Raw genomic sequence first — 72,089 nt, forward strand, 5'->3', positions numbered from 1 at the left:
CTTCAACCCCCCCACACACACACACACCCCAATCTTCTCCCCTCTATCTTCTACTTTTTGCAGTAAAATTGCTTCAGTAAAAGTCATTAGGTTATTAGAGGTCATATAATGGCCTTCCATCGATTCTGGTACATGGGATTAAGGACATGAATCGATTTTGTTTATAGCACCTATACAATTACAGTAGTGGCCCTTTTGTAATGTCGAATGCAAATATTTCGATGGTCTATATATTTTCACAGTGAAATCAGCTTAGGCTATTTCGTAGTCTCAAGCCAATGCTTTCAAACTAAATCAATGCTTTCAAATGTAGACTGTTTTGTTCGACTTCTCTGCTCGTGAATATTGCACTGCGAAATTTAAACATTTCTTTTGTATACTTAGATCAGGTAACTCGAAAATCCTGTAATTTTATTCGTCACACCACTTATAAGAAACTGAAACCAAAACCGAAACTACCTGTCACAAATGTTTAGTTTTAAACAAAAGGTAGAAACAAAGAGATATATATCTTGTGATTCAAGTGGTTAGGCAGGACAATAGGAAACCACGTGACCAAAACCAAAACCAAACTAAAACTATATATTTGAAATGAGGCATTGTACATGCATTTTGCTAAATAACTTAAGTTGACATTTTCAATAAAAGGATTTGATATGCAACCGATACAGCTCGATACGCCCAATGTATGAATAAAAGCACCTAACAATAAAGTCGCCCAATTGAACAGTTGTAGGTGTCGATCATACGACTTCATTAATATTGATTGGCAACATTTTCCAATATGTCAGCGCTCAAATCGGACACAATAGAACAATAGACTCTTCAGTGCGTTGGTGCAAAGTGTGTTTTCTATACAAGTATAACAATACGCCGTAGAAGTGACGTAGTTAATCGGATTAACTACCATAGCAATGGATGAATACAATTTTGACTATAACGCACTGCACTACAACGTTCACGCGGTACCGATGCATTGAACCATAGATGTCAAAGAAATGCTGATCACTCGCACCTGTAAGATAAGTATCTTTGAAAAGAGCGGTATTGTATTCAATCTATGTTTGCTGACATACATAGGTGATTAGTGCAATCTGCTTGTAGTGCAGGGTGGTTTATTTAAAATTGTATTCATCCATTGCTATGGTAGTTAATCCGATTATGACGTCACTTCTACGGCGTATAGCAGGATTTAGTGGCTATGCTAATTTAGTCGATTGACTGCGGGACCTTGTTCGATTGCCAGATGAATTTGTTGCGTGTTTTTGCTGCTGATTGGGCTATTCAGTTGAATCCACACTACCCCTGTGGAAGATTTGGGAAATATCTTCCACAGAGGGAATATGTTTTTCAAATGTAATTGGTCAGGGGTAATCATTTTGAAACCCGTACTCCCTCTGTATTATGGCTTTACCGATATCTTCCACAACTGGAGTGAGTATTTCAAATCGAAGTTACCCAATTGTATATTCTATTCGAAACTAATACTCCCTGTGTGGAAGACTTTAGCTAAATCTTCCACAGAAGTGTGGAATTTAAATGGAATAGGCCATTGTATTCCAAATTTTTTTTTTTTTTTTTCATATTACGAGGGTTGGTGAATAATATCCCGCAACCATTATTTATCTCCGCTCATGCATGACTGTTACTTACGATCAATCAAGTTTGTACCTTTGTCTTTCAAAATGCGCAGTTCAATTGGTATCAGAGTACCTTTAATTACGTAATCTCATTTGCATAAAGTCATTGCTATATGTACACTGACAATTGTCAACATTGGTGGGAAAATTTGAAATGGCTTTGAGGAAGGTGTAATAAAAAGAAGCAGAAGTAAGGACCAAAGCAGTTTACAAGCCTTATTTTTTTTTTGAGGTAATCTGAGTATATTCAATTGATAATTGTGAAAGAAGAAATGTATCCGTCAACAGATGAGGAAAGGGACCGTCTTGGAACTTCACCAAAAATAGGCCTATAACAACAAGCAAAAATGGTGTGAAAATCGCGAAAAAGAGCCCACACGGCAGAAGAAAGAATCCAAATTATCTCCAAAATAAAACAAAACCAAATATGGTTATTGGTATGGTATTAGAGATCATAGTCAGGACAATAGAATTTGTTGCAACAAAAATAGAAATATGCGGATGCATTGATGGTATGCATGATTGAAAGTACCAAAAATGTATGAATAATGTAAAAATTCATCAAAAACGCGCTAAAAATATGACTAATACAAGGTTTGCGGAACAGTAGCTGTGTGAGTAAATTGCTATACCAAGTCTTATGCTAAAATTAGACACACCTTTCGAAATTCAAATTTCTTATTCAATCCAGAGCCTCTCTATGGTGTGCTACTTTAATTACAAAAACAAGACCTTTTTAAATTTTATGTTTATTAAGAAAGAAATGTTTGTGATTTTTCTACTGGGATCTGCCTTTTTTATAATCAGTAGATACCCAATTAAACCAGGTACCATTGGTTAAATTTTGTCATCGATTAATCTTTCTATCTCTTATTGTGTAAAGAACAATGGGTGATAAAGCCTACTCAAAATTGGAGATACTCATCACGATTTCTTTTCTTTAATAAAAATGGTATATGTCTAAGAAGAGTCCAGCATCATGCCTATGTTATCGGTCTATAAAGCTGCAAAAACCGTGCCAGATTCTATACTTTTATTCTCGAGATATTTGGAATTATGTAACAATACCTCAATTTGGCGCGAGATTTTCTTGACTACTTTTCACCATAAATCAGGCAGTGCCCATACGCTATTGTGTTTATGCTAATGTCGTTACGTAATCAAGCATTCAGCATCGCTTATACATATTCGTTTTGAAAGACAAAAGTACAAACTTGAATTTAACGTAAGTAACAGCCATCCAAGTCATGCATGAGCGGAGATACACCATAGTTGCGGGAACTTATTGACCAGCCCTCGTATTCATTTATTGGAGTTTGACACTTTATTGTGACCGTTGTCAATTGATTAAATCCTTGCCTTTCCACTCTAGACTTGAATTAAATTGGCGTTTGTTGGATTTTTATTTCATTGCCTAGCTATCCAACTGTTTATTATTGTTGGATACTTTAAATTGTATCGATGAATTCAGCGAGCCTTTTTGGAAAGCAGATTGTCTAGATTTGCGCTTTTAGGATCTGGAAAGGAAGTTAAGGCCTACAACTCTTCCAGATCTTAATATTTTTTTTATTATTACCTGCTTTTACAGTTGTGCTTGTGAACTGAAAACTATTGTGTGTGTTATCCAATTCCACGAGCTATTGAGCTAGGGCATTGGGTTGTGTGTACTAAAATAATTATAAAATATATCGTGCCATATGCTTAGGCCCAGGCCTATTTTTGTTTCAAATTAACGAAAAATAAATTACTTACTTTGAAGTCCAAAAGAGGCTGCCTGATATTTAAATTTTGTTTCAAATTTATGTTTATTGCATTATTTATTGATTGGTTTATGCACAGTTAAAGCGTTGTTGACACTCTCTACAATGCCTTCAACCGATCCCCCCTTTCCCGTTAAGTCATCGAAGTGACAGTCATTAGTAATGACTGTCACCGCTCGGTCCTTCTGTCCGGCCGCTACCATCTCCATCGCACAGTGTCTTCGACCCTATATCTTCATGGCAGGAATCGCCATGGTAGGTTAAATCCACAGCCACGATTAGCCATTTGGTTCAAACCTTTAAAGCTCTTTTAAACTAATAATTAGTCGAGGGACATAACTAAGGCTACTCACAATAGCCGGGTAATCGATCTTGGTTGTGCGTGATTAAGCTTGTATACCCCATTGAGGTCAATGGTCATCAACTTTTATACTGCCTACAGTGAGTGCAGCTGTACTACACGCTGCACGCTGTAGTCCATAACAGGACCAACGCAATATAAAATGGTCAAATTTTGAGTTCAAAGCGCACGGCCAATTTTCAAAGCGCATTCTAGCGACTATCATATCTGTTCAACACGTATTTCCAAGTTTATGAGACCAAATCTGGTTTCTTGAGAAAAAAATCATGACGGGAGATATTCATCATTTTCTAACCCGGTATCAGAAGATTTTCGTCTGATATCAAAATCGTGCATAGCAATTCACGTGTATCGATCCCGTGTATTCATTTTAGTGTCCCTTCTGCACCAAATAATTATTAGCCAGGCGGTGTCGGTGTGCATCGTTACCATCCTTTCTCCCCTCCCCGTTCTGTGACAATCTTACTTGTCTTATGTGCAAAAACTGTTATGGGACATCGACAGCTTTTGACTGCCAGATGCCATTACCACTTTGGCTTCAAATTGTAGTATATGGAGATACTTTGTGGTCGATGCTTCGCATTCGAATGAAATAAAATGAAATGAATGCATTCATGCACCATCACACTAAGTGTGGAAAAACTTAATTTAGACCCTTTGATGGAAATAATGTGTTTTTTTCAGCGTCTAGCGTCAAGTTCGCGTAAAAGCAGGAAACAAATTATTTTGGTAAGTTCGGAGCAACTCCTTATAAATTAAACCAAAAATATTTTACCTGTTCGCAGTTCCCATATCCCCCTTTTTACCGGGACGAAACAAAGACCCACCACCTCAAAATTTCGGGGAGCATACCCAACAAAAATGTATGATATCCCCCCCCCTCCACGTTAGGGATCAAGACCCCTCAAAAGATTCCCTTTAACACCCCACTCCCCCTTGGGTAAACACTGAACGGTTGCTAAATGTACTAAATTACCCGTGTTTTTCCGAAAAATGGCAATGCCGCTTTTGTCAAGCCTCTTCTTACGTTCTTTATTACGATTCAAAACACTACAACGCATTACGTGTGGTAACGTGACTTTTGCGAAGATAGTAAACTTTTATGGGATATTATGTATTGGGAAGAGGGGGGGGGGTCGAGGTTCAATGCCCTTTAACATTTTCCCAACGTGTCTCGATGCGGCGATGTTCATGCGCTATTTCATGCTTCTTCAGTATTCTATGGGCCACTGAGCTCTGCGCTGCGATCATGTTGATGGGCAAACAGTGGTGATGCAAGGCGTGGAGAAATCAGTAGTAAAATGTAGAAAAAAGTATTAAAAAGCAGAAGAATAAATTGCGGCTGACAAAAATAATAAAAATTTGTTAGTAGCAATTTGTTTTGATCAATAAGTATAATTTTAAAAATGAAGTTTTTTACGCTTTTATGGACAAAAAAGGTCCAAATTTAGTCAAATGTTCACAAAATCACCCCGTTGGAAAAAAGTCCACTTTTAAAAATCAGCACCCCCAAATGAAATCCTGCGTACGGGCCTGGGAACGTGTGCGTGTGTAATTGGGTAAATATTTTGGTATGCCGGTGTAAATTTACGCCGACTAGTATCCACGTCTGAACATGGCTATTCTCTTTCAGTTGATGGGTGGGAATTAGCTGCACAGCTCCAACCGCTGTGAAGGGCCTCTGCCTGGAATCATAGAAGAACTCCTGGAAGCGGCAGCTTTAATTAGCATTGATATGTAAATAGCGTATTGTTATTTGAATTTGTACCCAGACGTATTGAGGGCGACAGTCATGTTATCCAGACGGAGAATGGCTGCATATGCCGGGCATGTCAAATTGCTGAGTGAAGGCTGATAATCACCTTTCTGTATAGGTAATAATAATAACTAATAAGCTAGTATATTTCGTGTACCAATTGGTTATAACAAAAAATTAGTATCATATTAAATATATTAAGTGTATAAACTTTGAAACTTTGAAGAGCAGAGCTTCGAAATCTAGTTAAGTCAGGTGGTGTGAAATTCTGCTGCGTGACCCCCTCTGCGTGGTAGAATTATATTAATAAAACATTGAATTTAACAGATATCATGGGCAGCCAACCACGATTTATCAGCATTTAAAATATATGTTAATTAACAAAGATAAATAATAAAGAGTACAAATGGCAATTAACTAGTAAACAAGCCTGAAATCTTAAAATGTTGCCACGTGATTTCCCGAACACATGATATGTCAACATGTGACCACTATTCAGATTTACCGTAAATATTTGGAGTATTGTTGCACGGCTTGCACATACACTGCATTTCTTTACCTCCGTATAAAATCAATAATTCATGCTGGGAGCCAAGTAACATTCTGTCTGCTTAGTGCAGATTGGTATTTTATTTTACTTGAGAGCATAATAGAAATACATAAAACGAATAAGGCGCCATGATGGAAGGTCAGGTCGGGTATCAAAGGTTATTGGAACTTCAAATACTACTTGTATTTTACACCTTGCCTCTGTCACATATTTCCTTCATATTATTGACAGCAAGTCCTAATTTTGACTTTGCTATTGCAAAATGTCATTTCATATCATATTAGTAGGCTTTCTTTGAAAAATCACATCACTGGTGCCTGATGGGAATACACGTCCGCCATTTCATGAAACTGGATCGTTTTCGCCTGGTTTGTGCCCAAATGTATTGGGGGCGCGCTATACTCTCATTGAACAGGCAAAGTTCGCAAAACTAACAACGTTGTTATTTGCCAATATCAATTACCGTGATCCAAGGGGTCGAACATGAATTATTCATAACGGATCGATAACTGGCCTCACTTTCTAGCTAGTAAACCAGCGGAATTTTTCATATGTTTTGCGTTGCTAATAGAACAACCGTGAATTTATTGTCACCCCTTTGCTGGAATGTTGCGACCGATGGCGCTATCACTGTTTCCAACGGGAGTCTGTCCCAACACAGATTATAGAAGGAACACGAGATGGATGCTTGTGATTGGATGATGATGGTGATGGCTTGATCTGCATGGTAGTCATGGTAGTGGGTAAAGCCCGGGGGCATTCAACTTTACAAGTGACGATAGTATAATTATGTCTACTAGCGTTCCGAAGTAGAGCCTATCATAGACTATCGGTACAAAACGTTGTGAAAAAGCCGGGTAAAAAAGGGGCATCGCAAAATTATGAAAAGGGGGACATTTGATATGGGGGTCAGTGGGTATAAAAAGTCAAAAAATGGGTCTTCGGTATATTGTGAGGAAATGGGGCAAAATTCTATTTCTTGTCCAAATTTACAATACAATTTGCAGAAATAATGGATTTTGAAAGTTTCTGCATTATTTTGTGGCATTTTGATGATACAATTATTAGAAAAAAGGAGGGTCATTGGGTAGCTGGACCTAAAAAAGGGGGTCTTCAGGTATGACTTTTGACAAAAAAGGGGGTCATCGGGTATATTCGACTTCAAAGAGGGCCTATTGACAGGCACATACCGTCACTTCAAAAGATGAGGCCCCGGGATAAAGCTGGAGACATGACTTTAATCTTCCACACAGGGAGTGTGAATTTTAAATGGGGTCACTTCAATGGGCGACCCAGTTGAAATCTACTACCCATGTGTAAAGATTAAGGTCATGTCTTCCATGGGGTGTAAGAATATTAAATGGAATAGACAATAGGATTGAGCTTCTAATTGTATCTCTCACTAGGGGACGCACTGTTAGATATTATCGGGGGGGTGGCTAGAGAGATTGTTGAAGAAAAAAAAACTTCGCCCACTAAAAAAAAAAAAAAAAATTGCCCACTAGTGAGATGAAAAAAATGCCTCAATGATTAGTAAAAAAAATGTCCGCAAAGGCAGCGAAAAAAAGAAAAGAAAATTCACCGCCTCCGCCGGCAAAAAAAAAAATAAAAAATAAAAAAAAAAATAAATAAAATCTGCCTAACCTAACTCCCTAGGTCAATATCTAATGGTGCGTCCCTATGTAGAGATTATATATAGAAACACAAATCATGGATTCGTCTACGGACAGGCTCGGTGCTGTACTCTGATATCTAGTAGGCCTATCAATCATGAACTATTAAAAGTACATTAACATGGGCCTATACTGTACATTAACTATTAAAGTACATTAAGTTATCAAAGTAACTTTGATAACTTCGCTCGCTATTCGAGAGGCATCGCGGTTTGCGAACGGGGCTATAGTTCTGATGGAACTCATGTTTCGGAACTAGTTGAAAACTCGAAATAGACCGTGTGTGCCGCTGGAACTCTGAAACCCTATACCCATGTTTACGGGGTGGGGTGGGGGGCACGCACATAAATGGTCTGTACGCATGCGTGACCAACAAAACAAGTAAAAAGGGGTGTTTTTCTAGGCAAGGCAAGTTACGCCCGTGACGCATTTAGGGTCTAAAACACTGATTTTCAAGAATAAGGGTAGTTTTCAACTTGTTTTATACGAGAGTATCTTTTCAAATTTTTGGTAAATTATGAGTCCAAAAAGCGTATATTTCTTTTTCATTTTTACTAGCCAAAAACTCATTAGGGGGTAAATTCTATAATATTATAGTACCTTATTAAGGTTACACAAAGAAACGTATAAAAGACGTATATGAAGTGCTTAGTTTCAAAACCCCTTCCACTTGCCGAATTTTGAGAAAACATCAAAAAAAATCACTGATATAACATATAAGGGAGTTTTCAACAAAAGCAGTTTTTGGTGGAATGCTTGGGTAGGATGAGCATCCCACCAAAAACTCCTTTTGTTGAAAACCCCCATATATCAGTGATTTTTTGATGATTTTTTGATGTTTTCTCAAAATTCGGCAAGTGGATGTAAGGGGTTTTGAAACTAAGCTCTTCATATAAAGTTGTTCTCTAAAACAGAGTTTTCTCAGTAATCAAATATCGCAGGGAGTGAAATGTTGGTGCATTGGATTGGGCTAAACTTGCTGGTAGGGTAAAACTCGTTTAGGGGGTGTTTAAAAAATATTTTGTCACGCATGTGTACACTATCATACTTGAGTGCCCCCCGGGCATGTTTAGTGATTTTCGTTCCTAAAAAATAGCTAATTTGACAGTTATTGACACTTTTATTTCTCAAATCGGGACCCATGTTGGATTTTTTTACCTAAAAATGGCTGAATTGTTTTTCTCACAAATGTCCCGGGATTTCTTGCAAAACACCCGACGTTTTTAGGGATAAAATTCCAGCTTTATAGATTCGAGGTTAGCTATACCACGAAACAGTTTTCTTTAACCAAGAACCTCGAGGCTAGCGAATTTGATGCTACTCTCGTGGCTAGCGTCGCGTGAACTGTCTGAATGTGCCTGTTGATTAACATTGGGTTGTCAACCAAAGAAGTCATAAAAGTTCATGGAACTTTTAATTAGTTAAAATGCCCTCAAGACGAAGACCTTGGCTAAGACATTGGTCCATCTGTTGAATACTAACGTATTATGGTACCTCTATAATGATACATATTGTATTTAAAAATATTAAAACAAATATCCCCGTATTTAATATATGCTTTTAAGAAAGCCATACCTGCGACGCTACATGTAGAGTCGCAGCATGTGATTATTGTGAATGAATCCAGGAACCAGGGTCCGGGATTGAAGTTTGGTAACCTGCGGAGTATTGGTAGAAAAGTGAGGTGCTAGCTAGTTTGACCAGTGATATGAGACAACCAGAATTTAATTTGTATAATTTTGCTCCCGGGGGATATGTGCCAGTCAATAGTTCCCCTTTTCAACCTCCAAATATATAGGATGACCCCCTGTTTGAAAAAGTCATACCCCATGACCCCCTGTTTTAGACGCGTCTACCCCTTTGTTCCCCAATGCACAAAATAATGCGGAAATTTTCAAATTCTATTATTACAGCAAATTTGTGTTGTTAATGTGGGAATTTTGGAAGTAACAAAATCTTCTAAATGACCCCCTTTTTGCAAAATATTATACCTAATAACCCCATTTCTCATTTTGTTTGTACCCAATGACCCCCCCCTCCGCCCCTTTCGTCGTGACGACGGCAGGCATGCGTCAATCCCGGGGGACAAGGGGGACGTGTCCCCCTCTTTCGGCCCACTTTTCGGTAAAATGTTCCATTTTTAGTTCTTTTCAGCCACTTTTTGACAATTCAGGACGACTGTCCCTCCCACATATCAAGCCGAATTGGCGCTAATGCCGGTAGGTACAAAAAAACCGTTACTTCTAAAGTTGAGTGCCCCCGGGGATTTTGCTCTCACGTTTATGTTAAGGAGAGAAATGAAAGAAGTCATGGACAGAGGATGGAGCTGTGTCGTCCTCTTTGGTGTATTTGTAACGATTTCGTTGAGCTTTGGGTTTTTACAATGTATTGGTGTGTTATATGTGGATTGGCAGGAAGATTTTGACACGAGTGCTCAGGCAGTTAGCTGGAGTAGTGCTCTTTCCATCGGTGGATATGGTATTTCAGGTGAGGTGAATGCGAGCGCGTATGTTCAGTTCAGTTCGGGCAGGATCTGTGGTTCAGGTCAGTTAATTTCATCACAACACACATTGGTACAAGTAGAGATAAATGTTACACTGACACAGAAGAGACATTTTTACCGGGCATTTTTAGAATTACTTAGTATCAATATACAAAATGCAATACATAATAATTAATATACAGATGAGATTAATATTATTATAGTAGTATTAGTATAGTATTATTATTATTTATAGTAAAACTATATTTAATATTGTGGTGTGTGAGGTGTGAATGCCACGGAAACGCAGAGCGTTTAGAATTGTGGCATCCGTTTTATAAAAGTACTTTAATAAAAGAGACATAAATAATGTTTAATGTTGCAGCAAATGCCAAAAATTAAAAACAAATAATAAATTAAACATGCTAATCGTAGCATTGACGTAGTAGTGCTGGCAATGTATGAATAAATTAATATAAAGTATTAAATTGTGTGTAAACAATGCAATGGTAAACATTAGACAGACTAAAGTTTTATTCAGATTTCCTTTGACAGCTTAACCATCCCGTATACGTGCGCGACGTCAGGCGTGTATGGCAAGCCAATGGGGCCAAAAGCGTGGAACAGCTACGCGTAGCTTCTTTCTCGTTACGAGCAGCTGTTTGACCAATCAAAATAGTCAAATTTAATCACGTGGTTGGGTCGTTAGCTGCGCGTAGTATAGTTATAGGTATCCTCTTTCACAATTATTATCTTGTAATTAATTTACGGAATTAGCATAGATAACGAACGGGTAAAGGAGGCCAAATCACAGCACGTGTCAAGAGAACATGCTGCTAATGCCTGGCTAAAATGACACAAAGCATATTTATTTAGTGTTTCCAAGTTTACACCGTGTTTAATAGCAAGTAACTTTATACTCGGGCTGTATTAGCGGTGCAGGGGATATGAAGGTCAAACAACAACTACTACTGATGTAAGTAAAGATATTGCAGGGAAAGCGATATCACATGCCACTGTGTAAATATGGAGAGAGTAAAATGGGTCATCATTTTTTTCGGAAGGGGGGGGGTTCCTAAATTTACAAAAGTCGGCGTCAATAAATTGCGGCCCTCACTATTTCGGCATCAAAATGTTATGACCCCCGACTCCCACCACCGATACACCTTACCCCCTAGACAGGCTAAAATTGTATTGAAATCAGTCTTTTTGAATACAATAAACACACTATCTGTAGTCATCTTGTGACTCCCTACATTTTGTCATTATCAATTTATGACCCCCCTCCCCTTATTTTTCTTTCCAAAAAGTATGACCCCCTATATTTGGGATCCCTTCCGAAGAAAATGATAGCCCCTAAATATAGAACAATCATCATTCTGTTCAGATATTACTTTAATAGCACCTATACCATTTTTTGCTGATATACTACAGATATTTTCATTTACAAAAATTAACAACGTAATATTTGTGAGAGAGGATGTTTACATCAGCTCCACGTGTTTAAAACCGCGAATCTGATTGGTTAATAAGCTGCACGTAACGAGAAAGAAGCTGCGCGTAGCTAGTCCCACGTTCTGAGCCGCTTAGCTTGCCATAGGCGTGTGCATTGGACCTTGTGCAAATAATACGCGCTGGACGGCTAGCAGTACGCTCAATTTGTAAAAGGAAATCTGAATATTACTTTAACAAAACGTCCTAAAATTGAAGCATGAATGAGCTTACAAAGCCAACATACAAAAAACACTGCAAATTCATGGTAATGGCATTAAGCCTATAATATCAAAAAGACGTCATGGTCAGAGAAATGATAAGTATAGATGCCATAAGTTGATTGCAGATAATTTAAGGCATGGTACACATGCCAATACTGCGTCATGTGTAGAAACAGACATACGTATAGGGCCCTACACAACTTTCAACTGTCTATACAAGCACAAATGGAAATTATATAAGAATTCTGGGTGGATCTCAACACTGCTCCTTTTGAAGAATGTACCACACTAACCAATGTAAGTCACTTGGGGGCAGTGTTGTAGTCAGCTCAGAATCCAAATATAATTTCCGTTTGTGCTTAAATATAAACACTTTTCAGTTGAAAGACTTTAAATTATGTCCAGACACAAGCCAAAATATAGAGTTATTAAACTACGAAAGAAAATATATGAAACAAAAGTGAGAAAGAGTGTGTTTTCCCAGAAATAGAACTTAACCATGTTAACACTACTGAATACATGTCATGCAACAACTATTGAAAGAGCATTCGGTGGACTGTGAGTGCCTTTAAGGGGGCTTACTATCATTTTCTTCGGAAGAGGCGTCCTAAATATACAGGGGGGGGTTGGTCATAATTTTTTAAAGAAAAATGGGGGTGAGGAGGGTCATACAATTTTTGATGACCAAAATGTAGGAGTCACAAGATGACCACAGATAGTGTGTCAATACAATGTTCCCCCAGTTTAGGGGATAAAGTAAAGCAGGGGTGTGTGTGTGTGTGGGGGGGGGGTCATAAAATATTTGTTGCCGAAATAGGGAGGGTCTGACAATTTTATTGATGCCGACTTTTTATAAATTTGGTTGGTTTGATTGATCACTTAATAGTTAACATTCAAGGAAAAAAACCGATAATTTATTTGATGATGATTCAACTCATTAACACCACTTTGCCATGTTACGGTATAATTGTAACTTGTTTAAAAATTAAACAATCTTGGATTAGTTGGGTTTATTTCACTCACTTGGTAATAGACCATGTATATTCCAGGCCTTGTATCCAGTGTATCGGTCTGTACGTAAGCTGTCGATGGCAAGCATTTTTCTGTGGATTGCTCTATTTCATTCACTTCCCAGCAAACACAAAAACGTTTTAAAAACGTTTTAAATAAGTTATATTTTGGCTTTTGGTTTAGGTAAAAACGTTTTAATAACATTAAAATGTCGGGTTATATAAAGGTCATGATAACGTTTTAAAACGTTTTGTATGAAAATACACTACAACAATATTTTGAAATGTTTTCAAAAAATGTTATTGTAAACTATTTTTGCAAACATTTTTGCCAAATATTGTGTCAATACTTAAATAACATTATGTTGAAATATTTGAACCCAGCAAACACAGAAATGTTCTTAAAATGTTTTTTCAAAACCTTTTAATAACATTTAAATGTCGGGTTATGAAAACGTTTTTAAAACGTTATTGAAAATATTTTGGGCAAACATTTTTCGCAAAATATTTTTTCAACCCAAAAATAACATTCTGTTTAGAAAGTTTTGTATCAAGTTTTCAAGAATATTTTTGGAATGTTATTAAAACGTTTTTATACCATTTATATAACCAGACATTTACACGTTTTCTGTAAAACATTTTTGTTTGCTGAGCAGTAGATTATCAATAAATGTTTTTTAAGGTTATGTAAACGTTTTATACTCTTAATATACCCTTTATATAACCCGACATTTAAACGTTTTCTGACAACCTTTTATAACCTTTTGCGAATGATGTCGAAAACGTTTTGTGTTTGCTGGGTTGGTTATACGAGACCATGTACATTATTCAATTGTTTAATTTCATGTCTGGTATCAAGTGTAATCAGTCCGTATGTAAGCTGTCGATGGCAAGCATTTTTCTGTGGATTGCTCTATTTCATTCACTTGGTTATACGAGACCATGTATTCAATTGTTTATTACATGTCTGGTATCCAGTGTAATCGGTCTGTACGTAAGCTGTCGATGGCAAGCATTTTTCTGTGGATTGCTTTATTTCATTCACTTGGTTATACGAGACCATGTACATTATTCAATTGTTTAATTACAGGGCTGGTATCCAGTGTAATCAGTCTGTACGTAAGCTGTCGATGGCAAGCATTTTTCTGTGGATTGCTCTATTTCATTCACTTGGTTATACGAGACCATGTTATTGTTTATTACATGTCTGGTATCCAGTGTAATCGGTCTGTACGTAAGCTGTCGATGGCAAGCATTTTTCTGTGGATTGCTTTATTTCATTCACTTGGTTATACGAGACCATGTACATTATTCAATTGTTTAATTACAGGGCTGGTATCAAGTGTAATCAGTCCGTACGTAAGCTGTCGATGGCAAGCATTTTTCTGTGGATTGCTCTATTTCATTCACTTGGTTATACGAGACCATGTACATTATTCAATTGTTTAATTACAGGGCTGGTATCCAGTGTAATCAGTCTGTATGTAAGTTGTCGATGGCAAGCATTTTTCGGAGGATTACTTGCGTCTATTTCTCTGACTTGTTCCCCATGGATCACACGCATTATCCATCTTAATATCATCATGGCCGTTATGGGTAAGTCCGTAGTAAGGTATTCCTCTTATTTTACTTAAATTTGCGTCTTATTTTAAATATTAATTCCTAACCTCATGAATATACGCGATGCGCGTGATCCAATCATATTATTGCGAACGCTAACATAATTCTCTCACAAATAACCGCGTTTGCGTATCGTTTCTGCCTCCGATTTGCCACTGTCACCTCAAAACAGATAGCGCGCAGTTATCAAAGCAACTTAGTAGACATTTGAATTGTCATTTATTACCAGTGGCGTACCGTGGCCGTCCCTTCCCCGGGGTGCTGAAGAAATTCGAATTTTGCCGCCCCTTCCTCAACAGCCCGAAAAGGTTGCCCCAATATTTTTTTACGGTCGTTTGAAAAAGTGAAGAGAGAGAGAGAAAAAAAAAAGGATTTATAGGCCCTTTTTTTACTAATTCTTTTGCCGTCCCTCTTCTTCCGCCGTCCCTCTTCTTGCCGCCCCTTCGTTTTGGCCGCCCCCTGCTTTGACCCCGGGGGGCTGGCGCCCCCAAAGCCCCCCAAAATACGCGCATGATTACGATTACTTTGCTGTATAGTGTATTCATTTTTAACTTCCCTCGTAAAAAAATCGCACCTTGATATCCTTCCCAATTAATTATTGAACATAGGTATATCATCTCCACTGACGTACATATCCAAATGCGAGGGGGGGGGGGGGGGCAATGATCAGCATATATTTTCCCAAACGTGGACTTTGCCCCCTCCCCGTGCTGGTGACAACTCTCTAGTCCGACAGTTCCCTAGTCCGAAGGCTCCTTAGTCCGAAGGTTCGCTAGCCCGAACACGTAATTTAACATTCGCTAGTCCGAATTCTGAAAAAAGGTTCGCTAGTCCGAATATCGGGTTCTCTAGTCCGAAAGTTCGTTAGTATAGAATGAGGCTCGCTAACCCTAATCTCGAATCTCGGCTGGAATCTGCTGCTTTTTATGTTCTATTTTTATGTTGTTCATTTCAGGGTTCGGCACAGGTTTCGTATACACCAGCGGCATTGTAGTCCTAGGTTACTATTTCGACAAGAAGCTTGCTCTAGCCACCGGAATAGGAGTGACAGGCGGCGGTGCAGGAATGTTCTTGGCTCCTTTGATACGGTACTTAAATGATGAATATTCATGGAGAGGCGCCATGTTGATTATCGGAGGCATGCTGGGAAATATCTGTGCAGTTTCTACTCTATATCGAATGAGTCATGCTGAAATGATAAACATGGCGAAAATACGGCCAGATGTTAAAGGCATTCCAGTTAAAACTAAGAACAAAAATTCTGAAAATGACAATAATCCCGATATAAAAATGGGAAAATCACAGCTCATGTTGGTTCGCCATCCAGGAACTCAAAACGGAAAAAATCTGTAGCTCAGAATGTGAGGAAGCATTCAAAAGCATTTGTGAAATCATACACTAACGTACTATCCATACGATTTGCAATGATATGCATCGTGTCGCCCATTTTGATAGGTATAGGGTACTATACATCACTGCTATACTTGGTTTCAAACGCCATTCATCTCGGTATACCAAAAACAGACGCTGCTTTTTTTCTTTCTATCTTTGGTATATGTGGAATAATAGGACGTCTTGGATATGGCCCAATTATTGACAAAAAGATCATGTCACCGTTCTTCTTGCAAAGTTTACTCTTGGGCATAGCAGGCTTGACCTGTTTACTTGGGTCTCTCGCTAAGTCCTATGTAGCATTGGCAATTTTCGCCGTAGTTCTTGGATTTACCCAATCCACACAGTACGCATTGTTCACATTGCTATTAAGAGAGGTGGTTGGAGTCAACTATTTTAAGAAGATATTTGGAATTGCTACGTTACTTTTGGAAGGTACGGCATTAATCGCTCTACCTTTTATGGGTAAGTAAGGGGCTGTACAATAATTAGAGAGATTTGCGATGTTCCATACGCAGCACGTGGACCGTACGTTTTTACGTACGTTAATACGGCGTTAAATATTGCTAGTCTCGGTTCCAAACTGGATTGTGCTCATTCGTCACGAAGGAGAACAAACCGCCTGGAACAAAGACTATAAGCTACTATAATATCTGATCTAGGTCAATAGAGGGCATAGTGATTGAAAAAATAATGGTTAGCGCAGGCTACCGAGTCTTTGCCTAATTCAAACAGCACGCTCTTGATCTTGACTAAAAACCAAGGTTGTATGTTTGTGCTCCCCAAATATTATAGTTGCCCAGAACATATATTTTGGTAGATTAAGGATCACTACATCAATATATCGTGACTTTACTTTAAAAATGCGACTTTTTCGTCCTGAAAATTTCGCGCGTTGCATGAACTTCGACATGAGGTAAAATCAGCATATTTCAACGTAGCACCTGTGTTTTATTACACGTTGGAATCCAAAATGTGAAATCGTAATGTCATTTTATATACGCAAAGTATCACACACAATGGGCAATCTCTGCGTTTGGACATCGCGTATAAATTTCGTCAATTTTTAACACATCGCTGCACCTTTATTATAATGATTTGTTACAAACAAAAAGGATCATAATAATAATTAGATTTTCTTCGTATGTTCATTATCCTTGACTGTCTTTAACATTGTAAAATTGATTAATTTTGTGCATTGTCAAAGATGTATCTACGTTTATTTCGCACGTGGAAAATCTTCAAAACTGGCTAAATACGTGACCTCGCTTCGATACAGGAGAGCAGTTTTGAATAGATCAACGTACGTCCGATACATACGTTTGGAAATCGCAATCTCTCTATTATGTGTAACCGGGGTGGTAAATTCTCAAAAATAATTAATGGTCTACCAAAACTCGCTTGCCCCTCACCAGGCATTGCCGTTTGAGGCGAGCGATCTCAAATCGCTCGTCGATCAGCGATGGAGTATACATTTAGCTGAACCAATTCTAAATGACCCCATCCTAGCAAATCGCCACCGCCGGGAATGCAAGATACACATGTAAGGGTCTATGTATATGGGTTTGACGTCTTAACGTCCCATCCGAAGGACGGAGTACTTTAATGATTCATTTAACTAATTCTAAATGACCCCATCCTAGGAAATCTACACCACAAGACAAGTACCCTGTCCATTACGCCACGTCACCTAACTTTCTTTGCTTTATTCTATGTAAACTGACCTCAAAAAGAAACTTATAATTTTTCACAACTTGTGAATCACAGGGTCATATCTTAAAACCCTGTCCATCAAAATGAACCAAAATTATACACAGGATTAGTTCCATACTCCACTCAAATCACACGCCAGTAACCAAGCAGTTGTCCTACTGACACTACAGCAAAATCCACTGACACGGAACAGCTTCCTGAACCACTTTCACAGCCCAACATTTGGCACCCAGCACCTGTAAGAATGCATACAAGATCCTTGCATAGATGATAAGACGGTGCTGCGTTCTGCTTTTCACGCACTTTCTTTAAGAAACAGGTCTTGTTACTTACTATTCCACTTACTCTGGGAATTATCACCTACCTGTGCAAGGATCTTTTAATCATTCCCACAGATTTCTTGTGCTAGGTGCCAATTATTGGGCTGTGAATGTGGTCCAGGAAGTTATTCCATGTCAGTTCATTTTGCTGTTGCGTCAGTTGGATAACTGATTGGTTACTGACATGTGTTTAGAGTAGATAATTGAAGTTAACCTGTGCGTAATTTTGGCTCATTTTGATGGACAAGATATATGATCTTGTGAGAAATTATAAGTTTCTTTTTGAGCTCAGTTTAGTTATCATCGTTTTTATTCATTGTACTTTAGTTCTTTATCATATTTTATTGTTAAATATTACTTACACCGAATGTTTTCCTCATTTTCCCGTTCTAGGTTATGCTTATGATGTAACTGGAGACTACCGAGTGTCATTTTACGCTGCTGGTAGTGCAATGTTGTTAAACAGTATTATCACTGTGATGGATCGTGTTTGGGTGGAGCTTGATAGACGACGACAAAGATCGGGCTTATCATTCTTGGTTTATTAAAAAACAAACTTAATGCAGTCATAGGCTGAATAAATATGATATTGAACAATAAGTACAGGGTGTCCCAAAAGTAACTTAACATTGTAAACTGGCCATAACTTGCGTTGGGTTAATAGTGTTGTTACAAAAATTGCACAGTATGTAGATAATTCTTTTAGAAATGTTATGATACCAAACATGCCTATGTGGTCATGACCCTTTGGCATGGAATTAACGGATATCTACCGTACCGTAAAACCCACTTTTATAAACGCAAAGTAAGTCTCGTCATTTGAGACGTGATAACACGATATAAGGTGTTATCGTTTAAACATCTGTTTTGTTTAATTTTGCTATGTTTGTTTGATTGTTTGTTTGTTTGTTTGTTTGTTTGTTTTCAATGCGTAATCTTCATTTTGTGTTTTATCTGGATTTTATATGGAAACTGATCTTTTCTGAGGATTCGATGAACAGTTGTACGCGGTACGTTATTCTCCATTGAATGTCGACGTACTGATCGTCTTGGGCTTTTCGCCACCGCTCTTCGTATGACACCGATGTTTGTAGCCGATCTTCTTGTTCTTCCACGTCCTGCCCGAGGTAGATCATAAACAGATCCAGTGGATAGGAATTTCAGCTGGGTGCATAATTTACATTAAAAACTTAAAAACTTTGCTTGAGTGCGTTTGTCCGACTTTGTCTTGGCAAAGAACCATACGATCGGAATCTGTTGATCTATAGGAAATTCATCTTCATTTCAACTGTTTTAAAGTAAAGTTTAATATTGTCAATATATCCTATTTATACTCTAAGGCCTCGTATCCATAGGCTGTTCCCTTGTGGCGTGTGCCCTTGTTCCGTGTTTACTTTTTCCCATGTGACCTGCCACACAGACAACGAACCTTTGTTTTGCTTAGTGGCCGTATCCATAGGTTGTCTGTGTGGCAGGTCACATGGGAAAAAGTAAACACGGTACAAGGGCACACGCCACAAGGGAACATACTGCAGTTACTGTCTTTTTTTTTTAATGCTACGCCGACACAGTGCTCTTTCCCATTGACGCGTGACCTCTACAAATAGCCCTACGTTAAAAGTATGGGGATATGACTAGTTAACGTCGCTGTGTGAAAAATAACCGGCCAATATTAAAAGTACTCTTCTAAAGTTCTAGAAAATATAGTTTTTAACATGTCCTAAATTTTTAGCTAATTTAGATGTTTGGAAATATTCGTACTTTGGTGTTTTAGTTAATGTTATAGGTAATAGTACATTGCCTAGTTAACGTCGCTGTGTGAAAAATAACCGGCCAATATTAAAAGTACTCTTCTAAAATTCTAGACAATATAGTTTTGTAACATGTCCTAAATTTTTAGCTAATTTAGGTGTTTGGAGAGGGTCGTACTTTTGTGTTTTAGGAAGGACATGTAAACGACAGATAACACCAAAAATATGAAGAAATTATTTCCAAACCGTTAAGGGGGTACTACACCCCTGGCCAATTTTGTGCCTATTTTTGCATTTTTCTCAAAAATTATAGCGCATTGGTGACAAGTAAGATATGAATATGATAGGGGCAAGGACTACAACTACTGCACTGAAAATTCAGCAACTCAAGTCAAGTGGTTATTGATTTATTGATCAAATATTGGTTTTCCCTCATTTTTGACTGTAACTCCACAACTGTTGTCTGTGCTGAAATAAAATTTCCAGTGCAGTAGTTGTAGTCCTTGCCCCTATAATATACATATCTTACTTATCACCAATACGCTATAATTTTTGAGAAAAATGCAAAAATAGGCACACAATTTGGCAAGGGTGTAGTACCCCCTTAAGTCAACAATCATTATGTTGCTCATTTTCAAGAATGCTGGTTTACAAAAAGCACGCCATTGTCTGATTTCGTGAACAAAGCCACACATACCATTGTTTCCTTTCGTTTCCTTTATAATCGGTTACCCAACTGAAGCTATGAATATGAATACCAGCTTTATTGCGATATCGCACATAAAACAGACACTTGTGCACAACCAGAGAAGATCCGATTTAATCAGTTGAGCTGTTTCAATGAGTGTTATTTTGGTTTAATAGCTTTTAATGGGGTTAAGTCCTGCAAAGGTCGAGATGAATTTTACTGTAGACATGACTGCATCATGACAGCCTATGGATACGAGGCCTAAAACAGCAGTCACGTTTACGCTAGGCCATGTAATCCATGAATGTTCATACCTAAATGTAGTGTGTGCAGTGAGTGAACCAACTCTATCGTTCAGGGAAGCACCTCATTCACATGTGCTTGAACAAAGAACATAGGCCTATGAGCTTGCTTTTGTGGGTTTGATACACACATATGTACAGTCGCACAGTAAGGTCAAGGGGTCATCAATAATGCTGTTTTTGGTGTCAGAATAATTCTAAAAGATCAATCTATGTGAATATGTTTTCCATTTTGGTATGAAGTAGGAAATATTTGAGATATGGCATATTCTCAATGTTAAGTTACTTTTGGGACACGCTGTATATCTAAATAAATTACAATTTAAGTAAAATAACATGATTTTGCCTTACCATAATTGTTAAAGATACGAGGGGTGGTCAATATATTCAACTATTATTTATCTCCGCTCAAGCATGACTTTGATGACTGTTACTTACGATCAATATAAGTTTGTACCTTTGTGTTTTAAAACAAATGTCTATTAGCAAGGCTGAATACTTGATTACGTAATGACATTAGGATAAACATAATAGCATACGGATACTGCCTTATTTATGGTGAAAAGTAGTGGAGAAAATAGCGAGCTAAATTGAGGTATTGTTACATAATTCCAAATATCTCGAAAATAAAAGTATGGAATCTGGCGCGGTTTTGGAATGTGGTAGACCGATAACACAGGGTGTGTGTCTGTACATATTAATGTATTGGGCAACAGGCAATACAATTTTCCAGGGCTCCTGATTGCTGGTATTGCATTGCATTGGATTGCAGCTTGATGCAAAAATTCCTTCCATTGAGTAACTCCAATTTTGAGTAGGCTTTATCACCCATTGTTCTTTACATAATAAGAGGTAGCAAGTTTAATCAACTACAAAATTTAATTTGATTAGATTAGATAACTGATTATTAACTCTCTTCACGCAGGTGTCGACTGCAGACGACACATTTTGAACAAAATTCAAACATTTCAGAATTGTAAATTTGCATTACCATATTTGGAATAAGCATGAAAAATGCATTAAGATGAGTACAAACAAGCCTGGTATTGGTTCAGTGGTTCTTTAGATAGCTCTTGATATTTTGAGAAAATTATCTGAAAACTTGGACTTTTTATGTTGAAGCGTTAAGGGAGGGGTTCCCAGTGGTGAAATCACAAACATTTCTTCCTTGTTATTGAACCTTTTATTTTTATTTACAAAAGGTCAAGTTTATGTAATCAAAGTAGCACACCATAGAGAGGCTTTGGATTTGAATAAGAAATTAGAATTTCAAAAGTGTTGTTTAATTTTAGCATGAGACTGAATATTACCATTTCGAAGTATCAAGACCAAAATTGTACTTTTTTAGCTGTATAACTTTGTATCAGTGGTTTTAAAGCAACAATTTCAGATGGTCCTCAAACAAATAGTTCCTCGTCATATTTCCATGCATCGCCAAGGCCTATTATAATAGTGATATATTAACCTCTAATGTATCTGTACATCCAATTGAATGGAAAAATAAATATTCTACACACAACGTCATTGTGAAAAACAAATTAATGCTATACACTGAAGATAGCTGTAGGCCCTACATCATCATGATCATGCTAAATAAAAAGCCATCTACTTAAAGGCCCATTCAGTGATTTGCTCATCCGGATGATCGTAAATATCATCAAAATTCAGATTTTGGTACCTTTGACATTGTCATAAATGTGTTAACATAGCCTGCTAGTGGTTCAGCCGAAAGCCGTGTATTTATGACAAAAATAAGGAATATACAGCCTGAAAAATTGTGCAAGTAAAAAGTGCCCTCTATGGCAATTAGAGAATACCGTTGTGACATGACACTTACATCAACGTCAAGGGCGCAGTCTTAGCTCTCAAATGTCGTTTATTCTGCTCAATTTGCTTGTTTTAATCTCGAGATATGTTTAGTTAACAACGAAGGGTAAAATCACAATTGTGCCACTTTTACTAGGGAAGAGGCTGTACATGTAAATCATGATAGCTGATGTTGATGCGTCTAATGCACTCCACACTTTTTTGTTATTTTGTTTTCTCTCCCAACAAGTAATACGCGTTCACTAACCTATAAGTGTGCAATATTTGTTTGTCTTTAAACATGTCTTGAGTGACAAAAAAAACAGTATTTACCATGATAAAATCATTGACATGCACATGTATTTAATTCTACAGCAGAATGTGAAATATATATTTTTCTTTTAATCTGTTTTAAGTGGGAAAAGAGAATCATATAACACCTGTATCATGATAGAACAGTAAAAACAGTAAAAACAATATTTATTGTTGTGTAATTGATGCATTATTTTGATTTCACGAAGGAACTCTTGATAAACTTGATGCTATCATTGATTTATGTGTACAGCCTTCTTGATCTTCCCTAGCAAGAGTGGCACAATTGTGATTTTACCCCTTTATAGTTAACTAAACATATCGCGAGATTAAAACAAGCAAATTGAACAGAACAAACAGCATTTGAGAGCTAAGACTAAGCCATTGATGTTTATGTAAGCATCATGTCACAACGGTATTTTCTGGTTGCCAAAGAGGGCGCTTTTCACTTGCACAACTTTTTTTTTGACAGGCTGTACATGAATCTGTAATTTATAGATGAGTTGACTTCTGACGTCAATGCCTTGCAGTATGCGCGCGCATCATCACATTTTCCATTGTTTTTTGCCTGGCAGTATGCGCGCGCACCATATTTTGTTCAGGGCTCGTGTTTTTAAAACTACCGCCACATCACAATAAGAACAGTGTAGTGGTTGCATGGGGTTCACTCAGGCATTAAAATATACCAGTCCCTTGCCTTTGTTGATAAACATTGAGGTCAAAATTAGCTACATGTATTTGAATGGGGCTTCAACTTCGCCAATACTGCTGTTTTCTTCGTTTTTTGGTAAATGTTTTCATTTCAAAAATACCAAATGACAATTTGAATGACTTATCCTTCACTTTTAAGCAATTTAAAAACAATTTTTAATTTTTCTACACTCACTGAATGGGTTTTTAAGATAGCCTATTCGTCTACATGTTCATGGCATTATGTTATACCTCATGTTAATTTCCGTCACATCAACATATTGATTAACAACATTGATCAATAAAACATGGTTAAGGTAGTACTACATCCCTTGATCAATTTGTGACTTTTTTTGCATTTTTCTCAAAAAATTATAACACACTGGTAACAAAATAAATATCTATTATAGGTGCAAGGAATTCAGTTACTTCACTGTAATTTCAGTGACTCAAGACAAGCTGTTCGTTACTTATGATAAGAAAAGAGGTACCGGTAGAATGTACCTCATTTCTTAACATATATGAACCACTTGTCTGGAATCACTGCAATTTCAGTGAAGTAATTGAACTCCTTGCCACTATAATATACATAACCTTTATTACCAGTGTGCAGTTATTTTTTGAGAAAAATGCAAAATTAGTCATAAAATTTATCAGGGGGTGTACTCCTTATTCTAGAAAATACAGCACTAATTTTTTTTAATTAAAAAAATATTATCCTGTTTTGCCAAATGAAACATAGCTTAATCCTAATCCTTTAGTTAGTCCTAACTGGCAATAAAAGACTTTACAATTTCTGCAATTTGAGGTAAAATGGTCCAAAAACATGCAATTTTGCATGTTTTCTTACAATTGTAGTAACAAAATTGTAAGACTTGACACAAGTCTAAGCATTCAAATGATTGAGTATAGGCTTAAGAGTTAGCTCATAATTTTAATATTATATGTTATTTTTGCTAATTGGTTATGAAAAAGATTGGAAAATGTGTTTTCCAAAAATTAGAATGCATAACTTGAAATTAGTCTTTGTTCAAGTCTTTGGACCTGATTTTCACAGAATACAAAAAAGGTCGAAAACACCCTAAAAATGCATGTTTTTGGCCCGTATTTCTAAAAATTGACCAAATATTAAAATTTGACTTTTATTGCCAGTTAGGACTACCTAGGATTAAGCTATGTTTCATTTGGCAAAACCTGATAATATTTTTTTTAATCCAAAAAAATTAGTTCGGCCGTGTGTCCTGAACTCGCCACCCTTAGCGTTACATGACAAATATTATGAATTTTTACACCAACCGGGTTTCTAATTAAATCATCAACCCTAAACTAGCAAAAGTATACATTTTTGGAAAGCTGACGGCATAAGCAATTCAAATATATACATTTCAACTCATTATACAGGGTGACCTGCAAGTTATACAGGGTGGAATAAAAAAGATTTTGATAAAAAATGGGTCACTCAATGCATTGCTTATTACCAACTTAAAGTAATTAACTGGAAGTAAGCAACATTCATTTGGTTAGAGGATATGGAGACCCAACTGACTTTGGAAGAAACCGAAATCACAGCTGTTTGGTAGTCTCGGAATATAGGGTGTCCCAAAGTATGTTAGATATTTTTACAACTCAACATGTTTTGAACCTAAACATTTTCCCCCTAACCCATACAGAAAAAATATGTCCATATTTAGATTCCTCGTTAAATGTCCCTTCAGAAAATCTATACTTTGACTATGATAGGATAAGTAATTAAAATTTTACAGTAACTTTTAGATTTTGAAGACATCTGCATTACTTACTACTGTGTTTAATATGACAACGGGTAGTTTTGTATGGAAAAGTTTGTATTTTCTAGACTAAACCAATCATAAATGATTAAAAACAATTAGTAGAATTGTTTAGCTGTAAGGCTATGAGTCTTTTAGATGCTAAATAGAGTCCAAATCCAATTTACAGCCTTTACAGAAGCAGATTACGCACTAAAAATACAAAATACCTAAAAATCCCATAGAGTTTGTGTGTACCACATCCCCCACCACCACATCCCCCACCACCGGCCACCCTGCCCATTCTGAATTCTATGAAGCACATTGTTAGTATTAAAAAAGTTCAAGTATTTCTTTTTACAGGGTTGAAAGTGCATTTTATTTAGCAATAAAATGATACCACAAGCATGACAATAATTTCTTGCTTGACAGAGATATCATCATTTGTTTTGAGTCGACTTTGGCAAAATGTAACGTCGCCACCTTTTTTTGGCGGCGAGCGCAAGACACACGACCGTTCTGCATTTTTCTGGAATGGGGAGTAGTTCCACAACCTTGGCTTGTGGTTAACCAGAGATAAATCAATAAAACATGGTTAAGCAATAAACATAATCTGCGTGCCTTCACTTCCTTGGCCATGTTGGCCAGAACAACAAGCTCATGGACGTTCAATTATTCAAAATCCCTTCAAGACGAAGACTTCAGTGGTTAGAACGTCCGCCCAACAAGCGGAAGGTGCGGGTTTTTTTCTCTGTTTTATCTGCCATTGTAATTTAATGTTAAATCGTGCTAGTGTGCGATGCATGGTTTTTCCTTCAACGGTATATTCATGGTACATAATTTGCATTTATTAGAACAAAATAATATCCTCGTGTTATGTTTTAAGAAAGTCATGTTATATTGATACTACATGTAGCGTCGCAGCACTGGATCCAGCAACCAGTGTCTACATGTAGCGTCGCAGCACTGGATCTAGCCGCAGTCTGTGGCCCTCACGGACTTAGCGAGCGCGTAGCGCGAGACGTTCAATCGAGCGCGTCAGCGTTGCTGACGCAACCTCTCTGGATAGTATACTAAATAGCAACAGAGCCCGAAAGTAGTGCTACACTGGATCCAGCAACCAGTGTCCAAAAGGGACGTTAGGCAAAGGTATTAGTAGAAAGTGTGTGTAATTTTGCTCTGACATTCCTGTTTTCATACGGAGAGAAAGGAGAGAAATCATGGAATCTTCTAATATAAGGACAGCGGATGGAGTTGGGTCGTCTTGTTAGGTGTATTTGTAACGAGTACGTTGAGTATGGGGTTCTTGCAATGTACTGGTGTATTCTACGTAGATTGGCAGGAAGATTTTGACACCAGTGCTCAGGCAGTTGGCTGGAGTAGTGCTGTTTCCATCGGTGGATATGGTATTTCAGGTAAGAAAAAATAAAGAAAGGAATAAATAAATAACAAAAAAAGAGTTAGTTTGCTCTAGGCTGCTAGCATTCCCTCTTTGGACAGGTCATGTAATAATAATGAAATAAAATACTCAAATAAATAAGTAAATTGATGATTAATCTAAAATTATGATTAAATAATTAATAACTATAGTTAATAAATCAATTAATTAATTAATTTATTTATTTAATAATATAAATAAAGAGAATGGAAATGAAAGTAGATAGTAAATGAACTTGAAACAAGCAGAAAAACTTGGCCTCTAACGGTTTATTCCAGTTGAAATCCATACACCGTCTTTAGATGACATGACCTTTTTCTCCCACACAAGGGTGTATCACACTCCATGTGTAAAGTCATGTCTTCCATGGGGGGTGGGGGGTGTACAGATTTCAACAGGAATAGCCCAATTCCTTGTAAGGGGTTGTGGATTCTCAAATGGTCTGCCAAAAATCGCTTAGTGCCACCCCTTTCCATCCCTTAACATATGCCAGATTTTGGAGAACCCCAATTCAATTGAAATTGTTTAATCATGTAATGCGGGGGTAGCGAGTAGAACATTACGCTTATTTGAATGTTTTCTAAACATGTTTATACACCTTTTTTAGGGGGTAATAGCACTGAATGGTGCCCAAAATATATGTGCCGAAAATCGCTTGCCCTGTTTGGCTTGCCAAAAAATTTCCCCCCACTTTTTGGCCTACCACCAAATATTTGTCCACTATAATTCACTGCACCCCGGGGTACACATAATTGTTGCATCACCCCTAAACGATTGCTACCAGTTTGTACTTTCTGAAAAGCAAAGTAGATCTAACTAAAATTGGTCAACATTTGTCAAAATGTTAAAAATGTTGGATCAGATGTTTTTACCAAAACATTTTAACCAGTGTTTTAGGGTGTATTAAATGTTAAGTTTGAGCTGTTTGCGACAAATGGTTACTAATAGAAACAAAGAACTATAACATGTTTTTTTCCGACAGAGAGACGGCAACAACTTGTTTTGCCATCGAAGAAACAAACTTGTAATGAAGCTTTTATTTCTTTTATAGCAAATATTGTTGTTAAACTATTTTCTGTTATCCTCACGTTTCTGATTCTCCTGTCAACTTTTGAGTTGCACATTATGCATTGACATTTAGTAGCCAATACCTACGGGGTTTTCACAGATTTGGGATTAAAGGTCAGTATAGCCGTCGATGGCAAGCATTTTACGGTGACTTGATATGTTGCATCTATACCATTCACTAGGTAATAGACCATGTATTCAATTGTTTAATTACAGGTCTGGTATCCAGTGTAATCAGTCCGTACGTAGCTGTCGATGGCAAGCATTTTTAGATGAATTAGTTGCGTCTGTTTCACTCACTTGGTAATAGACCATGAATTTAATTGTTTAACTATAGGCCTGGGTATCCCCCGGGGAGGGGGGGCACTCAACACAAATGACCATACGTGTATGCTCCCCCGGAAAGACCCCCCTTTTTGGATTTCGCACTTCCGAAAGACCCCCTATATTTTGACCAAAATAGAGCTCCGAAAGACCCTTGATTTTGATAATTTCAGCTCTGAAAGGTTTTTTCAGGCGATTTTCAACCAGAAAGCCAAGAAAGACCCTTGATTTGGACTGTTCGCAGCTCCTAAAGTCCCAATTTTACTTGTTCGCAGCTCCAAAAGACCCCCTTTTATCGGTACGCCGTCAGCTCCCAAAGACCCACCACCTCAAAATTCCGGGGGAGCATACCCACCAACATTTTTCGACGTGCCCCTCGGGGGTATCCCAATGAAATCAGTCTGTACGTAAGCTGTAGATAGTGGCAACATTTTTAGGGGGATTTAGCGGCTATTTCACTCACTTGGTAAAAGACCATGTATTCAAAATGTTTAATTACAGGCCTGGTATCCAGTGTAATCAGTCCGTACGTAAGCCGTCGATGACAAGCATTTTTAGGTGAATTAGTTTTTTTTAGTTGCGTCTGTTTTACTCACTTGGTAATAGACCATGAATTTGATTGTTTAATTCCAGGCCTTGTATCCAGTGTAATCAGTCCGTACGTAAGCTGTCGATGGCAAGCATTTTTCGGTGGATTAGTTGCGTCGATTTCTCTCACTTGTTCCATTTGCATCACACATATTATTCATCTTTACATCATCATGGCCGTTATGGGTAGGTATTCAGACTTGTAGTACCCGTACCCGTACTCGTACCCGTACCCGTACTCGAGTCCCAATTTCCGTACCCGTACCCGTACCCATGGCTCCGTACCCATATCCGTACTCATGGACTGGGACCCGTACCCGTACTCATGGCTTCGGACCCGTACCCGTACCCATGGGTACGGGTACCATCCCGGGGGGGGCACTCACATTTCCCAGCTATACGGGTATGTGCCGCGGCGACGACCCCCTTTTTCAGAGCCACTGGCCGTTCCTTAGACCCTCTGAATTCATTGTTTGCCCGCTCTGAAGCCCCAAAATTTTCTAGCCGTTCCATAGACCCTCAGATCATCGATTTCCGCTCTCATCGGCATCTTGAGAGACGTGTTTTCTGTCCTACTATTTCAAGCCCAAAAGCAGACCCAAAAGCTACTTTTGCGAGCCCAAAACTTCAAAGGGAATTTTCCATTAATTTCTTCCCCATTGAAACACATTGTAAGGAATAAGGTGAACTTTGGGTGGGATTTTGGGCTCCTTTAGTAGTGGCAACACTGGTTGACTGATAATAAATAAACATTGCAGCAATGCCGATCGCGAGAGTCCAGCTGGTGAACATTTAGCTAGAAATAAATGATTTTGAGATCTCTTTTTGGAATAAAATTGCCAAATATGAGGAAAAGTACCTAAATAATTATGTACACATCCTTGCAGCTCTCCATAAACAATGAATTAAAAGGTAATTTACGATCTACTGGTCTAGTAAAATCGGGAGTGGAATGGCTGTCAAATTCTGCACACTTCACTCAATCATCTCATGGTATAAGCATGACAGTTCAATGTAGTCTAAATGTTTTTCTATTCGGCACTGAAAAAATAATTCTTGTGGGTTTGTTTTTATGGTGGGCTTTTGTAATGCTGCTATAATTATCAGTAGGCTAATAGCATAGATTGTAGGTCTACAGGGTCTAGTAATTTTGATTTGAATGCTGTTTTGCTTTGTTGAGGTTTCCATCGTATAATGGGCCAAACCAGACCTATTTTGCATTAATGATTTTCCTGATTAATAATTTAAAGCACAATTCAAAGTGAAATCGATTCCTTCAAAAATCTGTGGCAAAAACGCAACAAAATTGAACCCTGGTTTGGCCTGCGGGTTTAGTTTCCGAGATTTTTCAGATTTTGGCGGCCGATCAGTTCCCAAGACCCCCTTTTTGGCCAGTCAATCAGTTCCCAAGACCCCCCTTTTTGACCGGCCAATCAGTTCCCTAGACCCTCCTTTTTGGCTGGCCGATCAGTTCCTTAGACCTCAAGTTCGAAACTGGCGGTGGCACACCTACCAAAAAAAATTCAGTGCCCCCAGGGTACCATACAGATACATGGCTAAATGCATGCAGGAACTTCAGAGTAGATCTACTCTCACTTCCCACTCATGAATCCCACTGCAATGTGAGTCCTATAATCAAAGCAAATCTAGGTTACATGGGATGGGATGGGTGGGGAGTAACACATTGAGCCAGATAGCAAGTGCCCTAAATTTTAGCCTGGCCCAGGGCCATGAAAAAGGTAAATATGGCCCTGGATACACAAAATGTGTATGCTACATACAGTGTTACCTACATTAGCTTACATTGTGACAGTCTCCAGCCTGATGTGCACACTTTATGCCATCCATATACATGTATTACAATACCACATGTTGCATTCACCATGTTCACACTCAGAAAATAAGCAGCAAACTGGAAAATCATTTCAAGAAATTATCTTTTGTGGTGAATTTCAAGTTATCATGTTCATACCTTTTATTCATCATTTCAATATTCCCCATCCTAATACACCCACCCTACATGCACAAGTGCACACATGAAGAACTACACCATAATGTGACCGGTGTGAGCAGTGAACACTTTCCGCCATGCACATGTACTTGGGATAGTAGGCCTAGGCCTACATCTGAGTCACATGAATAGAGAGTTCCTTTACCGCACCTGTAAACACTGAGAAATTTAGGATTTATAGGTAAAGTATTAATAAATCTTCGGATATAATTATCCTGATGTACATAATTAATGATAATAATTATATTAAGCTAATGGATAATCTGGTGTGTGCCAGGGATGTGTGAATGTGCATGAAAGGCTCCACTTATTTGGAAAATTGACAAGTAATTAAAAGAGTACAAATTTTGGATCAAATTTGAGATCCACTTGAATGTTATAGCACTACTAAATGTATGTTGAAATTAGTATTGCGCAGTCTGTGTGTCCATGCATACAAAGACATTAAAGCTAGATTTACTAAGACCATATGTCTTTTTGTACTTGATTAATTCCTAAAAACCAGTTCTGCAACTTTCTGTAAATGAGAGTATTTCTTAGCAAATAAAAATGTCACAGCAACTCATGGCACACATACAACTTAAAATGTATGTTGTATGATTATGACGTAATAAATTTCTCCAATTTGTTTTTGGTGCGGAATGTAGTTTTATTCATTTGTTGTGACATAAACATGATAAAAGAGTGTATTTACAGCAAGATATTGCTAATAGATTAATGTTTAAATACCAATAACAATAGCTTTGTTTATACCCATACCCATAATAGGACCCATGTACTCGTACCCATGGCCTGTACCCGCGTACCCATATTGGGACCCGTACCCGTACTCGAGTCCCAATTTACGTACCCGTACCCGTACTCATGGCTCCGTACCCGTACCCGTACTCGCAGCCTACTTTGGATTCGGACCCGTACCCGTACCCGTACTCATGGCTTGGGACCCATACCCGTACCCGTACTCATGACGGGTCCCAATACTACAAGTCTGTAGGTATTATATATTTGTGCCAAAGTAATGCCTAATGCTTTGTCAAAGTCCGATCTTATTACTCCAGTATTTTTCAGTAAGGTGGTATATGTACATGAGGAAAATTCCAGGGAAATTACGGAGTGAAAAATTCAAATATTTAAATCCGTGACAGGCAGCCCGTCCCCCATGATTAAATAACTCAGTTTATTTTATGCTCTTCACTTCAGGGCTCGGCATTGGTCTTGCATTCACCAGCAGTATTGTAGTACTAGGCTACTACTTCGATAAGAAACTCGCTCTAGCAACCGGACTAGGGTTCTCAGGTTCCGGCGCAGGATTGTTGATATTGGCTCCTTTGATACAGTACTTAAATGAAGAATATTCGTGGCGAGGCGTTATGTTGATTTGTGGAGGCATGTTGGGAAATATCTGCGTGTCTACTGCTCTGTATCGAATGAGTCAGGCTGAAAGGGTTAGCATGACAGGAATACGGCCGGATGTTAAAGACACTCCCTTAAAAACAAGAAAAGGAAACAAAGGAAAAGAACAAAATATTGACTTCGAAAGTAGAATCATCAATTTTGATAGTCTACCTTCTCGGAGTTCAAAACAGAGACAATATGTAGCCAAGAATGTGATAAGGCATTCAAAAGCATTTGTTAAATCATACACGGATGTTTTATCCATTCGTTTTGTAATGATATGCATTGTATCGTCCGTATTGTCCGGGTTTGGTTACTTCACAGCATTGATGTACTTTGTTTCAAACGCCATTAATCTCGGTATACCAAAAACGGACGCAGCTTTTCTTCTTTCTATCTTTGGTATAAGTGGAATAACAGGACGTCTTGTTTATGGCCCAATTATTGACAAAAAGATCATATCGCCATTTTATTTGGGAAGTTTACTCCTAGGTACAGCAGGCTCGTCATGTTTTCTAGGGACTCTCGTTAGGTCTTATGAAGCATTGGTAATATTCTCCATAGTTCTCGGATTTTCAGCATCCACATATAACGTATTGTACCCGTTGTTATTTAGAGAAGTGATTGGAGTCAAGTATTTTAAGAAGATCTTTGGAATTGGAGTAATATTGTGGGATGCCACGTCTGTTGTTGCTCTTCCCCTTATGGGTAAGTACAATGTTTCAAGATTATGCATGTTTTGAACTTCTGAGACAGCAATGAACAATCCCATCCTGTTCAGACTGATCGGAACACGCATCTCACACATTTTGTCAGTTCCGTACTCTGTTGGAAGACGAAGTCATGTCCATTAGATGCACTGCTGACTTGCTTGTCCCAGGGTCATTATCAGACTGCGCAGAGACTTTACTAGTGTTTTCGGCGCGTGGAAGAATTTTCAAAGTGCAATTGATCCCCGGTATATGATATCAGAGAACAAAGTTCTTCTTTGTCTTTTCGTTCCCCATATATCTTCTTTCACTCTCTTCGCAAATCACCTTTTCTCTTTAGGTACAACATCTTTTTGGTCCTATCGCGCTATCGGTGACCGAAGAGGTACCGATGGCACTTTTTTTTTTATCGTACCCTGAACATTTGTACAATGCAGTCGTTTTGTAAAATGAAAAACAATAACCCTATGCAACTGCTAATTATTATGCTTCCTACAATTTATTACATCTTCAGGGAGTGATATGAAGAGTCATCGGTACCTAACCGGGCACCGATAGTTCTATAGGACCAAATTGAACGTGGCGCCTTATGGAGACTAGCGAAAGATAGGCAAATCGAGAAATTCTCAAGACTTACGCAATTACGTTCGCTATAAGAAAGGAGGACCGGAGGGCAAAATCTCGTTGGGCAGGCCACTGACATATATGCCACTGACATATGAGGTTGTTTCTGCCTAACGAACATATGCATTTCCTCTGACTGATATCAATGAATATATTTTTTTATAGTTTCTTTGAAAAGAATATCCAATCTTCTCTAATATCACATGTTCAAGTGAGAAAACTGACGAAAATTGTTCTTTCTTCGGTGGTGTAAGGGAAATAATCTTTGCAATATGTCACCTTAAATAATCACACATTCGTATTAAATGTCAGAGTTTGTCTTTCTTAGATTCCCCAAGGTTTATTAGAATAATCATGTTTATTCTAAAAATGTCAACATCAGACTTCGGTTGTATGGGTAAACAAATTATTGGGTATTCCTAGAACATATTTTGATTTAATATTATGTTTGGGTTTGACCCAAGAAAGCCTATGTTATTTCTGTTGGGGTCCACCTGAACACCGGGACGAGCTGGGAACATTTAGTAGGTAACACCCTCCTATTTTCAAAACTGACTGTAATATACATATATTATATGGGTCTATAACTATGTCATTTTGCCTGATGATCGCCGTGTAAAAGTGTGTGTGAAACCGATGGTTGCGAAATAAACCTAAATTTTATGTTGTAATAAGCACCGCAAATAACGCACCGACCATTTTTTGCTGCAACGTCCCCTGCGAAGAACGGAGTACTTTCATGATTCATTTACCCAATTCCAAATGAACCCATCCTAGTAAATCTCCACCGACAGGAGTTGAACTCGGGACCTCATACACCAAAGACAAATTAAGTACCCTGATCATTTCGCCACGCCACGTAGCTTTCTTTGCTTTTTTGGCTGTAGTTATCATCTCATCGTTTTTATTCACTGTGCTTAAGTCCTTTATATTCTATTGTTAAATATCACTTACAGGCACATTCTCCGATAAAGTGTTCAAAATGCCAAATATGTGTCGCCCATAGTTTCAAGTCGTATTCAGACTTGTTTCTTCAGAAAGAAGTAACTTTTATTAATATAACCTATACTTAGGAGTTGCTTTTTAAAATGTGTGAGGCTAGAGGTTGTAACATGCCTAAAAAGTATAAAACAATAAATCTGATTATGCATGTCCATTGTTTTCCTCCATGTCGCCAGCCAAGGTGTGTTCAGTATAACGTGTCCCTGCTCTCTAAACATGCGCGCACATGATGGATTATAGGTACTTTTCATTAGCTGGTATCATGCCCTAATTATAAAGTATAAATCATCACAACACAGATTATTAAATTTTTCCAACAGGTCTTTCAGACTATGTCGCCAATATTGTTCACAGATACGTTACCATATTTCAAATGGATAACAATCTGTGAAAATAATTGGCTAGATGAATGTTCTCATATGTGATGAATCAAGCCGGCTCCATAGTTATATTATATATATGGAACAAAACACAATGGTTTCAAAGTTTAAAAAAATCAGGTCTATTAATGGCAAAAAGTCCTAACGTTACGTTCATGCCTTCACAGATACGTTACCTAAATTCTACTCTCCTCGGAAAAAAACGATGTGATAAATTAAGCCAAATACCATACCAGACTTTAGTACATTGGGTGATGACTGATCAAGTATGGGTATTAACCCAGCAAACACAAAACGTTTTTGACATCATTCGCAAAAGGTTATAAAAGGTTGTCAGAAAACGTTTAAATGTCGGGTTATATAAAGGGTATATTAAGAGTATAAAACGTTTTCATAACCTTAAAAACATTTTTGATAATCTACTGCTCAGCAAATAAAAATGTTTTACAGAAAACGTTTAAATGTCGGGTTATATATAGGGTATAAAAACGTTTTAATAACATTCCAAAAACATTCTTGAAAACTTGATACAAAACATTCTAAACAGAATATTATTTTGGGGTTGAAAAAATATTTTGCGAAAAATGTTTGCCCAAAATATTTTCAATAACGTTTTAAAAACGTTTTCATGACCTTTATATAACCCGACATTTAAATGTTATTAAAAGGTTTTGAAAAAACATTTTAAGAACATTTCTGTGTTTGCTGGGTTCAAATATTTTAACATAATGTTATTTAAGTATTGACTCAATATTTGGCAAAAATGTTTGCAAAAATAGTTTACAATAACATTTTTTGAAAACATTTAAAAATATTGTTGTAATGTGTTTTCATACAAAACGTTTTAAAACGTTATCATGACCTTTATATAACCCGACATTTTAATGTTTTTAAAACGTTTTACCTAAACCAAAAGCCAAAATATAACTTATTTAAAACGTTTTTAAAACGTTTTTGTGTTTGCTGGGTAAGTCGGTCAGTTTTTACACTTGCACGATTAAGACAAAATTGGGAAAGGGTTTCACAGATACGTTACCACTGATACGTTACCCCCAATACGTACAAGTAATATTGCTCAAAAATGAAATATTGTTGAAAAATCATCCATGCATTGTTTTGTGTTCTTAAACTATTAGAGTTTACGATTCTGAATGAATTTTATGAATTCTTTGTGGTTGGCATTTTGTCATTCCTGAGACCAAACTTGGACGCTTTAACGGAGAATGGGCCTACATGTTTATGTTTTGGTCATTTTCCCGTTTTAGGTTATGCTTATGATGTAACTGGGGACTACCGTGTGTCATTTTACGCTGCTGGTAGTGCGATGTTGTTAAACAGTATTATCACTGTGATGGATCATGTTTGGGTGGAGCTTGATCGACGATGGCAAAGGCCGGTCTTATCATTCTTGGTTTATTAAAAAACAAACTTACTGCCGCCATAGACTGAATAAATCTAAATAAACAATTAAGGGGGTACTACACCCATTGCATTTTTTTTGCACTTTTTGCATTTTGTGAAGAAATGGGAAAAAAATTGGACAAAGTAGTATGCAAAATGAAGGGGCAAATCTCCTCGTTCTATTGGTGGCATCGGTATCAATGTAGCTTACATGCTTTTACAGTTAGATGCCAAAAGGTGGTACATCACCGATGTTTTAAATTCACTTCATTTTGGAAAGCTTACTGTCAACGGATTTCGTTAAAATTTTGGATACATGTTGCTAACGCATTAGAGAAATAATGTTGATGTAAAATGGAAATAAGTGGTTCTTGATGACTTCATGAACTTGATTTTCAGTGCTCCACACCTATCAACAAACGAACTGGTTAAAATGCTTCTATTTTCAATGATAAGCTATATTTTGTATTTTTAACTAGCGACATTATTTCACTGAAACCTAATTAAGCCGTAGGTAAAAAGTTTTCACAACCAAACTACAGTTATGTTGAAAAAAAATTGCATTTCTCTTCACCTATACCATCAGATTAGGTAGTTTTTCGTAAGCTTCATTTTTGTGATTTTGGTACCAATTTTACCTTTGGTTTGCCCAATCTATTTCAACTAGACAATATAAATTGTACTCACCATTTACATCCATTCCCAAGAAATTATTTTGTCCATCATAGCATTATATATCCAGTAAAAAGACAAACTAGACCAAATATAAAAATTGATGCCTCATTATAGCTATGTTGATATATCACATGTATTTCAAAATGGTTGCCTAAATTTGACCTCAACCAGGTGATTATAACCTGATCTATGATGACCTATAACCTTATAGAAATCTCTTTTCCAAACAACACATGATATAGGCTAAATTGTATTAAATTTGCTATACCATTCATTGAGGAAGAGATATTTTAGCATGCCTAGTTGATCACAGTCTGAATATGGTATAACAAAGGATATAATTTATTCTATTCAAGTACTACTTGAATAGAATAAATTATGTTTTGTTATGATTGAGGCACATACTGAGTTACTATAATCCCATAGTAACAGGTAAACAAAAAAGTATATAGGGCAAAAATGATATACTAAAATGGTTTAAAAGCACTTTGTAGGTAGAGGTTTTTTTAAAGTTCAGGACATGAGATGATGAACATGTTTATGTACTTCATAAATTTGCAATAAAAAAAAGAAGAGGGGTACTGATGAAAATCAGGGTATTATTCCCCCTTAAAGTAAAACAACTTGATTTTGTGATATAATACACATTGTATGGCAAATGATTAAAAAATGATATTTTTGATATGTAACAGTCCTTGAAGTAAACTAATGATAATGTGCTTAAAGTGTATGTAGCTGGGATGAAAAGCCGACGACGATAAATTGAAAATTTTGCCCTTTGGCATTTTTTGTTTTGTTTTATCAATGCAAATCTTAATAGTTTGGGACATTGGGGTCATAAAAAATATCCTCAGTTGAAAATATTGTATAAAAAATATTTCTTCAGCTGCAATAAATGCGCCATCTGGTTCAAGATTAATTTGGTCACGCACATGACAGGCTCGTTGAACAAGTACCAATCAGCTTTATACTTCAATAGAGGTGAGGTAGATGCCTGCTGTCAATCAAGGCTGGATAAGACAAGATTATATTTATAGAACGCTTAACTATATACCCATCATAATTCAAGCAACATTTATATTACGTCATTAATTAATATGCACGTTTTTTTAATCTAAACGGTATTTTACATAGAATGAGAGGCCATGGTTAAATCACATGTAACACGTAATGAAATATATTTGCATAACACAGTGACACTCTTGGTTTGGAGTATGCTGTAAACATTTCTACGAACGGGGAATTCCGGCACTGGAATAAACTTTTTTCGGAATCGGAGTTTCAGCAGATTTAAAAAGCGGATTGAAATGGTAGGGCCTACCCTAAATGCGTTACAAACGATTTTAAAACTACCCCTTTTCATGAAAATCACCGTTTTTGCCCCCTTAACGCGTAACGCGCGTAACGTGCTCAACCAAGAAAAAAACACCCATTTTCACGCGTTTTTTGGTCAGGCATGCTTACAACATTATATTTGAGTGGCCCCCGGGAAAAAAGACCCGTTTACTTGATTTGTTTTTGTACGCGCGATGATATACAACTTCCCTCGACTTTACATCGGGACATTATCAACAAATAATCTGCAGTGGTCGTTTACTCATTATATAATGATATTTGTTTATTGTCTGAAGATAAGAAAGATATTAATTTTATCAAAAGTCACTACATAAGGATTACATAATCGGGCACATCAAATCTTGACATGAGTGTGACATAATAGACAACGTGCTCTACCCGATCGTCAAGTTATCATGGCTGGTGTAGCATTATTTTAGGTAAGAAATCAGACTTGATATACATGTATGACATGATCATAGGGCTATACATGAACGTAATAAATACGGGCCGGTATAATTTATCAAGTTATAGGCGTAGAAAGGCATCATCAGGCCCTTCGAAAGTATTTTTTCATTATTACTTTAGTAACCCCAGGCTTTGTACAATCTGACTCGTCAAAAAGCTTAAAGAAAATATTACAAGGTAGTATGCCATAAAATCGATAATATGTAACACAAATGATAATTATTGTGTATCGGTATAACATTACACGACAGCTATTCAATCGCGAATAATAAGATTAAGGCCTAGGGCTACTCGCCTACGTGTACATGTACGTGTACATGTACGTGTACATGTACGTGTACATGGCGTAATTTATATTAGGGCCACTACAGACTTTCAGTGAATGTAGAATATCCGATGTAACAAGTCTTCGTTAATCTATTCCCATTCTATTTCCAGTAAATGTTTAAGTTCTAAAGAATGTTTGATGATGTAAAATCGATAATATATTTCCACCAGACATTCTATAGTATGACTGCTATGAGGGGTATGGTTAAAATTATAGGGCCAATGTGATCTCAAAACCAGTGCCCCGAGACGAAGTTGAGGGGCATAGTCATGGTTTTGAGATCACCTTGGCCCTATAAATTTAATATGCCCCGAATATAAAACAGTCAATAGTTGTTTTATATAGCGAATAAAATAGTTTACGTCATCAAACATTCTTTAGAACTTAAACATTACTGGAAATAGAATGGGAATAGATTAACGAAGACTTATTACATCGAATATTCTACATTCACTAAAAGTCTGCAGCGGCCCTAATACAAATGTACTAATGTATATAGAATGAGAATAAATAAAATGTTACATTATACTATTCTACGTCGAATACGCATAGTCTGCAGCGACCCTTATACATAATGTCGTGTGTATTGATTTCCGGGATTTCCGTGATATCAATATATTAATCAATAACCTTGGATTATTGAACCAGAGAAGTGTCATTCTATCATGGTCAACACACATAATCTGTGGGATCTCACTTCCTTGGTATGGAAATCAAGTTCATGGACGTTCAATATCTAATGACCTCAAGAAGAAGACCTTGGCCCACTTTTGCTATAGTACAGACGCGGGGTATTTAACTCGAGCAAAGTGCCAGTCGTGGCAAGCTCGTGATGAAAGTCGAGGTTGTGCCCGTCTAGACAGGAGTTGGGGCAGCTTATCACAGCCTGAACTCGACTGATTTACCTTTGAAAAAAGTCAGAGGGAGGTAAATCGCTAACTCGATCGGTCTGATCGAGATAGCTCTAGTTGAGTTAAACATCACATTTGTTTTATTGAGTACCATTGAGGCGTAGTGACATTGACCTATTTTGATGTGCTACCTAGGTAACGAAACAGCCAAGATGGTGCAATCCTATCCTTATATGAATTGATTTATCAAAACGAACATTATTACACCTCATTTGCCAAAAATCGGAGCATTTTGATATTTTTGACTCCCATAGAGCCAAAAGCGTTTTCTGTTATAACTCAAGAACGTCCTAGATAGGTCAAACTATACATTTACTGAACCCTTGTGACTGGTGGAATACATAGGAATGGTTTAACATAATTTGAGGAAGTTTGAAATTTGACCCCGTGTAAAGTTCGATGACCTTTTCCTGCCAAAACCTACTCCGGTTCAATTGCTATTGCAGGCATTTGTACGTGTTGTGTAGCCCATGATGTCAACTACCTATAGTAAAAGTGAAGCTTTGCGCCCCCCCACTTGGTACCGTCCAAACTCCGGGCTCACACATCAATTTTATCCAAAATCGCGAAAATGACATGCCTTTTATCATGCAGTTTTCGAGCGGCATTCACGGCAAGGTGGGCTGGTACAGGACAATTTTTTTGAATAAACTTATTGTTTTTAGTGCCGTTATCCAGACAAGAAAAATAAAAATTGGTTCAGAAATCGTGATGCAAAAGCGAAAAATAGCGCGCCGTTATAGATCACAGGTTGTGTCTGTTAAGAAAGGGGTAGGGAGGAGGAGAGTAAGGGCATTGGAAGGGACCAGGGAGGTGTAGTGGCGGTAGCCAAGGTGGAGGGACAGCCCCCACTGGAACATCTTGTCCTCATACTTGACCCTCCCCTGTTGGCAGCCGTGATATTTTACGTTTTGAGGCCTTTCTTGCCCATTTTTGTCAATAATCTTGAGATGTGATCAATAACCCACTTGACCAAACAAAAGGGAGAAAGTTTGAAGGGATGCAGTCGCTTACACATGCCCTTCGTTTGACCGCCCATTGTTACGCATGTTCCGAGCTTAAAAACACGAAAAGACGAAAACGAAATTCAATCGAATAATATGAAGTTGCCGTAGAAGTTAAAGTAAATTTTCAAACTTCATTTCACAAACTCTCTATTATTGTGAATGGATCCATGAACCCAGGTCCAGAATAGTTTGGTATTAAGAGAAAAGTTAGGAGCAGGTTTGACCGGGAGTTAAACGTCGTGTCAGTTTGTGTAAATTTGCTCTCACATTCCTGTTTTCATTTTAAGGAGAGAAAAGATGTCATGGAATCCTGCAAGGACAGCGGATGGAGTTGGGTCGTCCTCTTTGGTGTATTTATAACAAGTTCGCTGAGTTTTGGGTTCCTACGATGTACTGGAGTGTTCTACGTAGATTGGCAGGAAGATTTTGAAGCCAGTGCTCAGGCAGTTGGCTGGAGTAGTGCTGTTTCCATAGGTGGATATGGCATTTCAGGTAAAGAAAAAAAAATAAAGGAATGACAACATAGCAATATGAATTTTAAAAAATGTGATGCGATCAAGCAAAATTAGTCGGAACTCGGCAATAATAAATTTTCAGTTTCTTATAGGATAGTAAAAAGCATTAACAAAGCGGGATATTGCAGAAAACCCCATCAAAATTGAACACCTAGTTCCAAAGATATGAGCAATTAAAGGGGTACTACACCCTCGATAAATTTATGTATATTTTGCATTTTCTCACAAACTAAAAACACAGTGGTAACAAAAGTTATGTATATTATAGGGGTAAGGAGTCCAGTTACTACACTCAAATTACAGTAACTCAAGACAAGCGCTACATTATTTATGATTAAAAAAAATAGGTACCGCTAGAATGTACCTCATTTCCTATCATATATACTGAACCGCTTGTCTTGAGTCACTGAAATTTCAGTGTAGTAATTGATTTCCTTGCCCCAATAATATACATAACTTTTACCAGTGTGTTATTATTTTTTGAGAAAAATGCAAAAATAGTCACAAATTTACCACAGGGGTGTAGTACCCCCTTAAAGAGTTTCCAAAACAAGAGGAAACAAAAGGAAATATTTACTTTGTTTGGCTATATCTCAAAATCAATATTTCCGAGTTCCGACTGATTTTGCTTGATCGCATCACAAATGATGAAAGCATAGCGAGTAGAACATCGTATTTGAACGTTTCCTTAAGGGAAGGGGTATGAACGTTTGGACAGTATTTATTGTGGGATATTAGAACACATCAGACATATCGAATTGCATTCTGAATACGAAGAATGGCCTTCTGATATCAAATAATTTACATTTTTTGAAATTCGTAATGTAATGCACATTTTATGGCAAATCATTAAAAATTGATATTTTTGATATTTAACAGTACTCGAAGTAAACTTTATAAATCTGATGATTTCAACCTAAAGTGTATGTAGGTGGGATGAAAGCCGACGATCAATTGAAAATTTTGACCTTTCGTATTGAAGATATGGATTTTTTCCCAAAACACCAAAAAAATTAGGTCTTTTTGGGAAAAAATCCATATCTTCAATATGAAAGGTCAACATTTTCAATTGATCGTCGGCTTTTCCTCCCAGCTACTTTAAGACTATATCATTAAATTTATAAAATTTACTTCGAGGACTGTTATATCTCCAAAATGTGAAAAATATCAAATGTTAATAATTTGTCATAAAATTTGTATTATATCGTGAATTTCATAAAATGAAAATTATTTGATATCAGAAAGACATTCTTCGTATTCAGAATGCAATTCGATAGGTCTGATGTGCTTTCATGTCCCACAAAAAAATGCTGTCGAAACGCTCAAAACGCTCATTCCAGTTCCCTTAAATAGATTCATCAGGTTTGTTGGTAAACATTATAAATGATTTCATTTGAACAAAACCAAAATGTAACTCACTATTGACGACTTCGCCTATCATGATCGGTAGGCATCATCAGAATGATGGTTGTAGATCCTTACTTCCGGTTGAACGTATCTCGGCCGACCAACCGTACTCGACAATCTCGCAAGCAATCAGGGAGTGAAAAGTCTAAGTCCGCCATTGCGGACCATGCAGTTCCGCAAAACCATGTCATCAACTGGGACAATGCTTTTGTGCAAAGAGTGAGATGCAAATACAAGAAGAATCAAAGAATCCATTTGGATCAGGAGAAGAGGCCCGAACGTCATGAACAGAGACGAGGGGGCCCCCACTTTCTTAGTCACGTGTATGATCCTCTCCTGGCTGATAAAACACCCTCGTCGGCCGGGCTACGTCCAACCGGAAGTAAGGATCTACAACCATCATGCTGATGATGCCTACCGACCATGATAGGCGAAACCATCAATAGTGAGTTACATTTTGGTTTTGTTCAAATGAAATCATTTATAATGTTTCCTTAACATGTTTTAACACCATGATATCAAAATGGTGCCCAAATATCCGTGCCAAAAACAAAATCGCTTGCCTGACATAAATATTCCCCCTCTTTTGGCCTGCCAAACATATAAATTTGTAAGCGCTCTTTATAAAACTCATTAAATTTACTACCGTATGACAAAACAGGCGAATATAGTAACCCTTTGCACAAGATTTACAATTTAAAGAGAATTGACCATTGCTCATTCTAGTGACTCTAGTATATGGACAATATAACTGTGCTTTTTCATTTCATGACATAAAATTTGAAAAATATTGTAAGTAACACTTGAGGTTTTGACTTTTAAAACCTACATTTTGGTCAAAAAATTTGCTTGGGTAGGTAATTTTCAACAGATTTTCAACATTCGCCTTGCTATAACATTGAATTGCGTTATCTGTTGACCTAGTGACTGAAAGTGTTTTTAGGGGAAGTGTTAGCTTTCGTTTGATATCAAATTGTTTTTGATTGGATGAAGGAACACTTGAGAGTTCGACAAAACCAATCAAAGAGGCCCATTTTCAGCTAGAAGCTCCACAGCTCTTACATTGCACTCAATCATGTAGTGTAATCAAAGACTGTAGACATTGACCGTTTGTTGTTCTCTGCTTGTGCGCATCATGGTTTATAAGAGAATCGTTTTTGTATAGAAGCCTTTCCATATGAGTGCTTTACCCCCTTTTGGCCTGCCAACAAATCTTTGCCCCCTATAAACCACCCGGGGTGCACATAATTATTTCACCACCCCTAAACATTGCTACAAGTTGGACACCACGATAATTATTACTGGTGTTGGTCTAAAAAGCAAAGTAGATTTAATTATACTAAGTAACTAAATTGGTCAAAATATTACCAATTTTAGGTCAGATGCTTTAACTAAACCATTTTAATCAGTGTTTTGAGGGTGTATTAAAGCCATAACATGTGATTTCCATAGGCAATATAATTCCCGCTATTTAAACGTGAGTTTTCACTGATCACCTTTTAATTTCAAGCCAAACTAATGGGGTAAAACGGAGAAAATTGCCATTTCATTCCAGCGCCTGCAATGCGTGTATTATAATGATATGTATTACATTGTTTAATTACAGGCCTGGTATCCAGTGTAATTAGTCCATACGTATGCTGTCGATGGCAAGCATTTTTCGGTGGATTATTTGCGTCTATTTCTCTCACTTGTTCCATTTGGATCACCAGCATTATTCATCTTTATATCATCATGGCCGTTATGGGTACGTATTAATACATAGGCTATATTTGTATTTGTGACAAAGTATGGGAGTGTTCATAAATACTTTGGTGAGGTGGGAAAATATGGGGAATCAAAAAAATAAATTTAGGGTCCTAAAAAGGGGGGTGGGGGTGGGGGGGGGGGTAATCAAACAAATTCAGTCCGAGTGGGATCAACAAACATTTGAGAGTAAAATGTACGACAAGGCATGCACATTCCAAATTTTCGTGAATGTTAAGTATTCAATTGAATACATGAATACAAAAGCCACCTAAATCCATAGGAAGTGATTTTGAGAGAAAAACCTGTGTATCATTTTAATTCCTTCAGTTAGATTTACCTGGTCTATATGGTAAGTTTTACGTGCAAATGAGTGGATTAACCTGTATTAGGTATGACGATTAGCATTTCAGGGACTTCGTGGGGTTCATTTTAAATTTTGGACTTTTTTTTAATCATATACAAAGACAACAATGTTAGAATGAGATTACCACTAGTATGATAATACAAAATAAAGCACACAGGTATGTATAATGTTGATAAGCATTCTGCCATGTAATATAAACCACACACTTTCCTTTATTAAACCCATTTTTTGTTCAAAAGTCACTCTCTAGCAATGAATGTGTTACAAGTGGACTTTTATACATAATGGATTTCAATCAATGTGTTACAAGACTCAAATCATGGAATTGGGTGATTCTTTCATACATGCTATTTTTCACATGCTTAATAGACACAGAGAATGAATTTGAGTTGTTCTTTCATACATATGACAGGCCTATGTATAGCAACAATTTCCCATGCTTAACTCAATTTGGCCAAAGTATGGACTTAGGTGGCTTTTGTATTCATATATTCAATTGTGTACTCTCAAGCTTCAAATCAACAAAATTTGCGTACTTTACAATTTGGGTGTAACACTATGACTACAAGAAGTAATAACGCCAAACTGTAATTTTTAGCTAATGAGTTGATAACATATACGGTATATTTTGGTTTTTTAGGACATGAAGGGGATCAAAAAAATTTCGACCATAAAAATGGGGGATAAAAGAATCCATGATGTCCGAGGTTCCAAATTTTCCAACCTCCACCAATGTATTTATGAACAATCCCTAATGCTATGTCAAAGGTGAGTGGTCCGATCGATAGCCGCGAAGGCACATATTCCTTTCATTATTTTTTGTTATTGTGGTATGTACCTTAAACATATAATGAGGGAAATTACGGGGTAATAACTTCAAATATTTAAATCAGTGACAAGCAGATAAGCCGCATAACGTTTTATTTTATGCTCTTCACTTCAGGGCTGGGCACTGGTTTCGCATTCACCAACAGCATTGTAGTACTAGGCTACTACTTCGACAAGAAACTCGCTCTAGCAACCGGAATAGGAGTAACAGGTGCCGGCGTAGGATTATTCATCTTCGCTCCTTTGATAAGGTACTTAAGTGATGAATATTCATGGCGAGGCGCTATGTTGATTTGCGGAGGCATGCTGGGAAATACCTGCGCGTCTACCTCTTTGTATCGAATGAGCCTATCTGAAGTGATTAGCATGGCAGGAATACGGCCGGTTGTTAAAGACATTACCTTAAAAACAAGAAAGGAAAGTTCTGAAAATGAAAAAAATATCGACTTTGAAAATGGAATCATCAATTTTAATAGTTTGCCTTCTGGGAGTTCGAACCCGAGAACATCTGTAGCCAAGAATGTGAGGAGGCATTCAAAAGCATTTGTAAAATCCTACACGAACGTTTTATCCATTCGTTTTGTAATGATATGCATTGTATCGTCCATGCTGTACGGTTTTGGGTACTATACATCACTGATGTACTTTGTTTCAAACGCCATAAATCTTGGAATACCAAAAACATACGCGGCTGTTCTCCTGTCTATCTTTGCAATGTGTGGGATAATAGGACGTCTTGGATATGCCCCAATTGTTGACAAAAAGATCATGTCGCCGTTCCATTTGCAAAGTTTACTCTTAGGCATAGCAGGTCTGTCCTGTTTACTTGGGTCTCTCGCTAAGTCATATGTAGTATTGGCAATTTTCGCCGCAGTTCTTGGATTTACCCAATCCACCAATTACGTATTGGCCACTTTGCTATTAAGAGAGGTGGTTGGAGTTAACTATTTTAAGAAGATGTTTGGAATTGCAACGTTATTGATGGACGGTACTGGATTAATTACTCTACCTCTTATGGGTAAGTACGGGCTATTATCATGATTATGTGTACCCGGGGTGGTAAACTCTGAAAATGGTGTGCCAAAAACGCGTTCCCTCTTTGGCCGTGCCAAAAGTGTTTGCCGCTGCCCGTTTGACGTGACAAAATATTGCTCCCCTTTTCACATACCAGATTTAGGGAAGCCAAATTTAGAACCATAAATTGTCTAACCCTGTGATGCGATGGTATCGAGCAGGACTTGCATGTATACTTGAACATTTCCCTAACATTCATTTCCACTGATAACCTGCCAAACTGGTTGCCCCTTGCCCTTTACCCTTTTAACACATTTCAATGTAGTACATGTACAAACTCGTCGTTGGGCCGACCAATGACACATAGGAGGTTGTCGAACATATGCTTGTCTTCTGATTGATATCGAAGAGTATATATTTTCCTAAATTCGTAGAAAAGCATATTCAATTTCTCTAATCTCACATGTTCAAACTGACGAAAATCGTTCTTTTCGGTGGTGTAAGGAAATAATCTTTGCAATATGTGATCTTAAATAATCACACAGTCGTATATATTAACCCTAACACCCAACTACTACTTTTTTGCTAAGAAACGACAAAGGAGAAAAGATGAAGAAAGAAGTCACTTGGCACCCGCGGGATTCGAACCTTAGATCCCCCACATGCCAAGCACACGATCACTGACCGGTAACGCTGCCCTGGGCAGCGATTCCGTGAGCATATAGCACTTAGGGTGATTGCGTCATCGCAGACTCTGGGACTCACGCATGCGCTGTGGTTTTCATCGTAGTATTTTGTGGTATTTATGGGTGTTAGGGTTAACATAGGCTTCAATCTAGGAAAATTCATGTAATATAACCCTAACACCCAACCCTGCTTTTTGCTATCGGAAGTTAAAGAAGAAACGAAAAAATAGAGAAGATGAAGAAAGAAGTCACTTGGCACCCCTGGGATTCGAACCTTAGACCACCCCACATGCAATACACACGATCACCGACCAGTAGCCACACATCGTGGTATTTTGTGGTATTTATGAGTGTTAGGGGTAAATGTCAGAGTTTGTCTTTCTTAGATTCTCCCAAGGTTTTTTAAAATAATTATGTTTATTCTAAAACAAATGTCAAAATCAGACTTCTGTTTTCTGGTTGAGCAAATCACCTAGTTATCGCAAAACGTATTTTGATTTGATTTGAATTCATCGGGATTAACAACCAAGGATAACCCAGGAAAGCCTATCTGAACACTGGACAGTACAATTTGGGAACACCCCCTCCGAAGAACCGAGTACTATCATGACTCATATACCCAATTCTAGATGAACCCTAGTCAATTATCTTAACCACCGGAAATTGAACCCTGGACCTCTTGCACAAAGGTAAGTACTCTAACCATTACGCCACGCCACGTAGCGGTCTTTGTTTTATTGGATGCATTTTTCATCAGATCGCTTTTATTCACTATACTTTATTTCTTTGAATTTGGTCCTATAGAACTATCGGTGCCCGGTTGTGTACCGATGAATCTTAACGTCACTCCCTGGAGACGTAATAAATTGTATCAAGCATAATAATTATCTGTTGCATAGTGTTATTGTTTTCCATTTAAATAAAAAACGATTGCACTGTATAAATGTTCAGGGTACGATAAAAAGTGACATCGGTACCTCTTCGGGCACCGATAGCGCTATAGGACCAAAACGGACGTTTTGCCTTAATAACGCCGAATATTTTCTCATTTTCCCATTTTTAGGTTATGCTTATGATGTAACTGGAGACTACCGAGTGTCATTTTACACTGCTGGTAGTGCAATGTTGTTAAACAGTATTATCACCGTGATGGATCATGTTTGGGTGGAGCTTGATAGACGAAGACAAAGACCAGTCTTATCATTCCTGTAGATATGGCACGATTGAGGGAAAAATATTGACATCATTCTTTTTTTTTTTTTTTTTTAAAGAATTGCATCTTTGTTTGAAAAGAAATGGTAGAGCCTATCGTAATAATAGGTCGTATTCAAATAGTAAGTGGACTAGACATAAATTTTAATACCCTTGTTAAGTCCTTGAAAAGGCGGTATAATGTACGGTAAAGCACGGTGGCCTAACGGTTAGGGCGCGAGCTTCATAATCGAACGGTTGTGGGTTCAATCGATCCCCACCACGGCCAGTGTGTTGCGTCCTTGAGCAAGATAGCTTAATTACTTATTGCTTCAGACCACCCAGGTGTAAAATTGGGAGCTGCTGGGGTAATTACAATCTGAGAGTACCTGCGCATCAGTTGCGGACTTGGTGAATCGGAAATGATTCAGATATATCCTAATGGCGGCGGAATATTGTTGGAAGTGTGCTGATGCTTAGGCGAAGCGCACGTTAAATCACCAACATTTATTTATTTATTTTATAATGCCGCATGTCTCAATGGACACAACCAATGCGGCAAGCCGCATGACAGAATAAAACCAGCAATATTGTAATAAAATTAATATTGTCAAAATGATTCTGATGAGTTGTGGACAAACTTTCAAAGAACTTCTACCAATTACCAAATGGTGCTGTTATTCATTAAGTTTATGATAAAAATTGAGTGCGTTGTACAGAGGCAAAGAACAATAAAATATAGTATTTAAAACAAGTCTCCACATGATATATAAATTACATTACTGACCATCCAGGATTTAACCTAGGCCCTTCGGATTACCGGACTGATGCTCTACCAACTGAGCTATTGAGGCAAATGGAGAACAACAGTGATGTTATTACCTATAGCCCTTCAGTTCTATACATAATTTCCCTTTATTTCCCTGCCAGCAATAAAATAGATTGAAGAAATTCATTTTAATATTGGTAAAACCTCGGCGGAAACCTTGCAGATAATTTTGATGATGTGATACCTGATTCATATTTACCTGTATATTCTAGTGGTCTGTTTGCTTTTTATCATAGTATTGTTGAGTTTGTTTGGATATATAACATTATCTCTAAAGAAAGAAACTGGTTAGAGCAGCACGGTGGCCGAGCGGAACGGGCTCCGACTCATAATCGGAAGGTTGCGGGTTCGAGCCCCGGCGACGCCATCGTGTTGTACCCCTGAGTAAGGCACTTTATCTCTTAAGGCACTTTATCTTTATATTCCTCTCCTCCCAGGTGTATAAATGGGTACCGGCATTCTTAAATGCTGGGCAGTTGTAATTTAATTTAATTATTTAGCTTTGTTTACAAGCTGAAATTATTTCATGAGATGGGAAACCCCCTTGTACTTGCAAGAGTTGGTGTGTTAAGTCATTTTGGGATTTTCCCCAAATTACTGTAAACAAAGTCAGATCTATGTTTGGAACTTGGAAATCCCCAGGTCAGTGTATTGCACCATTAATAGGAAATCCCCTCAGGAAGTGATGTCATGGGATTCCCCTCAGGAAGTGATGTAATGTGAAAGGTTAATGTGTATAAGTAATCTTGGGAAATCCCAACATTGCATCATCTGTTGTGAAGATGTGAATGAAGTAATTGTCTATTAATAGATGATGATTTTTTTGCATGAGTAAATGTATAAAATGTGAGAGCTTTAATTGGCTCCTTTACAGAATGTCATGGGAGATTGTAAAACTCCACATGTGCTTCAAAAAAGAAGTACATTTTAACCAGTTTACATAGCCAATAATTGAGCTATTTCAATACAGCAACGAAGGAGATTTATGAGTACGCGAATGTGCTCCTCCTCACCAAAGGATTATTTAAAGTTCTTCTGTCGACTTGCTGGAGTCTGGTATTTTAAAACAACACATCTGTCAAATACAGTGGAGCAGTGTCGTAAGAAGCCTGTTTCCTGGAGAAAGAGTGATTGTGTGAAAGAAACACCATTTTTGGAGAAAGCAGCGCAAGGAAATACATTTTTGGAGTAGTTAAAATAATTATTGTGATTATTTTTGTATATGCATTTGTTGTCATATATTGTATTGTACCAATCATATTTTACTTTCAATTAAAGACTTATATTTTGTCAGCTTAATCAAACAGTGTATTTGTGTTGTGCATTCGTATGAGTTCGGGTAAAAGGTGATTTTGGCCTAGTCAAGTACGACTCGTAACACAGGTAACAGATTCGCTGTGGAGGCGGTGTAGTGATCCCCTCTATAGCAACATTACATGGAGGAGTCTGGCCCAATTGCCAATGAAAGAGAGATGGGCACTCCGATCACTGTTTATACAGGATAGTCTCCGTTACTGGTTACTTTTAGATGGGATAACTGCTAACAAATTGTACAAACATTCGATTCTCACCGGAGTTTTGAAAATAATGTAAATATCATGCTTGAACTCAATGGAATATTATTGTAAAAGCAACAAATAAATATTATCCTCGACGACCTATCGCTCTGTAAAATTTGCTCCTGAGTCACTAAGACTGTCAATTACTGTGATGAAATTAGTTAAACATGTGATTTCATGTTGCTTTGATTTAATAATGACTTCGCGGAATTTTGCATTTACTCGGCTCCCAAAAATAACCACTGAGTCCTTAATAATGTGATGTTACAATTGATCTAGTTATTGCTGTAACTAGTACTCTATTTTGATACACCCTCTAGATCATGTATTCAATTATTTAATTACAGGCCTGGTATCCAGTGTAATCAGTCCGTATGTAAGCTGTCGATGGCAAGCATTTTTCGGTGGATTAGTTATTTCTCTCACTTGGTAATAGTAGGGATGCCCACTCTCAATACAGTTTCCACTAGAACGATTTTTCATTTACTGTGTGCGTGCTCTCACACACGTATTGTCTATGGAGAAACTGATCGATACAAGAAATCCCAGGCCTGTTAAATGGCGTACATACTTGTTTTGATCCAAATGTAGGCCTATATCAGGGTGTTTCAAGAAATTCCTGATTCCACCAGAAAACATTAACCAAACTTTTTCCTGTTTGGTCAGTAAATAGAGAGGACCTTCCTGCATGAAGAGATCAACTTTTTTAATGAAAATTTAATGAGATGAGAACTACAACAGGTTGAAGTGACACCATTCCGTGCATCAGGTGTTCAAACGCAATTATCTCCGAATTTGGAGTGAATCAGACAAGCAAACTTACATACTCATAAAATTTAACTATTTATGAAGACAAAATGTGTAGGATGTTAAGAAATTTAAGAATGTTTAAGCCTACCGCGGCCCATCTCAAATCATGCACTTCCCCGTGCACTTCTCACTACCATGTCCATTTCATAGGGAGTATAAAAACCGGGGACCATCATGTCTTCCATGCACACACAGTATTGCTCAATGTAGTAAAGATAACCTTTGAGTTGGAGCAAATTTCTCAAAATTGGTAGTGATTAATGTTACCAAACTTATGCCATGATGAAATATAATAATTTTGAAGATAAAATGTGCTGACCTTAAAAGATTGAACAATGTTTAAGACTACCGCTTTTCATTTGAAATAATGCACTTATTGTTCATCTCCTCTATGGAGATATTTTCCATGGCGGCCATCTATGATCATGCTTGAGGTTTCACCAAACAAACCATGGGTTTTGAGGTCTTATATTTTTTTTTTTTGTCAACAAAATCGATAAAATTTTCAGGATGATCTTATTTTCATGTTGTTATAAGCAAATATAATGTTCCAGATCAGATAGTTAATAAATACATTAAGAAAAAGTACCTTAAAGTTGCACTTTCTGTTAGTATTCCTTTTTGGACTTTAACTTTTTAACATGTTCTAGCAGCCCTATATAAAACCGTGACACTCGAAAGGCCATATCTCTGGAATGAAACGTCCGATTAAGATTATTTAAACGCCAAAATGTTTCTTTCATCAATTCCCATCCAATAAGTTAGGTCTGAATCAATTTAAAAGTACTTCAATTTTAGTGGACATGCCTAGTAATAGACCAGTATTCAATTGTGTAATTCCAGGCCTGGTATCCAGTATAATCAGTCCGTACGTAAGCTGTCGATGGCAAGCATTTTTCGGTGGATTAGTTTCGTCTATTTCACTCATTTGTTCCCCATGGATCACAAATATTTTTAATCTTTATATCATCATGGCGTGTAATTCCAGGCCTGGTATCCAGTATAATCAGTCCGTACGTAAGCTGTCGATGGCAAGCATTTTTCGGTGGATTAGTTTCGTCTATTTCACTCATTTGTTCCCCATGGATCACAAATATTTTTCATCTTTATATCATCATGGCGTTATGGGTAAGTATTATGTAACATGGGCTATTGGAAGAGCAGATAGATCTAGAATCCAAGCTTTGGAACAGTGGTGCTGGAGGAAAATGTTGAGAATTTCTTGGAAAGAACACAAAAGAAATGAATTTGTCAGAAGCCAGATAGGAGATCACACCTCATTATACCAGAAGATTGACCAGAACAAACTTCAATATTTTGGCCATGTTTCTAGAAGAAACGGAGATTGATTGGAGAAGATCATTGTTCAAGGTCATGTTGAAGGACATCGCAGAAGATGTAGACAGAAGACACGTTGGTCAGATGGAATCAAAGAGTGTACAAGACTATCTCTTACTGCAGCCTATCGTCTTGCACAAGACCGAAATAGCTGGAATGACATCATCAAAAGGGTCACAACGGGTCATGACTCATATAGGACGACGACGACTATGTACTATGACTATTATTTTACTTTATTTATTTAATAATTTAAATACTATTTCTGTAAATTTCAAAAGATATTTCTCATAGTTTCGAGGTATATAACCCTGCACTATTGCATTCATTTCATTTTCCATTTACGGTACTTAATGTTTTCGTTAAGAATCCGTGCGATTCATCACCAACAGAATCATCTTCCATCGGCTGTGGAGCAGGCGACCACAATATTTCTCCATGCACAGGGATCATTGACAAGTGCGGCTATATGTTATGCTTGAATCATATGGCTACATCATACCATAGAACACGTTGAATGTGGTTTCAACAACTCTTCCTATACTTTTGTACAGGAGCCAACCGTTGTTAATCCGTGATGAACCCACACTTTTACAGTAAGCGTCATACGCGAACGCCAGCGCACATCCATGTTACGCGTGAGCGCGTAAAATTCGTCATGTCTGGAATCTCAGTGTGCGTATCACGCTTACAAGTTGAATTCAGCATTTTGGAAGTATCGGATACCGGTAAAGATTGCCGTTTTATTCAGTTTTATTGCTGATATCAACAGAAATCACCCATCTTTTTGTAAGGCTGACTGTCAATGTTTAACTGACATGAAATACTCATGTGAATTATACGATCTTAAGCTTGTTTTCGTTGTTGAAAGGGATTCAATCATGTTTCACCGTTGTTCATCGCCGATTAACAACTCGCGTCCGGCGCGTCTGCGTGGTAAACCACGCAGACGACGCGGTCGCATCGTTGTTAATCGGGTGATGAACAACGGTGAAACATGATTGAATCCCTAATTATAGTATAGGGTCTGCATGGATTACTTGCGTCTATTTCTCTCACTTGTTCCCCATGAATCACACATATTATCCATCTTGATATCATCATGGCCGTTATGGGTAAGTCCGTAGTAATATATTCCTCTTATTTTACTTAAATTTGTGTCATATTTTATATACTAATCATTTAAGATACGTGATGCGCGTGATCCAATCATATCCGAATATCTTATCCGTGGTCATGGTAAGAAAAACAGACCAGAAAACGACCCGTGTCTTCCATTTCTGGAGCTACTTTGCTCAAACGTATTTGCCGGCTGGTCCAACATTGTGTTACGTAACACCGTGCTCACAACCAGGAAAAATTTCGGTCGAACAAAAAAGGTCACGAAGTTGCCGTCGTTGTACTGAGACACCGGAGGGGGTCACTCGACTGGGGATGTGGGGACATCAGTGAAACTAGGGGTCTTTCGGTGAGAGCCTAGACACCGAAAAAGTGGGGTCTTTCAGTGAGAAGGCCCCAGAAAGGGAGTCTTAGTCGTTTCGTGAGACTGGGGAAAATCTGACCAAATAAAGGTTCATTCAGTGAGACTGGGAAAAATTTTGGGTCAATATATTCAATAAATTTGATACAAAATTTGTAATTTTTTTCAACAAATTTCAAAAATTTGAACAATTTTCAAACAATTTGAACAATTTTCACAAATTTTCACAAATTTCACGAAAAATAGTACAAAAATGGGGTAATTCAGAGAAAGATTATCAGAAATTTGTCCAAAATTTTTGAAAAAAGGAGTCTTTTGGTGACAGGAAAACAAAAAAGGGTCATTGGGCTAGTATAGCGAGAGGGGTCATTGGGTGAGAGGGAGTTCAAGCATAGGTATTTGAGGAAATCATTTCCTCAAATACCTAAGGTTCAAGTTGACAAATGGAGGTCAATGTGGCCGCACATCCCCGTCACCCATTTTAGTGAGTGCACCCCCCCCCCCGGGATTGAGAACATAGGCCTCAAGTTTGTCTACTATCTCGTGTATACCTTAGGGTTCATGAATCTTGGCTGCTTTTAGGCAAATATTTTTGCAAAATATTTTGTCAACACTTTTAAGTGTTGACAAAAATGTTTTGCCAAAATATTTGCCAATAAATATGAAAGAATGTTTTGCATTAAGTGTTAAAAAATGTTTTTATGAATATTTTTATAATGTTTTATACCCTTATATGACCCGACATTTAAAGGTTTTTTTTGGTAAAACGTTATGATTGTAGACGTTTACTTTACACCGAAACCTTACATATTATGACCCCGTTTAGACTAGGGAAAAGTCGTACTTCAACAACGACTTTTTTGAAGTCGAGTTCAGTCGAATTCAGGTCTAAACAGGTACAGTCGTTGTTCAAGTACGACCGAAGTCGAGTTCAAAAGTCGTTGTTCAACAATGCTCCCGAGGTTCATTAAGTCGAATTCAATTCGACTTTGTCGTGGTTGAAGTGCGACTTTTCCTGGTCTAAACAGTCAGTCGAATTGAATTCGACTTTTCATGCGTATGGCTGACCTGGCGAGGTGAATTCCTGGTCCGTCGATTTGTTGCTAAGCAACGGCACTGTGATATCGCTAAACAACAGCTGTTCTTGTGTATTTTTCGTACATGTGCAGCATACTGTAATGAGTGTACATCCAATTTTCACTCCAAACTCGAAGTAAATCCACAAAAATGGCTGATTTTATCGCGGTGTTAGTTCATCTGAAATAATCCTCAACTTTAATATAGGGTAAATGGGCCAAAGTATCATCTCGTAACTCGGATGCAAATGGGGCAAAGGGAGCAAATTGAGTTCATAAAGCAAGGTCATAAAAGTTTTCGCGGCCTGAATTCTGTGAGCCGCCCCGCGGATGAATTTTATATGAACTATGACGTCACAAGTTGAGCAGTGACGCGTTCTGCACATGCTCAGAATGAGGAAAATACGTGTTAAAAAATCAATATGGCGACGTACTCAAAACGTTTCTACCGGAAAGTTAACGCTGACTTTTATCTCAATTTTACTACTTTGCATGTAGATTTTTTGGTTTAAAAAGTATACAGGCATTTAAAATAGAATAGGCCTATAATGAATTATAATATTAGGTTTGATAATATAAAAAAATACTGGATGACAGAGGGCGTAAATAGTCGTAATCGAATTCAACAGAGTCGAATTCGTTCGGGCGCACCCACTAAAAACCACAAACACGAATTAATTTATGCTAATCCTCTGTCTTAATCGAATTCGATGTCGAATTTGAATTCGACTTTTCACTAGTCTAAACGGGGTCATAATCAATAAATAATCTGCAATGGTGGTATTGTCATTTGTTTATTTTCTGAGGAAGTGGACGATATCAATTTTTTATCAGATGACGTGACTAAGGATTGCATAATCGGGCTTATCAAATCTTGACATAAATGTTCAATATACTTGAACGTTCAGCCCCGATAGTCATGTTTGATATCATGGATACTGCAGTATTATCTTAGTTAAGGGGGTACTACACCCCTGGCCAATTTTGTGCCTATTTTTGCATTTTTCTCACAAATTATAGCGCATTGGTGACAAATAAGATACATGTATGTATATATTATAGGAGCAAGGACTACAATTACTACACTGAAAATTCAGCAACTCAAGGTAAGTAGTTATTGATTTATTGATCAAATATTGCTTTCCCCTCATTTTTGATTGTAACTCCACAACTATTGTCTGTGCTGAAATAAAATTTCCAGTGCAGTAGTTGTAGTCCTTGCCACTATAATATACATATCTTACTTGTCACCAATGCGCTATAAATTTTGAGAAAAATGCAAAAATAGGCACAAAATTGGGCAGGGGTGTAGTACCCCTTAAGAACCGGGAGTAGGAAATATGGAATAGGGGCCTATCTACATGAAATATGAAAATTTGACACTGAAAATCACACTGAAAACCACTGTGTTACTCTGGGTCCCGGCTCTGGGTATTTCAGTATGGCTATTGTTCAGGGATTATTTTTCACAACCATAACATTGTCCAACACAGTTCAGTGTGATAAGCACTATTTCAGTGGTATTTATGAATAGCCAATCATTTTCAGAAGTTTTGCTGTTGATTTTCAGCGTGATTAGATTTCAGTTGTAGCTAGTTGTATTATTTGTTGTATAATATTTCAGCGTTACTCTGCAGTTTCAGTGTGATTTTCATTCGCAAGATCTCATACATGACATAATGTATTGCCAAATACTGTAGAAAAAAACTGCCATACAGGAAGAATAATAATTTGGTATAACAGTTTTTGAAATTCGTAGGCCTACTGTTAGTGACCATACGGCCTATAGCTTATTAGTGGCAATATGATATATCATTATCAAAAGACATGAATGAATTATAATAGGCCTATGCATAAACGTAATAAATGATAATGGGTTCAGGCGTAGAAAAGGGACCCATAGGTTACGGTACATCAACACCGGGCTCTTTCAAATTATTTTATATTAACAAACTTTCCGCTAAAGTGGTCAAAATATCATTTCCGTGTAGTCTCGCTTCGTATTCAGATTTGTTTCGTCCGTTAGAAATGACTTTTATTAATATAACTTATATTTACAATGATTTAGGAGCTAGTTTCATAAATGTGTGGGGCTAGATGTTGACAATAACAGTGGCGTAGATTTCTTGAAGTAATGTGAATCCAGCACCTTTTGGTGACAAAACAAATTTATGATACAAATGCGCGCCAAATTGAAGCAAAACTGGTAAAATATGGTTTTAAAGTGGAATAAATTCGGCTAAAATGGCCAAATATGAGGTTAATTTGGTCAGAAACTCACATACAGGCATCAACATCAGGGGGATGAGTGTATGGACCCCCGGGGTATGGACCATCCCCCTGGCAAAATACGGTGGGATTTATCCCCCAATCCCCACAGGATCTACGCCAATGCTGATACATACCTTTGTTTTCCACCATGTCGCCAGCCAAATTGCGTTCCGTATAATGAGTCCTTGCTCGTTACAAATGCGCACATAGTTATACAGGGTGTCCCATAAAAAAATTACTGGGTGAGTAAATTTGGGCATGATCGAGAAATGGGCATCAGAATCCAATTTTTTTGAAAAAAATGCAGCGTATAGCCCATCTTATTATAATTATGCATCTTATACGCTAATTTCACTTGAATCGGTTGACTGATTGCGAAGAAATGAGCGACTACATAAGGCATGCGTCATTTCAATTCATTCCGAGTTTGAAAGAAAATTTATTCAACAAGCACCGTATGCGCACTAGTGGTTAACTGTCAATGGGCTTTACTTTTTTTCGGTGAAATCATTTTCGGGTTTTTTTTAATCTGTTTCTTATTGAAAATGAAAACTTGTAAATATCTTTTTTCGTTAATGTTGATATGATCATTACATAAAGTATTATTGCATAAAGAATTCCAGCTTGCTAAAAGTTTTCTCACATACATAAATGTTTGTGGAAAATTTCCAAGAAATGGTAATGCAAAGTTTAAATCTTTTAAAACGTCAACATGATGTTGCATAACATCCAAAATCACACGTAAAGCTGTAAGCACTTGATCATTGTCATTCTTGGCACATCAAAATAATGTTCTTTGGAAAGTACAATATAACATAATTTGCACAACATAAAGAATTTAAGCTGGGAAGCTTCCAATTGTAGGTATCAAAGTTTTTGCGGACAAACTGTTCATCTTCAGTGATAGCATTTATAACATAACACCGCACAGCGTCAACACCCTATGTTATAAATATTTTTTCATACAGGTCCATACTCCGTTGGTGAAATCAATATTCTATTATTGACATAAATAAAGAAAGTTTACATATGCATTGTGATATACACGTGTGACACGTGTGATCGAAATACAAGCACCTGGATTTTAGGTGAATGGGCAAAATGTGTTCCTTTATATAATTGTAATTCTCAAAATTAAATATATCACAATTTTAACTTACGATTTAAAAATCGTTACGCCAAAAATGCAGTAAAAATTTATCCAGAGCAAACAGCAATGGCCGCTAATTAGTGTATTTAATTTCAAGTTAGTGTATTTAAAAACAAAACCTGGGTTTACCTGAAAACAAATCGAATTTCTTTGTAATAGCAACACCATTTATGGGATACTAGAGCATGCGCAAATCGTATATAACGTGTAGAATAGAACTTGGCGGTATCTCATATGATAGTCGCACTATGCTTAGCCTGAGTCGCTCGGCCTATCTCGAACAAAATCGCCATGCGTAGCTATTGAAAAACGAGAGGATTCGCCGTACTATCACGGCAATTTTTGACACGAAGATATAGGGATGATGATGCTGTGCACCGTCGGAATATAAAATAGATAATGGGGACTAAATTTAAGGGGACTCGATCTTTTGTGCGTAATTATAGAGGGCCAGGGATTCACTCTATCATTAAAAAAATTACTTGAAGAAGAAGTTAAAGAGCCATAAGAATAAAAAACTGTAGTGTAATCCACGCCAGACACAATTTCTTTATATGACAAAAATTAATTTTTGTAATCGATCAGAAAACAAACGTTTTATATCAATTTTAAATTTAGCCTGAATCGGTAAATATGGTACCTCTCGCCCTTTTTTAGATCAAGGCTGTTTTTACTATTATGCAGCGAACCATTGTTGAAGCTATTTCACATACATGTACAAAACATTCTAGAGAAAGAATGAGGCCATATACTGTTTAAATATCTTTTGTTGATTTTCAATGATAATGTCATGAAGTCGTAAATTTTAAGGTCACATTCCTAAAACCAAAACAAAACATTGCGACGCAGATATTTCCCGACTTACGCAATTTCATCATCACATCAGTGTCTTTATTATTTGTTTGAAACATTTCCCAAACGTTCGTGCTCTTTATGCATAAAACGGCTAATCTATCTTTACAAAACGCGTGTTTTTTTAGTAAACAAAAGGCTAAAGATGGCATTATGAGATTTATCATTTATCATTACACTCCTCCACTCAACTGCCACCGTGGACGAGCGGTAAAGCGCTAGACGCGTAATCAAAGGGAAGTTCCGAATCGCTGGTTCGAATCCCAACGAAGCCTGTGGAACCTTTTTTTTCTTGAAATTCATGATCGCATTCCGAAATGAGTCACTTGTTGGTAAATCATGTATCGTATCCTTAAGGGATCTAAAATGAGCGTTTATTGCGTTTCGACAGTATTTTTGTAGGACATGAGAGCACCTCAGACCTATCGAATTGCATTCTGAATACGAAGCATGTCTTTCTGATATCAAATAATTTTCATTTTTGAAAATCACAATATAATACAAATTTTATGACAAATTATAAAAATTTGATATTTTTCAAATTTTGATATATAACAGTCCTCGAAGTAAATTATATAAATCTAATGATATATTCTTAAAGTGTATGTAGCAGGAGGAAAAAAGCCGACGGTCAATTGAAAATTTTGACCTTTCATATTGAAGATATGGATTTTTTCCCAAAAGACCTATTTTTTTGTGTGTTTTGGGGAAAAAATCCATATCTTCAATACGAAAGGTCAAAATTTTCAATTGATCGTCGGCTTTTCATCCCACCTACATACACTTTAAGTATAAATCATCAGATTTATAAAGTTTACTTCAAGTACTGTTAAATATCAAAAATATCAATTTTAATGATTTGCCATAAAATGTGTATTAAATTGCGAATTTCAAAAAATGAAAATTGTTTGATATCAGAATGACATTCTTCGTATTCAGAATGCAATTCGATATGTCTGATGTGCTCTGATGTCCCAAAATAAATACTGTCCAAACGTTCATACCCCAGCCCTTAATCAGATACACAACTTTAGGGGTGAGCGAGTATGAAACTAAGCGCCTGTTTATCAAACTTGAAATGAACTGCATTGATACGCGCATTATGCATATCGTTAATTTCTTCGCAACCAATGAACCGAATCAAATCAAATGTGCGTGTATGATCCACGATAAAAAAATGAGCTACGCGATATATTTAACCGTTTTGATTCTGATGTCTATTCCTGTCCAAATTCATTCACCCGGTATTTTTTATTTCAGAGACCCTGTACTTCTTTAGCTGGTATCCGAATAGGCCTACCCTAATTACCGGGCCAAATTATAAAGTATAAAACATGAATACAATACAGGTTATCATTGGTTATTACATTTTTCCAACAGGTCTTTGAGAGTATGTAAGCTTATGTAGTCGATATTGCAAACAGATAATATGGATAACAAACTGTAAAAAAATTAGTAGATGAATGTTCTCATAATGTGATGAATCAAGCCATTTTCTTCGGAGAGGGGGGGGGATCATGAACATATCGATGACCCCCTATCGCGAGCAAAATATTTTATGACCGCCCTCCCTTACTCAGACTAGAAAATTATTCATTTCCGGAACTATTAAAGACGCGGAACGTGCCAAAACTTCAGAGCGAAGCAAGCGCGGGGAGCACATTAAAATTTTTGATCGTAATAAACTAATTATATAACTTAAGATTGTACGCACATTTTGAAGTGAAGTTAAAAAAACTCACCAGCCCTAAATAATTCTATAACCCCCCTATTTTAGGTGTTAAAAATAATACCCCCGCCCTATTTTTCCGGACTATTTTTGGTCTAAAATTCTATGATCCCCCATAATATTCATGCCCCTAAATGGAAATCGCAAATAATAATAATTAGGCCTACACAATGTACTCGCCTGCTTGAATGACATCATGTTATAGGCCTACATAATGTCTTACGTGTATTGATTTCCGCTCTATCAACATATCGATTTATAACAACCTTGGTTATTAAACCAGAGAAGTATAGATAACACATGGTTAAGGAATCGGATAGTAACGTTTGCACAGTATTTTTTGTGGGATTTGAGAGCACATCAGACATACCGAATTGCATGGTGAATACGAAGAATGTCCTTCTGATATTAAATTTTTTTTTTTTTTTTTTTAATTCGCGATGTGAATACAATTTTTATGACAAATTAATAATATTTGATATTTTTGATATTTAACAGTCCTCGAAGTAAACTTTATAAATCAAATGATATGTACTTAAAATGTATGTAGCTGGGATGAAAAGCCGACCATCAATTGAAAATTTTGACCTTTTATATTGAAGATATACCTTGTTTTCACAAAAAGAGGTGTTTTTTTTGTGTGTGTGTACAATCTATATCTTCAATGCGAAAGGTCAAAGTTTTCATATAATAGACGGCTTTTCATCCCAGCTACGTACCATTTAAGTAAGCCTATATATCATTATATTTGTACACAATTTACTCCGAGAACCGTTAGATTTGAATTATTTGCCATAAAATGTATATTATATATATTTTTTTTTTAATCTAAATTATTTGATATCAGAAGGACATTCCTCGTATTCAAAACGCAATTCGATATGTATCATGTGCACTCAGCCCGGCACTCTCAGGTGCACCCACAAAAATACGTGAAAATGTCACTATCCGAGCCCTTAATTAACATACCGTGTAAAATATAATCTGCGTGATCTCACTGCCTTGGTCGAAACAAAAAGTTCATGGACGTTCAGTTATCCCAAATGCTCTCAAGACGAAGACCTTGGGCCATCTGTTGTATATTAACGTATTGGTACATTTGCACAGTGTTAGAACAAATATCGCCGTGTTAGGCCTATATTTAAGAAAATAAAATAATATTGATACTACATGTAGCGTCACAGCATATACATTGTGAATTGATCCAGGAGCCAGTGTCCGGAATGGACGTTCGGCAAAAACAAAAGTTAGGAACTTGCTCAATTTGTGTAATTTTGCTCTCATATTCCTGTTTTCATAAGGAGAGAAGTCATGGAATCGTCTAAGGATAGAGGATGGAGTTGGGTCGTCCTATTTGGCGTATTTATAACGAGTACGTTGAGTATGGGGTTCCTACAATGTACTGGAGTGTTCTACGTAGATTGGCAGGAAGATTTTGAAGCCAGTGCTCAGGCAGTTGGCTGGAGTAGTGCTGTTTCCATCGGTGGATTGGGTATTTCAGGTAAGGGAAAAAAATTAAGGGAAAAAAAGACTAAATAAGAAAGTAAATAAATAAATGAATAAATGAATAAGCAAATTAATTAATTAATTAATACATAAATATATAAATACATAATAATAAATAATGAAAATAAATCATAAGAAAGAAAGAAAGAAAGAAATAAAGAAAGAAAGAATGATAATAATAACACTCTTAATAATAATAATAATAATAATAATAACACTATTGATAATAAATAATAATAATAATAATAATAATAATAATAATATAAATAATAATAATAATAAATCATAATAATAGTAGTAATAATAATAATAATAATAATAATAATAATAATAATAATAATAATAATAATAATAATAATAATAGTAATGCATTTCCACCATGGGCAGGTCATGCAACAAAATAATATGAAATAAAAAATTTAAGCAAATAAATAAAAATGCGCAAATAAGTAATAAATATATTATAGATAAATATATAATTAAAAATATAAACAAAGAGAATAAAATGAATGAAAAACTAGATAAATGAATGAAATTAGCAAGCAAAAAATAACCTACTTAACTTCGTAACTTGTTGAACCAACCACAATCAAAATTTAAACGCCAAATATATAATGCCTATTTAAATTATCTTGGTTAGCGGGCTATTCCAGTTGAAATCCATGCATCCTCTCTGGAAGAATTTTGGTCTGGATCCTGGAATTATGGAGATTTTTTGGGCCTCATAACTACCAAATTATTGGTCTAAAGTATATTAAAGTATACACAATTTAGAATAGCAATGACTTGATGAATCCGCCTGTGGGGTCAGAATTGATCAAAAATGTTCAGTTTGACCCAATTATTTTGTCGGGACACATAAGGAGGATGTCATTTTCTTCGGAAAGGGGAGGGGGTCATGAATAAGTCGGTGATCGGAGTCCATTTTTTTTTATCGCGGGGTAATTTTTTTACGACGCTCCCTCCCCTACACAGACTCAAGACAAAGTATTCATTGCCGGAATTAATGCGCGGAGCGTCTCAAAACCTTAGAGTGATTAAAGAATTTTGAGTTACCAGCACTTAATAATTCTATATCCTCCCCTTTTTTGGTGTTGAAAAATTCTAACCCTTCCTATTTTTGGTCTAAAAATTCTATGCCCCCCCACCTCCGTATATTCTGACAAAAAATTCTTGAGTAAAAATTATTGTAAAAACTAGATAGATAGGCTATTTAGGACCTGTTTGTTATTTTTTGAATTTTGATCAACTTCACCAAAACATTTGGGTGAAAATCAGGCTTTTCTTCAAAATGTAGCATTTTTAAACCCTGCCCCCATTATCTGAAATCTACACACTAAACAATATATTTTAGATAATACTTGCACGGGAGACTCGGGGGGGTAGTTTATAGTAGTAAGTATACGGTCAAATACTATAAATACTAATTCACTAATAATTATGTAAAATTACGAGTTTTGTTCTGTTTAGTGAAAACATATTAATGATTTAATGAACCAAATCATCTAACGAGAATAATCACGCTTCTATTAATGAAAAAGTTCAGAATATTCCTATATAAACGGGGTGACCATATACAACAGGACCATAATTACAAATTAAGTCTAAAAATATCCTAAATTTTCAAAGTAAAATATCATATCAATGCAGCAATTAATAGCCCATTGTTATTACTTGATGCACTCCAAAGGTTTATGCAGGATAATTACCTCGTAGAAGTGCATTCGCCAAGATAATCGCACTTGACCGTGGAGTTATTGCATTTAGCTCTTGAGTCTACAATCCAGGAAAAAAACAGTTGGCACACTTGCACTAAACAATGCGTGCCCTATCAAAATTGTAGGAGAGCGAAACATGCATGCAAATGTGAACAGACTCCCCCATATATCCCAACCTTCCCCACTCCCCATCTTTCAATGTTGGAGGGTCTCGCGGACCTGTTGACAACATGGCTTGATCGAACATTGAATTGCGGGGGGGGAGCGGGGGAAGAGATATGCCAAAAGACAGGCAAAGTGTACCAACCTTTTTTTCCTGGATTGTAGCTCTCGAGTTAAATGCAATAACTCTACGGTCTCGTACGATTATCTTGACTAATGTACTCTGCTTAGTGAATTATCCTTATCATAATTATGGGATCAATCAATCTTGACGATTTTATTTAGTTACATATTTCACTCATGTTCTCATGATACAGTTGTTGTGCGGTACTATGAATCATTACAATCATTTTCATGTACCTCAGTGCTTTGTTTTGAAATGAGGGTCATTAATATATTCTTGTTCATTGATTGGTTCAAAGTGGATCACATGACCAAAAATAGACCATCAGTACTCTTATCCGTAAATAGTACCGCTAAGTCGTAAATAGTATTTTCAATGTCCCGGATGAGCCGTAAATAGTACCTCCAAGCCATAAATAGTACTTTTGACCATGCCTTCCGCGTGCACGCATTTGATGCGACGGAACAGTTCACGTACGCGAAACTGCCATAGCGTAATTTCGCGCTGCTGTAATTGATTAGCCCGATTTTAGCCTATTCGAATTTTTTGAAGGGCAACATATAGGTTGTGCTTAAATTGGTCGTGCTTACTCAGGATAGAAGCTGGAGAGTCAAAACGTCAAATAATTTTCTTTTAACCGATCAATGAACAAAGAACATATTAATGAAGTATATAAAACAAATATATACTGCCTTTATTCGAAGTTCTGGTTAAAACTATGGGCCCGAGGTGATCTCAACGAGGAACCTCTCATGGCAGTATATATTTGTATATTGTACCAGAAATGTTATGGCCGTCGTCATGTTGGTGGTATATCATCTCTTCCCACTTTTTGTGACGCGAGGTTCTGACAATTGCTCTTATAAACTCTCACCCTCCAGGTATTTTTAGGTTGATTAGTTGCGTCTTCACTCACTTGGTAATACACCATGTATTAAATTGTTTAATTACAGGCCTGGTATCCAGTGTAATCAGTCCGTACGTAAGCTGTCGATGGCAAGCATTTTTCGGTGGAATAGTTGCGTCTATTTCTCTCACTTGTTCCATTTGGATCACACATATTACACATCTTTATATCTTCATGGCCGTAATGGGTAAGTACTAATATAAAGATTTCACAAAAAGTAATACAGCCGTCATAAATACGCCTATAGCTTCAGAACTATTAATCGTATTCAGAATAATTTAACATAATAAGGATAGCTTATTTATGCGCTTTTTAATACCCGATATATCCAAAGTCGTTCAATATTAACAACACTTACAGCTCCTCAACAAAAGTTTGGAAAGTTTTTTCAAGCATCTCAGATTATTTGTGACATGTTCATGTTGTGTTGCATATCAATGGATAGCTACTTTATTCCCCTTTACAATGACACCCCATTTGAAACAATCACCTTTTTCACGCCTGAGTACACATCTTGTGAATAAAGTGGGGTCTCAAACTGAATGTGCCAAATTGACCATTATTCTGTGCAGCAAGTTGCAATCCCATATTTTCACAATCTGGGACCTAATGCAATCCTCCATGATGACAACGTTCGCCTACACAAAGCCAGGGTAGTCAACGACTACCTACAGAATATGGGAGTAGAGAGAATGGAATGGCCTGCCATCAGCCCAGACCTCAACACTTGTGAGACCAGCTTGGTCGTGCTGTACGTGCGAGTAGCCAATGCAACCATATTGAATGACCTGCGACGAATCCTGGTTGAAGAATGGAATGCCATTCTACAGCAACGTGTGTCCAGGTTGGTGAGCCGCATGCATGGAAAGAGGTGCCTGGCTGTTGTAGTTGTGTATGGTTTTTCACCCGCTACTGAGGTTAGTGACTAGTGTTGTTTGAGCACAGAATAATGGTCAATTTGGCACATTCTGTTTGAGACCCACTATATTCACAAGACGTGTACTCAACCGTGAAAAAAGTGATTGTTTCAAATATGGTGTCATTGTCAAGGGAAATAATGTAGCTATGCATTGATATGAAACACGATATGAACATGTCACAAATAATCTAAGATATAGATGCTTGAAAACACTTTCCAAACTTTCGTTGAGGAGTTTATAATGATGTATATTCATACGTAGCGGTAAACGTAAATAGAAAGCCAAATTATACTTCAAAGTCTATCCCAGAGTCAGTCTGTAGTTGTTATTATGCTCCTGCTTTGCAGTTGAGCACTCTCTGATTATCTCCAATATACAGACTGACTCTGGAACGGACTTTGGCTGTGTTGACACCATGGAATGTATATTCATTCACATTCCCAAGAGATATATAGTGTGAATATACACACTACTGTTGTTTGTATTTGTGCTAAAGTAATGCAAATGCAGGTGATCAGATCGATAGCCTCATTCCCCCACTTAACGCCATCAAAATGCACACTTTGGTATCAAGTGAAGGCTCATATGTTTCTCATTACCTGGTGATATTTGAGGGCCCATAATTTTTCCGTTAATGTAGTATATACACAAAACATGTTATATCCTGACGAATGAGGGAAATATTGAAATCCGTGACAAACAGCCCGTCACCCGGTATTAAATAACATAGTTTATTTTATGCTCTTCTTTTCAGGACTCGGCATTGGCTTCGCATTTAACAGCAGTATTGTAGTACTAGGCTATTACTTCGACAAGAAACTCGCTCTGGCAACCGGAGTTGGTCTCTCAGGTTCCAGCGCAGGATTGTTAATCTTGGCTCCATTAATACGGTACTTAAATGATGAATATTCTTGGCGAGGCGCCATGTTGATTTGCGGTGGCATACTAGGAAATATCTGCGTGTCTACCGCTCTGTACCGATTGAGCCAAGCTGAAAGGATTAGCATGGCGGGAATACGGCCGGATGTCAAAGACACTCCCTTAAAAACAAAAGAAGGAAAGAAAGGAAATGAACAAAACATCGAGTTCGGAATCATCAAGTATAATAATCTGCCTTCTGGGAGTTCAAAACCGAGAACATCTATAGCCAAGAATGCAAGGAGGCATTCAAAAGCATTTGTAAAATCCTACACGAACGTTCTATCCATTCGTTTAGTAGTGATATGCATTGTATCGTCCACGTTATCCGGCTTTGGGTACTTCACAGCATTGATGTACTTTGCTTCAAACGCTATCAATCTTGGTATACCAAAAACAGACGCTGCTTTTCTTCTTTCTATCTTTGGTATAAGTGGAATAATAGGACGTCTTGTTTATGGTCCAATTATTGACAAAAAGATCATGTCGCCATTTTATTTGGGAAGTTTACTCCTAGGTATAGCAGGCTCGTCTTGTTTTCTAGGGACTCTCGCTAAGTCCTATGTGGCATTGGTAATTTTCTCCATAGTTCTCGGCTTTTCAGCATCCACCTTTAATACGTTATACCCGTTGTTATTAAGAGAAGTAGTTGAGTCAACTATTTTAAGAAGATCTTTGGAATTGGAATGTTATTGTGGAATACCGCGCCTGTTGTTGCTCTTCCCCTTATGGGTAAGTATAATGTTTCAAGATTATGCATGTTCTGAACTTCTGAGACAGTATTTTTTAAAGATGATGTTTCCCTTTCGACAATAATTACTTTGTTTTTAATTGGCTGAAACAAGCCCTGTCCCGCCCCCTTTTTCACGGTGTGAACTATATCCCCACTTGAACCCATATCTCATATGCATTTATCCTTTATATACACTGTGCTTTGAATAGCTATTGTAGCCCACCAACTCTGTGGTTAAGAGGCTAGGAAATAATTCCTAATTATCTCATACCCTCGTTTGTATGCCTTTATCTAATCCTGCCCTACATGACAAGGACTATTTAGCCCATCTAATCTTGTACTTCGCAGACTGGTGAGCGACAATTGTTTACCAAGTGATAGGGCTAAGCATATCAATGCATATAGGCAAAATACACTGGATAATTTCACACAATCAATTTACTGCCAAAAGGCTTCAGACGTTTCTGAAAATCATTTTTTAATAATTTTAAAAACAAAGTGCAAAATGTGGTTCAAGAATGCATCTCTTACGTTATCACCTAAATTATTTTGGATTATTCCTTTAATTTTATCATTATCATTTGTTCTTATGCAAAGACTGGTGAATAAAAATGTTTAAATACATGCTTGAACCATATTTTGTACTTTTTGATGATGCCAGCTGGAACAAATTACTATACACCTTATTCGTGAAGTTTCTTTCTGAAAGTATTGTACTCGATAAACATGTCTGGCGCAATTATTTTTAAATATGTCAGCGAACCATAAAAAGGCACTTTAGTTTTAAGTTTTTAAAGTCGCCATTACTCTTATTCTTTTGTACTTGAGTGTTGAAATTTGTAATCACTAGCCATGATTTTCACATGTTTTTCAAAATTTGTTTGTTTATTTTTAGGTTATGTTTATGATGTAACTGGAGACTACCGAGTGTCCTTTTACGCTGCTGGTAGTGCAATGTTGTTAAACAGTATTATCATCGTGATGGACCAAATATGGAGGACCTTGATAGACGATGGCAAAGACGGGAGAAGATGTCGAAGAATCGGACTGGAAAAATCAAAGAACTGCACTCTAAATTGTAAAAGAGGGCTAGCCACTAGAAAGGGAAAGAGTATATTATGTACGAGTCCGGGGTACGAGGCAGAGGCAGTGACTCTTTTTATCGGGGAGCGCATTACAAATAATAAAGGAGGGATATGGGCCCAAATGCCAATTATTTGTTTCGTGAGGGGAAGGTCTACCCTACTCCCGGCTGGTACGACACTATATAAGGGACGCACCATTAGACTTCAAGGTGGGGTTAGGAAGTTTTGAAAAAACTTCCCCCACTACATGAGCAAAAAAAAAAACTTTCCCCACCAACACACAAAGAAAAACTTTCCCCACCTAACTGTGTATAAATGCATGAAATTTTAAAAAAAATTGCCGCCTTGGGTGGCGAAAAAAAATTTCCCCGACCACAACTTCCTAACCCCCTTGAAGTCTAATGGTGCGTCCCTAAGTATAACAAGTTGTTCCATAAAAGCCAGAAGGATTGGTTTTAAAATCACGTACCACTTCTCTCCAAAGCATTGAGATTTTCATAACATCGGAAACCTTCAGATGTTTGTGTGCAATTATTTCTTTTAACAAAAATATTGTCAGATTTGTATTTACGTTCTGTTAAGGGATCCAAAATGAGCGTTTATTGCGTTTCGACAGTATTTTTGTGGGACATGAGAGCAACTCAGACCTATCGAATTGCATTCTGAATACGAAGCATGTCTTTCTGATATCAAATAATATTCATTTTTTAAAAAATCACAATATAATACAAATTTTATGACAAATTATAAAAATTTGATATTTTTCAAATTGTTGATATATAACAGTCCTCGAAGTAAATTATATAAATCTAATGATATATTCTTAAAGTGTATGTAGCAGGGAGGAAAAAGCCGACGGTCAATTGAAAATTTTGACCTTTCATATTGAAGATATGGATTTTTTCCCAAAAGACCTAATTTTTTTTGTGTTTTGGGAAAAAATCCATATCTTCAATACGAAAGATCAAAATTTTCAATTGATCGTCGGCTTTTCATCCCACCTACATACACCTTAAGTATAAATCATCAGATTTATAAAGTTTACTTCAAGTACTGTTAAATATCAAAAATATCAATTTTTAATGATTTGCCATAAAATGTGTATTAAATTGCGAATTTCAAAAATCAAAATTATTTGATATCAGAATGACATTCTTCGTATTCAGAATGCTATTCGATATGTCTGATGTGCTCTAATGTCCCAAAATAAATACTGTCCAAACGTTCATACCCCAGCCCTTAACAGAACGAAATTATAGCAAAATTGCAATCATGTAAAATGTTGGAGATAAACCATTTTACTATACTATATGTTAAATTCATGTATTGATCGTTTGTGGTTACTTTCACCGTCCATTGCTGTTGTATACACAGTTTATGTGCATTTTTTGTGACTGTTCGTGCGTGTGTCTGTTTCTCCCCGGGTGGGCACATAACTTTTACAATGTGCTTATCATTTGACCCCCTTTTAAAATCGCATATATCCGATGTCTCGAAGTCATATTCTATGATTCCCGTTATTTTAGGTTCGGCTACTCAATGACCCCCATGTCTTCTAGAATTCGATCATCAAAATGCCAAAAAAATAATGCAGAAACATTCAAGTTCTCTTATTTCAGCATATTTGTTTAGTAAATTTGGCAAAATTTAAAAAAAGTATGCTGAATTTTCCGTAATATTCTACCCGATGACCCCCTTATTCATTTCTTTATACCCAATAACCCCACCATCCTTTTTCAAACAACATCTAGAAAGGCCCCTATTTCCCGACGTCGTGTCGGTAACTTCTAAATTTGAGTGCGGGTGTTGCTACCTTTTTGCTGGACCATGACATGGGACCAACCTATATTAGTAAATGTTGCCAGCGTAGCTAGCTAACCTTTTGGTCTGAAATGGACATATCTCGAAATTCCACGAAGGTATGAACCTCCAAGTGGTGTCAAATGAAAGAGAAAACATTAAAGAATATAATAAAAATCACAGGGAGTTCTACTCCTAATAGTTGTGGTACATTTTGATCTTCAAAATAATCAGAAGTCGCCCAATTGGGCTTCTAATCACGGGTTCCTGAGTTCCTGAGTTCAAAGTCAGGAAGTCATTAAAGAATATAATAAAAATCACAGGGAGTTCTACTCCTAATAGTTGTGGTAAATTTTGATCTTCAAAATAATCAGAAGTCGCCCAATTGGGCTTCTA

General features: G+C 37.0%; 3 protein-coding genes and 1 long non-coding RNA gene across 4 annotated transcripts; all 4 read left to right on the forward strand.

Annotated features, from left to right (window-relative positions):
- Positions 1 to 10,037: 10,037 nt before the first annotated feature.
- LOC140167765 (monocarboxylate transporter 12-like) lies at positions 10,038 to 36,267 on the forward strand. The gene is made up of 8 exons (XM_072191055.1): positions 10,038 to 10,227; positions 14,403 to 14,543; positions 15,523 to 15,916; positions 16,198 to 16,424; positions 26,642 to 26,722; positions 28,771 to 28,911; positions 31,937 to 32,839; positions 36,113 to 36,267. Exons 1-8 carry the CDS (start codon positions 10,038 to 10,040, stop codon positions 36,265 to 36,267), a joined length of 2,232 nt encoding a protein of 743 aa, XP_072047156.1.
- Positions 36,268 to 38,469: 2,202 nt separating this feature from the next.
- Positions 38,470 to 46,537, forward strand: LOC140167766 (monocarboxylate transporter 12-like; the record flags this gene model as incomplete). Its single annotated transcript, XM_072191056.1, has 4 exons — positions 38,470 to 38,698; positions 41,260 to 41,464; positions 44,501 to 44,641; positions 45,951 to 46,537. Coding segments are annotated over exons 2-4 (918 nt in total), but the record flags the coding sequence as incomplete, so codon positions are not given.
- Positions 46,538 to 46,547: 10 nt separating this feature from the next.
- On the forward strand, positions 46,548 to 48,787 carry LOC140168522 (uncharacterized). Its single transcript, XR_011861220.1, has 2 exons — positions 46,548 to 46,853; positions 48,599 to 48,787. It is a non-coding gene; the product is annotated as an uncharacterized lncRNA (long non-coding RNA).
- Positions 48,788 to 62,923: 14,136 nt separating this feature from the next.
- On the forward strand, positions 62,924 to 69,828 carry LOC140167329 (monocarboxylate transporter 12-like). Its single transcript, XM_072190651.1, has 4 exons — positions 62,924 to 63,321; positions 66,284 to 66,424; positions 67,912 to 68,807; positions 69,704 to 69,828. Exons 1-4 carry the CDS (start codon positions 63,132 to 63,134, stop codon positions 69,719 to 69,721), a joined length of 1,245 nt encoding a protein of 414 aa, XP_072046752.1. The 5' UTR covers positions 62,924 to 63,131; the 3' UTR covers positions 69,722 to 69,828.
- Positions 69,829 to 72,089: the final 2,261 nt, after the last annotated feature.

The sequence above is a fragment of the Amphiura filiformis genome, chromosome 13 (assembly GCF_039555335.1).
Source record: "Amphiura filiformis chromosome 13, Afil_fr2py, whole genome shotgun sequence".
Taxonomy (NCBI): Eukaryota; Metazoa; Echinodermata; class Ophiuroidea; order Amphilepidida; family Amphiuridae; genus Amphiura; species Amphiura filiformis.

Coding starts and splice junctions, on each gene's coding strand:
- LOC140167765 (XM_072191055.1), top strand. CDS start 10,038: ATGAAAGAAGTCATGGACAGAGGATGGAGCTGTGTCGTCCTCTTTGGT. Junction 10,228..14,402: donor CGGTGGATATGGTATTTCAG/GTGAGGTGAATG, acceptor GTTTAATTACAG/GGCTGGTATCCAGTGTAATC. Junction 26,723..28,770: donor CGGTGGATATGGTATTTCAG/GTAAGAAAAAAT, acceptor GTTTAATTCCAG/GCCTTGTATCCAGTGTAATC.
- LOC140167329 (XM_072190651.1), top strand. CDS start 63,132: ATGGAATCGTCTAAGGATAGAGGATGGAGTTGGGTCGTCCTATTTGGC. Junction 63,322..66,283: donor CGGTGGATTGGGTATTTCAG/GTAAGGGAAAAA, acceptor GTTTAATTACAG/GCCTGGTATCCAGTGTAATC. Junction 66,425..67,911: donor TATCTTCATGGCCGTAATGG/GTAAGTACTAAT, acceptor TCTTCTTTTCAG/GACTCGGCATTGGCTTCGCA.